General features: G+C 39.4%; 1 protein-coding gene and 1 non-coding gene across 7 annotated transcripts; both read left to right on the top strand.

The window, feature by feature from the left end:
- Positions 1-31,488: 31,488 nt before the first annotated feature.
- TMEM68 (transmembrane protein 68) lies at positions 31,489-71,079 on the top strand. 6 transcript variants are annotated; one of them, XM_061342973.1, is made up of 11 exons: positions 31,491-31,615; positions 37,550-37,880; positions 39,388-39,552; positions 40,961-41,154; positions 55,439-55,769; positions 58,122-58,286; positions 62,238-62,431; positions 64,499-64,559; positions 66,103-66,242; positions 68,792-68,938; positions 69,393-71,079. In XM_061342973.1, the coding sequence occupies exons 2-10, from the start codon at positions 37,589-37,591 to the stop codon at positions 68,894-68,896; spliced, it is 1,647 nt and encodes a 548-aa protein (XP_061198957.1). In that variant the 5' UTR covers positions 31,491-31,615; positions 37,550-37,588; the 3' UTR covers positions 68,897-68,938; positions 69,393-71,079. The 6 variants fall into 6 exon arrangements, 5 of the variants coding, with proteins under 5 accessions (XP_061198957.1, XP_061198955.1, XP_061198956.1 ...); XM_061342971.1 differs by having other exon boundaries at positions 68,792-71,079; XM_061342972.1 differs by lacking the exon at positions 31,491-31,615 and adding an exon at positions 35,560-35,672 and having other exon boundaries at positions 68,792-71,079.
- TRNAV-AAC (transfer RNA valine (anticodon AAC)) lies at positions 49,374-49,446 on the top strand. Its single transcript has one exon. It is a non-coding gene; the product is annotated as a tRNA-Val (tRNA).
- Positions 71,080-72,089: the final 1,010 nt, after the last annotated feature.

Below are 72,089 nucleotides of genomic sequence, written 5' to 3'. Positions count from 1 at the left end.
CCCTTTTTGAGGTGAACAAATGAAAGATATTGACCAGATAAGTTGAGGGATGTTGAGAATAGCATCCTTAGCTATTAAAAATAAACCAAAACCAAATCTATGCAATGTGTATAAAATGAAAGACATTCTCACAGTAACTTTCACCTGCTCATGTAATTCTGAGCTCAGCCTTACATGCACATCTCCTTTATAATGTCTGAGAAGCGCTGGAGAAATAAGGCAAATATTTCTGAGTCAAGCCGGGGTTTATTATATATTTAGATAAGAACTTACATAAAAGAACCCTCACAGTTTTCTTGGATAAAATGATCAGATTATGTATGTATCTGAATATAATAAAAACCATTTTTTTAATCAACATCTTGGTTTATAAGCAAACGATAAGATTAAGAAGAGTAAAATTTTCTAAGTTACAGGGTACAAAGGACAAGTAATTCTGTCATCTTTCTGCAGTGGATAAGCTGAGAGAAATATTTGAATGTTTAACTGAATGTACTGTATTCTCTCTTATCAGAAAGAGATGCTTGTATCAGAAGAATTTGGTTTATGTGTCAGAAGAATTGGTTCATCTGAAGTATCTGGATGACTTTCTGCAATGTATGCCTTGTTTATCTTTGATCCAAATACCAGTTATAACGCTCTTTGTACCTGAGTTTTTTCTGCCTGTTGTTCTGTATTCTTCCAGTCTTTTGCTTCACATTTAGAAGAGAAAGGATGGCTTAAAGAGACATTATTCCAATGAACTTGTCCAGAAGGCAGCAAATGGTGACATATCTGTTCAACTTGTATGGAAAATTATGACAAGTGAGGGTTTTTTCTTTCAGCTTGAAAACAGTTGCTCGTAAAGAGGAGGAACTGGAGGAAATGTCACTTCCCCAGCTGCAGATGTACACAGAAAGACGTACAATTTGCTTAAGCTTCAGAGACCCTCTAGTCCTCTAAAAAGTTATTTGCCAATGTATAAAAGACCAGATACTTGAATATTATTCATGACTTGCAGGATAGAGGCCTCTCAGTATTATTTCCTTTTCACTTCCTTTGTGAAGATTAGATTCCACTAAGCAAATAAAAATCAGAACATCAAGGTAGTTTCACATATGATTTTGTGACCATCTGTGAGAGAAGCTTTTTTTTCTATTTTAAGGTCCCCCTTGACACTTAGATATGAGAGATCTGGAACACAGGAAAGTAATTTTATGTGGCAACAGTATCTCAGTGAAAAGTTACACTCTTGCAGTCCCCAAAACCTTGCACTCCTGATTCTTGTTCCACACATAACGATTTCTCGCTTTTATTTTGAAGTACACAAAGCCACCCCAGTTAGATTCAATATTCTCTCTAAATGCTTGATGACCCAAACAAATATTGAAAAGAACACAAAGCAAACATGGCACCCAGGCATGCTATTTAGGTCTGTCACATACTATATGGGACATTTTTGATCCCCTAATTACCTTCTTAAAGACACCTTTAGTCTCAGCTTTCTGATAATGGGTCAGATCCTCTAATTACGCTGTGGTTATACCCAGTGTCGTGGTTTAAGCCCAGCTGGCAACTCAGAATCATGCAGCCGCTCCCAGGAGGGGTGGTGGGAGGGATGGGAAAGAATTACTCCACTTCTTTTCAAAGCAAACATTACTTAGCAATAGCTAAAACATCAGTGTGTTATCAGCATTGTTCTCAGGTGAAAGTCTAAACCACAGCACTGCACCAGCTAAGGAGAAAAATGACTGCTACTGCTGAACCCAGGACACTCAGACTGTGACATTAGACAAATCTGTGCGAGATGCACCACATTCTTGCAATCACTGTGGTTACCTTAGCTGTTATGGTTTGTTTGACATTTGCAATTACAGTGAAACTAACACTTAAATAGTAATTGCTTTGCTTTCACAGAAGCAAAGCAGAAGTGCTTAAGAGAAAGTCTATTGGAAAAGACAAAATAAAAGGGTGCTTCAGTCACAGCTCCCTGTCCTTTGATTCCAGGGCAGAATATAGATTTTAGTCACTCTTATTTTTACACGTTGAAGGGGTCTGGGGGTTTTGGTTGTTATTTTTTCTTTTGGTTTGGTTTTTGTGTGTGGGTAGTTCTGCGCGTGTATGGTTTTTTGATGGTCTTTTCTGTTTCTTTTTCTGCATAAACCAAGTCAAATAAGCATATATGATGTTTCAAGAGAGAAATTGCCATGGAATAGATAGTGGTTTGTGGCAGCACTAGGCTGTCCCATTGGTTGTTGCTGGTACCTTTAATTCCTGTGTAAAGAATCTGCTAGCTCATGCTTGAAGGCAAAAGCCAGACAGTCTAGAAAGATAACAGATAACTTTTGTAATACTTTTACTATGGGTTTGATTGCCCCTGATCCTGTATGTCTTCATAATACAAATGAATACTGTCATAGCCTGCTGTCTTCAAAGCACCTTTGAATCCTGTGGGAGGCGTAATTGGAACAGTACCTGTTTGGTCTAGCCCATTATCAGAGACTGTTAACCTAATACTTCAGTTTCTGCACATGTAGTCTTTGGTTTAAATTTTTCTATTCCCTTTTTTTTTTTTTTTTTTTGGACAGGAGTATATGTATAACTTTAATTCTTCTTTACTGTTAAGTATGTTTTTCTCTTTGAATTGTGTTAGTTTATATAGATGTAGCCTTTTGTGACTACTCATATAAGGAAGTTTTATACGGCTTTATTACAGCTCTGTTTTCCAGTGTAGCTCTGAAAATAATAACTTTATATTTCTCTCTTGCTTATTAATTTTACTTGCAAGTTTGAGGACTTTTTGGCATTGTGTATGAGCTCTAATCAAATACCTATTATACTAAATAGTATGTACATACTGAGTGTAAAGATTGTTTCTAATCTAAGGAGTGTGTAGCAACTTTCCATAAAGAATGCAAGACTTTTTATGCTTTCAGCGCTTTTTTTATGCTTTTCAAATGTGATGTCAAAGAAGGGCAAATCAAAGGACATGGCCATAAGCAAGAACTTACAGATGCAATTAATTTTTCACCTCAACAGCCACCACTAGCCACAAAACAGGATCCTACTGGTTTAAGTAACTGCAGGGTAACAAAACTCATCTAACAGATCTGGCCTTCCAAGAAAAAGGTTGGCAAATTAGGGACGTGCCCTTGCCTGTCTGCAGCAAAGAATTTTAATGTTAGTGCTTCCATAATAAAAAGGATGTCTTCCAAACAGGGGATTACTCTGACACTGAACTTGCTTGTGCTAAGGTCCTGATCTGAAGACGCAATGATGCCTTCACTTGCAACTTAACATATAAAGTCAGGGCAAGCTCTAGCACTAATAAGCTGGCCACTTGCTAGAGCTTCTTCTTACATTAAAAGTTTAAGTGACCAATAACTCTTCTGTGCTTGTTTGTTTGGTTGTTTTTTTTTCCCTGTTAAATTCATAACAATTATGTGTGTATTTCTTTCATGGTACATTTGTATTATATGTTTAAAATTTATTTTCTCTATTTCATGATTAGTATTTTCAGTAAAATCCTATGAGATACGTTGTTTCTCTGGAACTAATCACTGAACCATCTTGCTTATCAGTTCATACCTGAGGATCCAAAAGCTTTAGCTGCATTTTTCTTTTCAAAGTTTTTACTGAATGGGAAACTTTTATTTCAGTCTGCTCTTTCTGCACTCTCTTAGCCCATCAAGTATTTTTCATTTCCTTAGGTATAGTATATGATTATAAGAAACTATAGCCAGTATGATCATCTGGAAGGTATTTCTCCAAGTTTTGACTGCAACTAACACTGATGTATTTGAGGATAGACTACCTACTGAAACATAATTTACAAATAAGAAATTTCCTCTTGCTGTTGAAAACTCGTATCACAGGGTGACCACAAATAGAGAGGAATGGCATAGGAATGTACCAAACCAGGAACTTCCTTTGAGAAGAAGAGCATTATAATTAGAGGATCAAGAAGCAGCTTGTTAGTTTATATCTACATTTATGCTAGGAAATGAAATAGTTGGTCATCTGAATTAAAGAGCTATTGTAATTTGAGTGTGAATTATGAGTACTTAAGCTAATTGCTTACTGTTTTTTAATAGTGTATGACTGTTTTAACACAAGGGACTGTGGCAGGGAAGACTTGCTTGACTTACGTGGTTTACCTCAAATAAGGATCAAAGTGTTTTATTGATTTATTAATGACATATAATTAGCTGGCAGTCAGTAAACTTCACATTCTGGATCAATATTAGCAGGCCAACAGATAAACCAGAGTACAAAACACTTGCAAGATGTTAAAAAATACCTAAAATCTTCTAAACATCCTAATCCCTGCCATTTCTAATGCTACAGGAGCATGGTTACGTATGTGCACCCTTCTCTTACAGAATGGGGGCTGACAAGTGCACCCCTCTTCTGGTCATGCATATTTTCCCACTATGGATGCTGTTGCTCTATTTTAGTGTGTATCTATGAATCTCCCTGTTGCATGCTAGTCCATGTGCTGGCAAGACAGCACACTGTAAATTCCCATGTGCTCCCCGAGCTGCGGGTCCTTCTGCTACACCCTGTACTGTCACTCACCACTGCTCTTTGTGTGGGGTGAGGAGGATGCCATGTCAGGCTGAGTTGGGGATACAATGGCAGCAGGGTGACTTCTGGCAGCATCTGAAGCAGGGGTCTGGCCAGTGTGCTGGGCATCTTCCCAATCCTAAATCTCACCCCACAGCCACAAGTTTGCTTCCATCTTTTATGCTCCTCAAGCTGACTCTTTTCTCAAAAGCCTCTTGGAAATTGCCTGATTGCTGCTTAATCCAACAGGTGTCTATCATAAATGAACATTGTCATAATTTGTTTCTTCATCTCATTCTGTTTTGGGGTAACCTCCTCTCAGATCAGGCAGTTTTGGATATCCTGTCCACACAGACTGTTTCTGTTCACACTCCGGCCATACCACCAGTTACTATCTAGGCCATGTAATCAGAATAGATCCATCATAGAATCATAGAACCATAGAATAGTTAGGGTTGGAAAGGACCTTAAGATCAAGTTCCAACCCCCCTGCCATGGGCAGGGACACCTTGGTCTAAACCATATCACCCAAGCGCTCGTCCAACCTGGCCTTGAACACTGCCAGTAATGGAGCATTCACAACCTCCTTGGGCAACCCATTCCAGTGCCTCACCACCCTCACAGGAAAGAATTTCCTCCTTATATCCAATCTAAACTTCCCCTGTTTAAGTTTTAACCCATTACCCCTTGTCCTATCACTACAGTCCCTAATGAAGAGTCCCTCCCCAGCATCCCTATATGCCCCCTTCAGATACTGGAAGGCTGCTATGAGTTCTCCACGCAACCTTCTCTTCTCCAGGCTGAACAGCCTCAACTTTCTCAGCCGATCTTCATATGGGAGGTGCTCCAGTCCCCTGATCATTCTCGTGGCCCTCCTCTGGACTTGTTCCAACAGTTCCATGTCCTTTTTATGTTGAGGACACCAGAACTGCACACAATACTCCAAGTGAGGTCTCACGAGAGCAGAATAAAGGGGTAGGATCACCTCCTTCGACCTGCTGGTCACACTCCTTTTGATCAGGAGGTTTTGTTACCTCAAAACGTGGCTGGTGTAAAATTACTACTATAACATTTTATATTCTTGACTGGCAAGGAACTTCATGGGGTGGAAGAAAGGCCAGATTGTCCATCACTCACCACAGAGCCATACCTGCTGACTCCTTGGATTTCATCACTGGCTTATCCAGCCAGAGGCACTGGATCTGCCACTTCCTAGGTGGTCATTTTGCATTTAAAATGCCAGAGAAATATTCTCATTGTATGAGAGAACTCCAAGTAAGAAATATTTTAAATTAACATATATATATATATTTCATAAAACTTAAAGATAAATATCTACCTACAGTAATTCTGTTAAGAGTCACAGAAGGAGACAAACCAAAGGGGCTTTTATCCCAGCCTCTTCAGCCATGGCCAACCGAAGGTAACCACGCCTAAGGAAAGCCATGTATGCTGTGGTAGTTTCCCAGATCAATTTGAATTATATACATTCTGGTTTGTTTTCTGTTTATTTTCTTGCAATTGCCAGTATTTGATTTGCTGTTGACCATAATCAAGCACAGGACTCAGGAATCACATTTTCACAGAAATATCTATCAAATGTTTTGTCTATCTCTTTCCTGAGTGTCTCTCTCAGTCTATCCCAAATTAAGCTCATGCATCACCACAGAAATGGTATTATGACTTCTAATGGTATTATGACTTCTAATATCTAAGGAATTCTGTTTTGTCCTATTACTCACAATTGCTAATGGAGCATAGCCTTCTAGAAGCCATTAATACGGCATTGTTAACACATAGCATAGTATTGCCTTTTCTTCTATTATGTCCTTTTTATTAACATGCTATCTAAGCTATGTCCAAGGAATTTCCCCTCCACCCTCATTCCACACACCTTGTTTTTTCAGTGCTTTTAAAATACCGGTTCCCCGATCCAGTTCTGAACAGTTTCTCTTAAGGACTGCCAGAAGTGAAGAGGCATGTGACAGGGCCATGAGAGCAAGGGATGGGGACTGATTAAACGCAATCCACCATTAGAGGAGACGTGATGTTGGATCACATCCAAGAAATAGTGTAAGTTAAATAATGTGTTGTTAAATTATTTTTATTCTTGACTCTCAAGTTCTAAAATAAAGATCTTCAAGCCCTGCCCAGGTGGTGATGTGTCAAGGGGATGAGGCAGTGAAGGATGTGCTCACCACTTTAGCAATTCTCCCCTGCTGGGAATTGCCATTCCTGCAGCTCCACTTAGGAGGGACAGCATTTGTTACTGTTCAGTTTATCAGGGACAAAATGAGACGGGTTAGTCTAACATGTGAATCAGTGGGGTGAACCAAACAGGCTGATTTAGTTTCAAACAGGCCAGGAGCATCCATGTGAGCTGTTTCACCAGCTGTGCTGTGAGACCAGCTGCTTCTGGCAGAAAGGCAGCAGCAGCTGCCAGGGCAGAAGGTTTTCCTTTGGGCCCTTGGGATGCAGGAATGCCTTAACTACCCCCCCAAATCATTTGCACTTAGCACGATAAAATATTTGCCATGCATGTGTGAAAGTATAAACTGTAAAGGCTCTAGTTGCCTGTTCTGCAAGACCTCTCACCCTCAGTATAAAGCCAGCAAAACAATAGAGGTGAAATATTTGAGGAAAATAAATTTTTTTCATGTATGCATTCAAACGAAAGAAATTAATTATCAATAAACAGATATTCTGTTATGGTCTGACGTGGATTGGACTGTTCATGCTGATGAATAGCTTTTATTTGACTTTTGCCTGCAACTACCGAAGTGCAAAATATTCCTTGTACATAGCTGAACACTTCAGAAAGGTATTCCTCCTTCTTTAGGTTTTCTTTCCTTGTCTCCTGGCACTTCAGGTTTTCTGAATTTCCAATATCTCTTAATTATTCATTTCATATCCCTTGCTGTTTTATGAAACAGGGAAGATTTCTGCACATAACCATTGAGAATGAACTGGAAATAAACACCTTCCTACTTGAGCTTCATCCAGGCAAAATTCTTTGGAGGAATTAAGCTATTGTCAAATATACAGTAAGTTGTATAAGATGATCACTGGAGGTGTTCAAGGCCAGCAGTGATCAGCCCATCCTGCCAGCTCCCCCCAGTTTCAATACTGGGCATGACCTACTGTGGTGCGGAATACCCCTTTGGCTAGTTTGGGTCAGGTGTCCTGTCTCTGCTCCCTCCCAGCTTCTTGTGTCCCTCCTGACCGGCAGAGCATGAGAGACTGAAAAGTCCTTGATCAGGGTAAGTGCTACTTAGCAACAACTAAAACATTGGTGTGTTATTGGCATTGTTCTCAGACTAAATCCAAAACACATCTCTGTTCTAGACACTGAGAAGAAAAATAACTGTAATCCGGACAAAACCAGGACAATCTGTTATATTAAATCTTACTTAAGTGGTATATTTATTGTCTGCTCTTCATTTAAGATGTAATGCTATATTCCCCAAAACAAAGGTAAATGAAAACCGTAATGAATTCAGCTGCTTCAATGGGCAATACATTATTAGAGATGGCAATAAATGAAATGTGCCATTCAACATAGAGAAGGATGTTTCAGAATGTCCTAGCAGCAATGGCTTGTAACCCTGAGAGAGGCCTGGGGGAATGTGTCTTTGGATAGTGGTGTTGGCCAAAAAAGGTTCTGAACTGTGTGTAGGGAAGTTTTCTAGTTGCTTGTCTTCCAGTGTTTGGAAAAGCAAAATTCTGTACTGTATGATAAAATTATTCAGTTGTGTGATTTTATCAGCAGTTTCTTTCAACCTGAAAGTCTCTAATCATTTGGCCTAACCAAGTTGATGCAAAGAAAAAGCTTTAGAAGTCCAAGGCAGATAATTTAAATCTGAAGAAAATTCCTCGGTTTGGTCTCTCATCAGTTCCACACCAGGGTAATAACCTCCTGCTTATGCTAAAGCAAATATACTGTTGCTGTAGAAAGAGGGATAGGATTTCATATTAAAGCATGGCCAGAATACGAAATGTATGTGTGTGTGTTTGTTGTTGTCGTGATTTCCCTTATCATAATTGTTATTGGTGGCAGCAGCAGTGGTTTGTGTTATACCTTAGTTACTGGACTGCTCCTATCTCAACCCGTGGGAGTTACATTCCTTTGATTCTCCTCCCCATTCCTCCAGGGGCAGGGAGGTGGCAGGAAGGGAATGGGGGTGAGTGGGCAAGCAGCTGCGTGGTTCTGAGTTACTTGATGGGCTTAAACCATGACACAGTGATCAGAAACAACACAGTTTGCAAATTTATTCTATCCTTATCCATTAGCAAACCTGTGTGTACACAGTGTACATTAATCAATGATCTGGGAGCTCTGCCATACCCACTGAGACAGGGGAGGTTGACATAGGTAGTTTCAAATTTATGTATTGTGGCTCTTACATACAATCACTAAAGCATTATGCATAGATTTATGAAAAGGTTGAGTTACAGGGACCAGTATCTGTAAAGATAAACTGAAAGACAGTAGTTTAAATGTGATTACGGGTGATCAGAAGCGAAACAGTGCGATTCAGAGCATTAGTAAGTGGAATACAGAGCATGGCACAACTTGTTTTCAATTTTATCCTTGACTAATTGTTGAAAGCTGTTCCTACCTTCCTGTAATCTGTTTGCCTGATGTGAAATAAATTTGGGATTAGCTTGGTTAGCCATGAGTACAACAAGCATCAACGTAGTTGGTGGTGTTTATCTTAACTGACAGCCTCAGGCACCAGCAATCCCTGGAAATCAGGCAGGACAGGGAAGGTCAGGTATTGAGATACAATCACCATTTCTTTTTAAATGCCAGCATAGTCCCTGGTGCAGTTTTCTCCCTAGCCATGTAGCAGACTCCCATACAGTTCCTGGGCACAGCCTGGGGGACAGCATTAGCCCCTGTGTATTCTCGTTGGGCAGAATGGATGAAGCTACCCCGCTTTGAGGGAGGGAGGAGAAAGGAGCTCAGTCCCATGGACATAAGGACCTCTTGTCCTCAGGGCTGAGGAACAGCTATTGTCTTGTTTGATTTGCTAATGTAGGTATGAGGTACAAAGAGAGAAACTGAATTGCATGACCCTTAAGGTGGGTCTTACAAACAGCATTAAAGTACCAGTAGAAGGAAGCTTGTCTTGCCACTGTGTTTGCTGGACATGTGTACCTTTAGAAGAAAAGAAAAAGAGCTTCAATTCCCAGTACGCCAGTCTGTACCCTAATCCCATAATGAAGAACCCTTAGATGTCTTACTGAAATCAATATGACAATTGTCTGTGTGTTTCATGTGTATTCATATATAAGTGTGAATTTCATAGGTATTGGCCAGAGTCCAACTAAAATCTATGAAAAAACTCCCTTTGATTTCAAAAGGAAATAGTATGAGTTGTGTTAATTACTTTTTTATGTACAAGGTGAAGCCCTTCTTTGGTAGAGCAATTGATCCCATCATTGGAGTACCTAAGAAAGAGGAATAAATAAAGCTAATATATAATAGTTAGAGGTAGTGTTATAAAAATTCCATCTTGGCCATGATCTGATTTAATTAATTTTGTATTACAATTGATTAATATTGAGAGGCAATAAGCAAGCAGCACTGGGTGTGCTGGGGAGTCTCCGCTCCACCCAAGACACACACCGAGATTTCTGGGGTACAGTCTCCTATACTCCTCAGTCTTGGGTTTCAACCAATCCTGTTGTCTCCTTCACCCGAATATTGACGTGGTTCCTTTTCATTGCTCTCCTCCTGTTGCTGGGGGCTTATCCTCGGGTGAAGAAACTTCTTTAAAAGTTATTGAATTCCTTGGCAATACATTAACAGGGGGTGTCTATCACAAGCTTAACCACCATTTTAGCCCCCTATATTCCATTTCTTATATAGTTACTTATTCAATATACAAGTTTCACCTCACCCTGTAACAGGATGTATCTCTTGATTACCTAACCCCCTTAAGGCATTCAAGCAGTTAAACAAAGTACCCCTGTAATTAGCAAAGCGTTTGAGACATTCAAGTAGTTAAACAAAGTACCTCTTAAAGTAAAAAAGCGTTTGATTAGGAAGGATTATTCCTTTGTTTCTTCTTCTCTTTCACCACTGTATTGACAAGAACATCTATCATAATCTGATCATTCTTATACATTCTACACATGAAACAATGATTTCAGGGATTTTTGATTCCACCCAAAGTACAATGATGACAAGGCCTCCTAAGTTGCTGACACAAAACATTCCTATATACATCACTGTAGCACAGTTATAACAGAGAAGATAATTTTCAGTCAAACAAGAATGATATTCCTGGTAATAAAATATAAATATAGAAAACTAAAGTGGTTTAATGAATGCAATAAAATCCTTATTTTATTAGATGATATCTGGAGGTGACAGACAGATCAGAAATTACAAATATATGAAAATTCTGCCTTGTTTCATGTTTGGGAAGAAATATCAGAAGAAAGCTCTGGAAGAAAACTCATTAAAGAAGTAGAATATAAATCAATTTAGTGATGGTTTGCCATGACAATGAAAAAAGCCCAGTTTTGTATGTTTGATGCTGATGAATAACATGTATTCAACCAGTCTCTGGTTCAACCCCTCCATGCTGGGGCAGTGTAAAGGGTGGGAGTCCATTCCCCTTTCCCTTTGGCTACCCGTTCCACTGACAGGCACATTTCTCATGCTGCTTAAAAAACAAATACGTAATTAATTAAGATAAAGCAGAAAAACTCCAAACCCTTCAGTAAAGAAAAATACAAAATAAAAGCAAACCTGACAAGCACACAGAAACTTCAAAGAGAAACCAGAGCACATTTACAAGACAGAAAATACAAGTATAAAACAAAGTGATATACCAGCCAGGATGAATAAGACAACACTGGATATAGATATCAAATGTAGAGAGAAATACAGATATAAAAGATTGAAACAGACATTACAGGTTTTGTCAGATTAGAGAAAAGGGAAGTAATAGAAATAATACTATAGGGATTTTTTTAGGAGAAGGGGTACTCTGTTTAAGCTCCGGTATTTAATTCTTCTAAAGCCTCAATAGTAGAAATAAGGAATGGTGACCAGCAGGTCGAAGGAGGTGATCCTGCCCCTTTATTCTGCTCTCCTGAGACCTCACTTGGAGTATTGTGTACAGTTCTGGTGTCCTCAACATAAAAAGGACATGGATGTGTTGGAACAAGTCCAGAGGAGGGCCACGAGAATGATCAGGGGACTGGAGCACCTCCCGTATGAAGATCGGCTGAGAAAGTTGGGGCTGTTCAGCCTGGAGAAAAGAAGGCTGCGTGGAGACCTCATAGCAGCCTTCCAGTATCTGAAGGGGGCCTATAGGGATGCTGGGGGTGGACTCTTCATTAGGGACTGTAGTGGTAGGACAAGGGGTAATGGGTTAAAACTTAAACAGGGGAAGTTTAGATTGGATATAAGGAGGAAATTCTTTCCTGTTAGGGTGGTGAGGCACTGGAATAGGTTGTCCAGGGAGGTTGTGAATGCTTCATCCCTGGCAGTGTTCAAGGCCAGGTTGGACGAGGCCTTGGGTGATATGGTTTAGGGCAAGGTGTCCCTGCCCATGGCAGGGGGGTTGGAACTTGATGATCTTAAGGTCCTTTCCAACCCTAACTATTCTATGATTCTATGCTGAAGTAATAAAATAACTTATTCCTGTAGAGCTATATGATGTATAAATAGCTTTTAAAGGAACTAAGAAAGCATGACAGTAATTTTCAGAGTAATTTCAAGTCAGTCTTTGGGTGTTCAGGAGAGTTTATGAGTAGGTGAAACTAAATACAAAATTATAAAACTAAGCAAGAAACTGCAGACCTCTTTACATTAATTTCTCAACAATATCTTAAAGAAATAAGATAAAAAAATGTATGTCCCTTTCTTTTGCTTATACTTTTTCCATACCTAGGCAAGGTGATTCTGGAAAACAAAAGGATGCATGGATGGTACACTTTTGGATGATATGAAGCACACCCCATCAGGGCACTGGAAATGAAAGGGAAATAAGCTGGCTATGCTGTGGTTTCAGTTTGTGGCCATGAAGGAAACAAAATTGTGGTTGAGGAATTGAATTAAGAACTGGCGACAGTATTTGTCCTAACATAAGAGGCGCTTTAAGTGAATGAAGTTGATGGTTCATCAAGTAGCCAATATACTGAGTCAGTAGTGACCCCCCTGGCAGGCTGCTTTCCATAGCTTGGAACACCAGAGCTGATGCAACCAGAAAACATGTTTCTCTGTGTGGTCTCTATACTCCTGAAAGCATAAATAAGGGATTTTAAAGGAGAGGAAAGGTTTGAGACAAAACCAGGATCTTCCACACAGTGGTGCAAGTACCGTGGGATCTTCTGGGCAAGGTGCCATTTAGTCTATGGTATCAGATAAAGTGAGTGATATCTTTATGGCTCTGCAAGAGCTGATATAAAAGCCTGCAAATGACATCCTGCTTATCATCAGGTGTTTGTCCGTAAGTGCTGAGAGATTAGACTATCAAACTGTTATTTTACATGGAAATAAATCAGATATGAGCAGACTATTCTGGAAAGACCATCCATACAGCATTGGAACAAATTTTGCAAGAAGACCTGTAGTGTTCAGGATAGAACAAGAGGAGATATAAAGCCAGACATCACATACACAGCATAGGAGTTCATGACTTTTTTTTCCTTTTAAAGCAGTTTGGTGTGTCACAGGCACTTCACTTTCAGCACTTAAAGAAAAATCCTAGTAAGGGATTTTTCATGGTGGAGTTCACTCAACTGCCTGGCTGTTGTCAGTGGCATCAGGGCTGTCCATACCACAGCACAGGTAGCTTGTGAGTCTCTGCGAGCAAGAGGTGTTTTGCCAAGGGCTTTCAGGGATCTTTGTGATATTGGCATAATATCAGGTATTAATACAGTGACTGCAGAGAAATGATCACAGTTTCTGATGCTTATCTATTCCCACTAGGATTCATTTACCCCAGCTCCTTTCACCTGTCAAAGCCTTAGCCATGTTCTCTTATCACCTCTTGCTTTCTTTTTCCCTCTGACATGTCTTCATCTCTGCTCCTTAGCATGGTCAATCCTACTATTTTTTAATGACATTCTTGGTTGTAATCTCTGTTAGCAGTCCTGGGCTCCTTCCCAGCCTACTTTTGGCTTCACTCATTTTGGAAAAGCACTTGCAGGAGAACCGTGCAGCTTTGAACTTGTTCAGAAGTTAAAAACAAAGAGCTGAGAGTGGTCTGCAGCCTGCTGCCATGAGAAACTGATTCAGAACATCCCTTTGGTTTTGTTAGTAGAGTACTTTTAAAGTAATTTTGGCTTGACATTTCCAAATGAGTATTGCTGAAGGTTTATAATGACATACGTATTTTGCTACTTTGAACCACAGCTGGTCAGAAAATTGTCTTTGCTTTCTACCATTTCTTTCAAATTTTATTTTCATTTTACATATATTTTTTCCTCTCGATTTGGAAACAGCTAAACATGTGACAAGTACAGTCTTTCATTGAAAGGGAATTCTGTGATATTTATGTCATTTCAAAAACTCAAATAGACCAAAGTGTTTTCAAAGCCAAATATACTTCCTAACTCTCTAGCAGCCCAGATTAATGAAAACTTGCCTAAGAGCATGTTCAAAACAAGACAAAAAAACCAAAAACCAACAAACCCAAACCAAAAACAACGAAGAAAGGAGGTTTGCTGGAATCTGGAGGAGAAGGAAGATTTCTTCTAAAATTCCCTTAAATTTCCCAGCGAATCCTCTTGTTCTTTAGAACCTGCATTTTTCTGAAGAACATTGAAAATGTTCTTTCAAATCATCTCTGTTTAAAATGTGAAGCGATATGTAATGAGTGGCTACAGCTTCTTTTAAAATAGCTTTGTTTATTTAAAAATAAAAATGCTTCCTGGTCTTTACAGTTGGTTCTTACGAGGAATTAGATATGAAGAAATGTTCTATGATTCTCTGGCAATAGGTTTTTTTTGTACAAAAGTATCATCTTGTCCATTAGCATCTAGTTATTTTATCTCCTTCCAAGGGGAACAAATATTAGGTATTCTTCTGGAAAAAAAACACATTTATTTGAGCTGCCAAAAGCTCCTGCATCTGCTGAATATTGCTAAAATGTCACCAAATCTAAGAGAATGTAAAGCCTGCAACTGTTCAGACTTCTGTTTATACACTTCAAAAGATGCTGCAGGAAGTCTGTGAGAATTATTGATTTTTAAGGTGAAAATGGAAGTTCGCTCTCACATGAGGCTTTCAGACTGCAGGAAACGAAAGTACCAGTGCTACCAAGACAGCAAACAAAAGGACTGTCTATAGACAGATTGCCTTTCTTTACCAATATTGCATTTTTATTAAATAAAAAAAAACCGCACACAAACATAGAAAAGAATTTTGAATTCGAGTGTGTGTGTTTCGCTTTTGGAATTGCTGCTTTTTTTATTAGGAGTTATCTTTTGCTTCCACATTCCTGAATTAAGTGTAAATTTCTTTGGTCATCTTCCTTTTTGGACATGCATGTGCAATGCTTGCTTGTTTTTAATCATGATGACCAGAGAAGTAACAAACACGAATTTTAATATCTCCAATAGGAAATAGCTACCTGATTGTATTGTATGCCCAAATGCCATATTATGCATAGGCCAAGAGAGAAATAAACTCTCAGCAGCAGATTTCTTAAGCAGCTTCTTTGCAAAGTGTCATGAAAAGTTTGATCACAAAAATGGGAGACTTCTTATCAGTAGGACAATCTTCTGTGCTCAGCCGTGTGATGACTTCATATTCATCTTGTCAATTTTCTAACCTGAGAATTATTACTTCCTTAATATAGTCTTTTATTTTGGTGCTATTTTTATGTGTGAATTTACATTTCAAGTAACATGGTACATACATTCATGTATTCATATTTTGTACAAACTGGTGCTAAAAGGCTGCTATTGAATTGGCTTGTAATAACTACATCAGTGTCATAGCAGTAATGTAATCAACAAATTTTAGACCTCTGTAATGAAATGAACACTCCATCAGCAAAGCATGCAAGATGCTACGCTCTTGGTTTGTTTTCACAGTATTTTGACTGTACTGGCATTCTGAAAAGTGTGACTGCCAAGACTCAATGATAATTGCTGAAATATTTAATTCTTGACTGCCCACTGAATATTGACTAATGTGTACTTTCTATACTGTGTCCTCAGCATGTTGTAAGGAGTTATACTGCAGGATGCCTTACCTGAAGCTGTTACTGGAAGTACTGCATTCTGAGCACCTGACCATTTATGAACAGCGTGATGCAGAAACCACACCAGAAGGACCTTTGCCTATTGCTTATTACTACTATGCTGTTCTCATACATTACAGTTGATTTCTGCATTAACACAGGCTGGCTCTGACACTTGGCAACTAATTACTTTATCAGCAGGACACCAGGTAAATACTTCTGTGGTAAATAAGAAGTTTAGAGCCTAAATTTGTAATCTAAATTCAGACACCAGCCTCCGTAACACAATATACAGAACGGATTTTCTATTTTTCTATGCAGTATTTCACTTATGCTTGCTTCAGACCTTGCTGTCACCTGGAAGAATTAATTACTTAATTATTTTTACAATCATTTGATGTCAGAGTTGCAAGCAAAAGTGTGAACCATTTTAAATAACCCTTTTACATCAGCGTAACAAATGGATGTCATATACAGTAATTAAGTCATGCCACACTGCTGTGTACAAGTAGAAAAGGCAAATACAGGTTTTAAGAACTGTCAGTAAGAAAAATGGAACAGCACAGTTTTGGCAGAAGCTAGACTTACTCAAAGAATGACCAAGACAGGAGATGTAATTCAGCCCAAGGATTCAATTTCAGCTCTCTGTGATCTATAGTCCATCTTGGTGCATTACATACGTGGCTTAAGAGCTTCAAGAAGATTGGTTTCAGCTGTGAGACAGTACCTGAGCTATAGACATGTAAGATAAGAAAAGCAATAACACAGGCAAAGTGTAATTATTGAGAAGGTAATTGCTAGTAATCAAAGGAGAATAAATAGCAAGAAAAAGAAATAGAGAATTGGAAGACAATGGTGAGCATATTAATACTTAGATTAGTTGCATGCCAGTTGCAGCTATTTATCCTTTGTGCTAGCCAATAAATAATTACTGAGTACTCTTGAGCTGTGTACATTCTGCTCATAAAATCTCTCTATGAATGATGAAATATGACAAAACCTGTAGAGTGAGAGTTATTGATGAGTCTCTCTATAAGCTGCTGTACATATATGAGGCAGTTTGTTGTCCACCCGAGTGGCTGGGCTGGTTGGAAAGTTGCATGGGTTCTGTCTTCTGTCTTGAAGAGAGCTCAAGAGAGCAAAATAGATTTATCTCTTACAACATATGCCTATGTCTGTATGGCATATATATTTTCCTTTTGCAAACAGATGCCAGCTTAGAAACACACAACGCTTCTCCATGAAATAAACTGTAGGTTTAAGATCTTGTGATTCTGCTTTTCCGGAGGATTACTTATTTTTGCAGGTGAGCCAAGTTCACATTATACACTTTTGGCACTGTGCTAGTAATCTGCATATATTTTATAAGTTTGATTTTTCTGTCTGTATGCTTCTGTCAGATATGTGATTTTATTGATATTTCAGGATGAGTCATAGATAATCCAGCAATAATTTTGTATGCTGCTTCATCTCTGGTTATTAGAATGGACACAATTTTGCTTTAGGATCTGTTTTTATTTGAGCCTTCACCCCTCCTTTATCCATTCTTATATGAATATATGTTATGCTTAGAGCATATAGTCATCAAGTATAGATTACTTGTATTATATTACAGATTCACTCAGTTTGAGCTGCTATCTGTAAAAAGTAGACCAATGAACTTCTATTACTTTAAACACAAGGATGCTCTTTAATACCAAGAAGGTGAATTATATTTGTTAACATCAAGGAGGTGCATCTAGAACACAAACTAATTTTTTTTTCTTAAGAATGTAAACCAAGCCATAGGACAACAGACCAGTGATTCCACTTAGCCCAATAAGCTCTGAGAGGGGCAATAGGAAATGCTATTCAGTAAGCCATATTTGCCTGGCTGTTTTCTGCTGTCTTTTCCCCGTATTCCTGCAGCATGCAGAAATGATTAGGAGTGCTAGAGGGTACATTTCTGCCCCCTCCTTTTTTTATGCCTCTTTAAGGACCGGTTATGCGTTACTTTGTTTCATCCCTTTTTGAACCTATTGACACCCTCTGTCTTTATGAGTTTCTTTGGTAGAGAATTCCAGAAGTCCATTGTCTGCTGTATAATCAAGAATTTCCTTTTATCTTTATTTAAACCCATTTCCTACTAGTTTCATTGAGCATGCCTTAGTTCTAGCACTGTGGGAGTTGATGAATAGTTCTCTATTCACGTTTTCTGCCACCTTCCCTACAGAATAAACCCCAATCACATTCCTCTCAGCCTTCTCCTCTAGAAACTGAGGACTGTCAGGTCTTTGTGTCTCCTCAAAACAAAGCTGTTTCCTTCTCTTCATCATTTTAGTTGCCTTTCTCTATACTCTTTGTAACTGGACTATGCCCTTATGAAATATGGCTACCTTAACTACACAAATTATTCAAGATTTAGGTGCAACATATTTTTGTATGGTCTCTCTGTCTTTTTTGTCGATTGCCACTAAAAATTCAGCTAATGATTTCAAGCAACCATCAATGATAATGCCAGGATATATTTTCTGATTTGTGATTCAAAGACAGCTTTCTTCAAAGAGCACTTTGCAACTAATCACAAACACCTTTCAGTCATTGCAATTTAACTGTAAAATGAGCTTTATGGTTACTCCAGGTCTGTGAATTATTCAAGGAACTGCTCTAGAGATGGTTTTAAACTACTTTTATTGGAAATGCTAATCAGTTAATAAATGGAATAAATTAAAACAGTACAAATGTTACCAGAAACAAAGTATCTCCCTAATCACATTTCAAAATCCAACTGACAGATAGGGATTTTAATACTAAAATTTTATGTATTCTAAGTTGTTAAGAAATATATATAGGAGGCTCATCTCTTAGCGATAAATGTTGCCTAAACTTCAAGATAATAGGGTGCAAAGTGAAGGTCTCATTGCACCTCCAGGTGGGAGTACGAGGCTAAAGGAGGCTCAAGAGTATGAGGGATTAACACCAGAGAACTGTGCCTCAAAGGGAAGTCACTTCCTTTATAATCTTACTAATATGAAACTGCATTAAAAGTAGAGGAGGTAGGTACACATAACTGGTCATATTATATCTTGGCAATCAGGTCTAACTCTAACTTAGTTAATCTGGTTAAAGCAGTCTCACACCCTGTAGTCAGTTCAGTGAGAAGTCCACTGTTTCTACAGTTCTTGCTTACAGCCACTTTCTTTATTTTTTTTCTAATTCAACATTGCCTTGTAACCTAACCTGGATATATAAGGTGTATTCTGGCTGACTAAAATGTCTATCACTGTTATTACTTCCTCTACTGCTTTCTCTGAGAATGTCTTCCACTTGCTCTCTGAATCTTTTTTTTTTTTTATATTACAAATGGGAGTTGAGTAGGTTTTTTTTTCATTGGAAAGTACAAATTTCACCTCTGCTGAACACAGCAGAATAGAATAGAAAGACGATATTTATCCCACTTAACTTTACATGTTTAGATTTGTATGATCCAGCTGTCTTTGATAAAACAGACTGAGGAAACTTAACCACTGGGAAGGTTTGAGAAAAAGATATTGAAACAAAGTAAGTTTGATTTGGGCATACAGACTACCTTTTGGACATCTTGCTTTTCTCTCGAAGATGTCACCTAGTGAGCAAGCTGTGGTTGTTTACTTACTCATCTCTTGCTTGAATTAGCTACCAGAATACAGAAGTCTGTAAACTACTATTCTGAATCCCTCAAAAAATTTGGACAATCAAAAGGGAGATATCTGAAAACAGAAGGAGGAGAACAGGAGTTAATTCAGTGGGTAGTCAGAAAGAGATAAATTTTAAAAGCAGGTTGAATGAAAGAACGTATATTAAGGAGAAAGAGGAGAGAGTAAGTTACAGTGTGTTACTATTCCACATATTTGATCCCTGTAGTTTTCAAAGTCTTCAATATAGGTAAAATTCTTTAATAAGCTTTATGCAGTTTGGCTAAAATCCAGAGTTTAAATAGAGAATGTTACAGTGCTAAGGTTTGGGGCTGTCAAAGAGATACCCACTCTGGACAAGCTATGAATTTTTTTCTTGTCTGAATAAGACTGGATGGGACACAAAGATTCCATCAGAGACATTACTCCTCTTGCTTGAGTAAAGAAAATCACTAGCTATATTTCAAGTTCTCTGTTCTCCCTGGCAAGGATGACTGTAGGTCTCCCATGGACAGGAGATGTTGGACTTTGACGCAGTTGTGAGAAATCAGACAGCCTCATGTCTCTTGCAGGCAATGGAAAAATATTAAAAACACCCCAACACCAAGGAACCACAACGGAGCTAAGCTTGTATTCTTTGAGCAGAAAAAAATATCAACCAGATCAAAGGGTTTGCCAAGTGTTAAAAATCCCATTAAAAAAAAAAAAAAAGAAAAAAGAAAAAGAAAAGGCTTGCTTTTTGCTTCCTTTCTGTTTGTGTTTGTTTATTCAAAACTCTGGTGTGGTTTGTTCATATGGCAAATGAAGTGTACTCTTATTTGTACTCCAGAGTAAGTTGTCTGTGTTTGCTTTGACTGAGCAATTGATTTTTAATGTTATTTACTGAGAAGAAAAAAGACAGTAAAAAATACCATTAAATTCATTACCATTACATTACAAGGGAGAGAGAGTTTACAAATCAGAACAGTATTCTTCAAACTGGAAAGCAAAAGAAAGTGTAACTGTGTACAAAAACCTCACATTGCACCAATATTAAGATTACAGAATTACCAATATTATGATTACAGAATTAAAAAGATATTTTCCAGAAAAATTAATCTTATTCCTGATCATGACTGCTAAAGGAAAATCATAGTGTGATAAGTGAAGATGTGAATTTATAGAAGATTTTTTGGGAAAAAAAAGAGTTGTAGAAATGCTTCTCCTCAAAAGCAATTAACAGTGCAATCCAGATTGCTTGTGAAAACTGAGGGAAGTTTGTTCACACTTCTGATAACAAATTACACATTGGAGAAGAAATATCCATGCAAAATGGGACTATCCACATAGTTGCTCTTCTATGGATCTACCAAGAGAGGTGTAAAAACAGTCCATCAGTTGCTCTTTTTCAAGAATCTTGCTAGAGAAACTGCTAGAATCTCAGGATGACAAAGAAAATGAAACTCAAAATCTTTTAAGCAAATGTGAATGAAATGTAATATTGCAGCCTTCCACAAAACATATTTGTAGATCTATACTCTTTGACTTATATGTCATTCCTTTCATAGAGGCTAATGCTACTGACCATCTGGAGTAATTATCTATTTTTAGGAATGCAAGGACTGAGACCAGTGTCTTGCCTCTTAGTGGAGCTGCATAAAGGTCCATAATGGCAGCCACAAAGGCTGCATGAACACATATCTCAAGAGTTGAATACTATCTACCTGAAATAACTTATGAAAACCACACAGTTATGAAATGCAAAGAAGACTTAAAGAAGTCCCCAGAACCAGAAATTGGTAAGACATATTTTGAGGAAGAGAAGGAATCACAGAATTATAGGACAGTTTGGGTTGGAAGGGACCTTAAAGATTACTTAGTTCCAACCCGCCAGCCATAGGGAGGGACACCTTCTACTAGACAAGGGCGCTGTCTATTATGGCTATGCAATTAATCAGGAAATTGCAGATACTTTTAAATTCACTTGTCAGAAAAATCTGTGAACCCATCGTGGAAGTGATGATCAGAGGGCAACTTTAAAAAGGCACTTTTACTGATTCAAGCCTAGCTATATTTAGACAGGGAAGATATGCCAGCCAAGATGCTGAGGTTGTCTGAAGATCAAATGCTTTCTTGCAAGAAAGAAAATACGAAGGATAGGAAATACATTAATAGGGAAACACTCCCAGTTAATGGGTTCTAGTGGCAGACACTAAGTTTTACAGGGGGAAGACACAGGATTGAGTCCTGATCTCTCCCGGAGTGTAGAGCTGCCTGCTTTCTCATTTAAAATGTGAAAAGATTGTCATGCAGAGATAATCAGAGATGGCTGAATGGAAGTTCAGAGCAAGGATGGAGAAAATGACCTCTCGGGGTCTCTGAATTGTATTTTTATAATTTTACACTGTATCTCAGGTTTTGATATTTTTTTTCCACAGGAATTCCACTGAATTTTATGAAAACCTCCTTAGAAGTTGGACATAGTGTGATAATTTTGGAGGACAATAATAAGGTGGATATTTTGAGATGAGGATGCTATTTTCATCCAAATCTTGATGATCCTTTTGTGGCCATATGGTATACAATGCCAGAGATGAAAATTACATTTTATACTCCGAACCTAAGACATCTTTTCATAACCAATTGGGAAAAGTGGCAGTTATCATCGTATACATAATTTTTAGAGATGCTTGAGGGAATTCTTGAAACTTTATGCAGTAATAATAATGTGTCAATAAAAAAACAGTTTCTAACCTACCAGATACCCAATTGTACCCTAATGAATTTTGTCAGAAAGTGCACCTAACTTCCATCACAGGTTCTGTTTATGCTGGGAGTAACCATCTTACTAGATTTCTCCAGCTTTAAACATAAGGCAGATGCTAGGCCTTTAATGAATTAATGACCTTTTAAAATTATTAGGAATATTTTTGTGTAAGATGAGGAAAGGAAAATCTTCGTTAACAAAGAGAAGGAGCAGAATATGAAGTGGAAACCTTGCATTAAAATACATCTAGTCCTGTGGAATTTCAAGACATTATTTCAACAGACAGTGCAACTCTCGCTATTACATGGATAGAAATACATCTGTAATACATGTGAAACACTTAGGACCTTTCAATCTGGTTTGGTAACATTTGCAAGTAATTTATACAAACAAAGACTAAATAGAAAGGACACTAAGATTTGCTAATGTAAAGTCACAAACTAACAATCTTATGTTGACTTCTGCAACATTAGTTGAGCTCTTGTAGATAACAATGTTATCTACATAATATGTAGATGACATAATTTTCCTATCATAGGACAGGTATAGGTGCAAGTGGGTGCAAAGTGCATCAGGATGCTAAACGTACTAAAAACGCTTGGTTTTAACATCACTGTTGTTAGTCTCAAGCATTATTAAATAGCATTTTTTTATGAAACTTTAGAAAAAGAATAAAGCACAGGAGCTCAATCTGTATATAGACATATATAAAGTATATGAAGAAAAAGAAAGATATTGATTCAGAAAGGCTCTATACAACATCAACTGTTATGCAACATTATTTACAGGCATTGCTCTGCCCAGGATGATTAATAAGATTATTTCCACATCTGGGTGGTGTTAATGAAAGAGCTAATTATTTGTTCCAACTTTGATGAAGCTGTTTACGAAGTATGACTATTATCATCTCTACGACTAATAGTATCTAGGTAAAGGACACTTCTATTGGTTTCAAAGTTGGCCTTTACTCACAGATGTGAAATCAAGCAATGGCTTGTTCTCTACTTTTACCTTAATGATCCCAGTAAATTCTGTCCAGGATACAAAAGGAGCTTGACTCTTAAAGATGTCCTTGACTTTAAACAGTTTGTCTTACTGGACATATTTGTTATGGTCAGGAGATACTTCTTCACTGAGGCACCATCACATAAAGGCACACCACTGAGGCAAGAACACTAAGAAAAGAAAAATCTACTCATCATTTTTTTCCCCCTTATCTGCTACTTTCAGCTCCACGTTTAGAAGAACTGTCTTGTTGGGTGAATGATTCAAAGACACTGTTCTGATAACTCTACAGGTAATACAAAGCATTTAAAACCATATACATATTTTATTACCTTCCACCAGAATTATTTCACTCCTTAGGGATTAGCAAACTTTTCCTTGTCTGTTGAAGGTCAGTAAACTAGGGCTGTTTCTGACATGAGACAGTCCTGAGCCTGTATCCTGTATTAAAGCTGCTACTGTATTAAAAATTAGCCAGATTATGCCAACTGTTAGATATTCTCAGCAGCAAAGTAACTGGAGTCTTGAAGGTGTGCTATTGATGTGCCGGTTTCATAGAATTGCAAAATCATACAATCATAGAATGGTTTGGGTTTGAAGGAACCTCAAAGATCATCTAGTTTCAACTCCCCTGCCATGGGCAGGGACACCTTCCACTAGACCAGGTTGCTCAAAGCCTTGTCCAACCTGGTTTGCATGCTGGTGTGTCTGGTCTTCAGAGTTTCAATAGTGCATGGGACAGACTCTCCTGATTCCAAAATCCATGCTCTTAGCAGATTCTGGAAGAGAAAGGAAGAATTTCAAGAAGTAAATATCCATAAATGAAATACGTTTCAAAGGACTGCAGCTGTCGGAAGTCCTTTTTACTTTCAAGAGGCTGCTTATATGCATGCTAACTTCATGAGAGATCTACATGAGCTGTTCAGAGTTACCGAGTGATGGGTTTCAAAATCCAAGAGGCAAATAAGGAATATGGAAGCCTTTATCACTAGTGTAAGTCCTTCTGGAAGGCTCAGTAGTTGCAGGGTGGTTGGAAGCAGTACGAATGCAGTTACAGATGGGATGTGGGCAAAGTGACAATGGCAGTATATATCCTCAGTAGACTAAGGCCACAGATAGAGATTTTACTCTGCGGGTGTGGCCTGTGATGACAGAGGACACTTAGCAGTGTCATAATAAGCCTTGGTGCAATCTGATCTGTAGTTACACTTTCTTGGTGTGGAGATGACTGCACCTCTGGATTTACTGACTGCTAATGTGATCAGTTTCCCAGGCCATCTCGGAAAAATAATGAGGAGGTGAAAAAAGAGGGTCTTCTTGATATCTGCAGCATACACCTCAGCCTCAGAGTTGCAAGGCTCAAGAAAGAGCACAGGTCTCAGAGGTACCCAACCAAGAAAGAATACTGCTTTTGAAGAAGCAGCCACCCTGGTCCCAATGTCTTCCAAACTCATACAGCTGTTATCACTGGGGGAAAAACACCCTTCTGAATACATGTAATGATCAATAAATTTCCACTGGCTCAAAAGGTGATCCAGGAAGTCTGTGAATACTGACATGAGGCCTTACTAAGTGACCGTCTTTTACACATGGAAATAAATTGGCCAATCCCTTTAAAAAGCTGTATATAATTAAATATGAAAATATCCAGACAGATAGATAGATACATGAAAATTTGTGGAAATACTGAAACATAGAAATGCCATGTAGTGGCCTAAGTTAACTACCAGATGAGCTACCAGTTCTTGGCTGACCTAAAAAATGCTAGACTCCTTCAATTCAATCAGAGAGTTCAGGATAATTAAAACAAAAATGGAGCAAATAGAAAGGTCCAAAAGCACATTAGACTGATAAGCTGGTGTATTTTGCCAAATAAGTTTAACGGATCCACTTTTATAGTTAGCAAGCATTTCTTTCACAAGGTAAGAACAAGCACTCTTCGAATGTAGATGAGCAGCCATTTAAGCCATTGTGTCAGACATTCATGGGTTCGGATGGAAGACCACCACAGAGTTCTGGTAAATCTTAGAATCATAGAATAGTTAGGGTTGGAAAGGACCTTAAGATCATCAAGTTCCAACCCCCCTGCCACGGGCAGGGACACCTCACACTAAACCATATCACTCAAGGCCTCGTCCAACCTGGCCTTGAACACTGCCGGGGATGGAGCATTCACAACTTCCCTGGGCAGCCCATTCCAGTGCCTCACCACCCTATCAGGAAAGAATTTCCTCCTTATATCCAATCTAAACTTCCCTGTTTAAGTTTTAACCCATTACCCCTTGTCCTATCACTACAGTAAATACTCTGAGTAATTTGGGAAGAAAAGGCAAACTCGTGGGATTTCTCACTGAAAGTTACTGTGGAATTTCTTATGAACACCACTTGTTATTTCTTCTTTCTGTTTAACCCAGAATAAAATCTCTGGGAATGTGCATCCTAGAGTATCAAATGTGATTTTAATCACAACACACAAGGACATATCAGATTGACCAAGGTTCTATAATTCTCTCAAAGGTGAAGCTGGCAGTGGGTGATGAGAATATCTCTGGCCAGTACTTGTTACCTTCTCTCTATCTTACTGTGATCAGGGATAAAAAAAACAGAACTACATCAAAGTGCTTCATCCAGATCAAGGCTAACATCCTTAACCAGAAACACCATTTTATCTCCTACTGGTAAACAACTTGAATAGACTGTTCTGTAGCTCAGACTCTTTATCTAGAAATATCTTCCAGGAAAGCACTCATGAACTCTGGACAAAAACTAGCTATCCAGACAGGAAAAGGAAAGTCCAACCCTCAAAGCAGTATTTATTACAGAATACCCTCAGAAGAAAATATGAGGAGAAGGATAATTTTTGTGATTCAAGTTATTTCAGTGTGAAATGAGCTCAGATGTGGATAGGAACCAAGGATTCTGCTCTATTAAATTGGCAGTCTTATTAGGAAGATCTGTGGCCCAGTGAGTAAGCTAAAATGAATGCAGTTTAACACATTACAGCATGTCTACTAAACTCAGATTCTGTTCTGAAACATGACTATGCAAAAGATTGTACTTTTTCCTTCATGGATGCCTCTATTTTAGAAATGCATTGAGTTAATTTTTTAACACAAAAAGTTTTTATTAGTAGCCATTGCATTATAAGTGTAACCTTAGATACCAGTAAATCTAAGACAGAATAAAGCCACTTGTGTTCTAAACAAGCAATTTAGTCACTTAGTAGTTAGCAAGGTCTTGAAAAATCCTGGTTTGATCAGGTACAGGCTGATCACTGAAAATCTAGAAATTGAAAATCTAGAAAAAAAGAACTAAGTTCAAGAAGCACTTTGGTATGCTTTCTGAAAGGAAAAGGTGATTGAAAGACATACAGGGAAGAAAAATGCTTTAAAACAGTCTAGTTAAGAAAGTATGATGGTTCGGGTTCTTGCATTATAAGAAAAATTGCCCTAGCGAGAAACTTGACTACAGCTTCTGACTTCTCATCAAAATGCAAGTGAGGTTTGTCACATTTCTGGGTGGATTTTGTGGTTTTATTTAACAATGAGACACTGGTGCAATCTGAAATGAAGTTACAATATTTTCTCATTGTCTTTAGATACATTTTCCTATGAAGTGTGTTCTCTAATGTTCAGATTCTCTAAAAACTTTAATAGGGTTTAATGTTTTCGATCTGCTGTGGCTTATTCAATATCATAAGTCATATAATCTTTTCTTAATGATGCAGGGAAAAAAAACTTTATAAAATGTTCATTTTAGGCAGAGTATTTGAAGTTAGTTTCATAAATGTCCAAATGAAAATGACTTGATAATACATGAGAAAATGTCAGGGAAAAAACCTCCACAAAACCAAAGAATGACTTGCTAAGCACTTTTTCTTAAATCCCTGAAGCATAAAGTATCCTAGACAGATCCATTCAGCAAAATTCATGTTCCTGTAAGGTTTTATGAACCTTTAGCCCTTCAGAATGCTGCCTTGTTTGGTATGTACATCATGCGTGGGCAAGCTGAAAGGGTGTATAAAGAGGGCATGTCACCCACACTTGATATTACAACTCATCTACTTCATTTTCACCTGTGCAAATTCTACCCACTTAGGCAATTGCTACATATACACCCACTCAACTTCTTGCAATAGAAAGAATGCTATTATTACAGTATAACTAGAGCAAGGTTCTTAACCTTTGATGATCAGGACCGGAATTTTATCACAATATTTATTTTGCAATTCTGTGGTGAATACCATGTATAATGTTTAAAGTGGTGCAAAATGATTGAGGAGCATTGGGACCACCAATGACTGCTCTGAAGTGGAAACCACAGTCCTGACTGGAATCCAGCCATGGTACCAGCTGCACAACCCGTCAAGTGTCTAATGAGGTAAAGTCATATTTTTGTGTCTATATGTACAGAAGTTTAGAAAATAACCATATATTCAGGTGCACATAATAGTTAATAGCTATGTAATTTGCATATGTATCCGTCAGTAGCACCGCTACAGGGCAAGTACATTAAATACACTTCAGTCCTGCTAAAAGATGTACACTTATGGCCATACACTAACATTTTGACTGGTCACACCAGAACTGGGCTTGGTTCATGGTGCCTAGCATAATGCGGAGTTATCAGAGAAACTATGTGTGTTTTTGCTGAGGTACCATGAGTGTTGCAACACAGAAAATAGTGTGTAACTACTGCAGATGTTTTTGAACTTCTGTGTGTGTTTGGGGTGAATTGTGTTTGCCTCCCTCTTCTCTGAACTTTCTGACAACAGGTTGTGGCATAATTGTCACAATCTAGAGGAAAAATTTAAGTATTTCTATCCTATGAGCTGTACACAGCTCTTGGTTGACTTTACTGACTGCTTATTGAGCTTTAAGCCATTGGTATGAAGGCTGAACAGTACTCTGTAAAGCTGGAGTTAATGAAGGAAAACCAGCATTTATATTTCTGTCTTGTATCTAAGCTGACCTACTATGAAATGTAAAAAATGCGATATGCTTATGTTCAAAAAGAATGTCACCTTTTTATATCTAAGTATCTGCAAAGACTCCATCCTCTCTAAATACTATAATTTCTCATAAAATGCAGAATTGCTCAAACTACTACTAAGCAGAACAAATCATTTCCCTCACCTATGATATGCCATAGCTCAAGGCTATCAGTGCAAGCAGTGAAATTTTATAGCAAGTGCTGAAGGGACTAGTGGAGGTTGTGGGAAGAAAGGGTGGGGTTGTGAAACATCAGTGGGGTTTGAAAGATATGAAGGTGGGTAAGAAGGCTGGGGAGCATTCTTTTTTTAAAAGCAGCCATGGTGTGTAAAAGAGCTAAGAATGTACAGCTATGAATTCCAGATAATGTGGCTGAGGAGAGTCAATAGAGTTTTCAGTCAATAAAGGGATGCTGGGAAGAGTGCAACTAATCAGACTGGAAAGCTTTAATTAGTGACATTGTGACAAACTGGGCAAAGAAACTAGAAACCAAAGTGATGGAGACAGACAGAAGTTGTTCAAAGTGAGATGGATTAATGTTGAGAACAGAGAGATGTGGAAAGAGAGAATTTCATACTAAGAGCTAATGCTGGGCAAAAAATAGGGAATAAGAATAATGCAGACTGAGATTAGATAAGAAAAATAGGGAGAGAAGAAAAATTATATGAAAATCAGTAGAGTGAAAATATACTGGACATGAATACAGAGGGTGCTTGCAAAATATTAAGGGAGAGAGAAAAGAGAGGGAACAATATCTGCTAGATATCATGTTTTTTCATAAATTGTAAGAGACCCAAAAATTCCTGATGCCTTGTCACATCTCTGCTATGAGTAACTGATCTGCTGAAAACCATTAATAACGTATGCATGACAAGAAGGCAGGATGAAAACCTATTGTGTAGCAAAAGGTCACACTTCTGTCAAGTGCCAAGGAACTTTTCAGCCTCCATACCCAAACGGTCACTTTACATTAAGCACAGAACCATAGAATTGTTTAGGTTGAAAAAGACCTGTAAGATCACTGAGTCCAGACATTAACCTAACACTGCCAAGTTGTCCACTAAACCACATCCCTAAGTACTGTATCTACACATCTTTAAATACCTCCAGGGATGGGGACTCCACCACTGCCCTGGGCAGCCTGATCCATGCCTGAAAACACTTTTGGTGAAGAAATTTTTCTTAATATCCAATCTAAGCTTCCCCCGGTGCAACTTGAGGCCACTTCCTATCGCTTATTGCTTGGGAGAAAAGACCGACCCCCACCTCAATACAGCCTCCTTTCAGATACTTGTAGAGTGTGATAAGGTCCCCACTGAGCCTTCTCTTCTCCAGACAAAACAACCCCAGTTCTCTCACGAGACTTGTGCTCTAGACCCTTCCCATGCCAGAGTCACATGCCTCTGTCTTATTCTCCTACAGAATAAAATTTCACAATGAGAATAACCAGCCATTGGAATAAACTCCCCAGGGAAGTGGTGGACTCCACAACATGGGTCACTTAAGATTCAATTAGACAGCAGGATGGGACATCTAGGCTAGGTCATGCCCCTTTTGCTTTTACCAGGTGATCCTTGTGGTCCCTTCCAACCTGGTATTCTAGGATCCCTGTGACACTTCAGACACTTTTCTGTTCTTGTTTCAATCTAAATTGATTTGCATAATCAAGAAGCAAATAGAAGCAAATACAGTACTTCAAAGAATACTGGCTGCAACTCCTCACTTATCCTACCAGGAATTCTTGTCAGATAAATGGTCCATGAGAAAATGAGCATGAGCTGGCAGTGTGCGCTTGCAGCCCAGAAAGCCAACTGTATCCTGGGCTGCATCAAAAGGAGCGTGACCAGCAGGTCAAAGGAGGTGATCCTGCCCCTTTATTCTGCTCTCCTGAGACCTCACCTGGAGTATTGTGTGCAGTTCTGGTGTCCTCAACATAAAAAGGACATGGAACAGTTGTAACAAGTCCAGAGGAGGGCCACAAGAATGATCAGGGGACTGGAGCACCTCCCATATGAAGATAGGCTGAGAAAGTTAGGGCTGTTCAGCCTGGAGAAGAGAAGGCTGTGTGGAGACCTCATAGCAGCCTTCCAGTATCTGAAGGGAGCCTATAGGGATGCTGGGGATGGACTCTTCATTAGGGACTGTAGTGATAGGACAAGGGGTAATGGGTTAAAAAACAGGGGAAGTTTAGATTGGATAGAAGGAGGAAATTCTTTCCTGTTAGGGTGGTGAGGCACTGGAATAGGTTGCCCAAGAAAGTTGTGAATGCTCCATCCCTGGTGGTGTTCAAGGCCAGGTTGGATGAGGCCTTGGGTGGCATGGTTTAGTGTGAGGTGTCCCTGCCCATGGCAGGGGGGTTGGAACTTGATGATCTTGAGGTCCTTTCCAAGCCTAACTATTCTATGATTCTAAATCCTAAGGTTATACTTACCCCCTCCATAGCTTCACCCCATTGTCAGGATTGCCTGTCGGGATTTACAATTAGAAAAGGAAACATGAGTTAATTTTTCTACACATCATGAACTACTATTTTCTTAACACATACTGGCATCGAACACACTTTGCAGTGCAGAATACAGGAGACTCCTAATAGTTTTTACTTTCCCAAATATAGGTGCTAAATTTGCATTTCTTCATTTATCTGATATTCTTAACTTCATGAAGCTACTAAAAAATCCTTACTAGGAGTCCTGCAATTGCATCTGCTAGACACCTTTCTGGTATGGGAGAATGTGTGTATGCATATATATAGCATATATATATATTGATTCACAAGACATGGTTTGTTATATCAGGTTCCTTTTCCTCCATTTCTCACAGAACCTTTACATTCATCACAATACACATTATACACTGTGTATCTGTACAGTTATTTTTGAACTTTCTAAAAGTTTTGCCCATTATTCTAAAAATTACAGACTTAAAATTTTGCATCTTTTTATTATCTTTTCCCTCTCCCCAGGGCTCTAATGCAGACAGGAGCCCCACGCGTCCCGCGTCCCGCGTCCCGCGTCCCCCGTCCCGTTCCCTCGCCACGGGGAGCGGCGTCTCCACCAGCGGTGCCCGGGCAGGGTCGCCAGCGCCCGTCACGCCCCGGGATTTATATCGGGGAAGAACTAAAGCGAGAGGTTGGGACGCGGAACCCCCTGGGGCTCCCGGGCCCCGCCCCGCATCGTCGGGCCCGGTCCCGGGCGCGGGGGCGGTGCCGCGTTTAACCCAAGCCGGGGCCCGTCCGCGGGGTCCTTGGAACGGTCGCTGCCGCCGCGGGCAGGTGAGCGGGGCCGGGAGGGCGAGGCGGGGCCGGTGCGGGACGGCGGTGGGTCCTTCCCCGCGGGGTACGCGGCCTGCAATGCCGGGGTGCGTCAACAGGGACCCTTTGTCGGGCCGCTGAGCACCAGAAACTGAGGGAATCCCCCGAGCTTTTGCTGTAAGAGTGTTGGGAAACACCAATGACGTTTCCAGGTGAAGAAACTGGATAAATGTGGGTGCTGGGCACTTGCTGTATTTTGCTTGTGCTTGGCTGTGATGGGTATCCCCACTGGTCGCAGGTCCTGCTCTTCATACACCCTCCTCCAGCTCTTAGCTGCCATGTTTGTGGCAACTGAGCTGGGGGCTGGTGCCAAGGATCGTTCCTTAGTTCCACATGGGAATCCAACCCGAGTGGGAATTCAGGCCATCATATTTGTTACGGTTGTAAGAGAATAAATGGGGAAACGGTACTTTGGGTGAGGTACCTTCAGTGTGTGCAAAAGGGGGAATAGCCGTGGAAAACTGGGGGACTGGGCACTGTAACTGCTGGTACTTCCTATTTAAGGGGGTGTAAATTTCAGTTCTGGGGTGGATGTGTCAAGCACCCATGAAGGTAACAAAAACTGTAGAAACATAGCAGTGAAAATATAGCAGTGTACGAGATTGGTGGGTTTCTGGAGGGAAATAAGGTGTGTGGTGGCAGTGTGAGACCAACGAGAGAGTTATTTGTCATGGAACTACCACCAAAAAAAGTCTGGGAAATCTGTTTACACTGAAAGGCAGCATCATAGAATCACAGAAAGGTTTGGCTTGGGAAGGACCTTAAAGATCATGTAGTTCCAACCCCCCTGCCATGGGCAGAGACTCCTTCCACTAGACCAGGTTGCTCAAAGCAACAAAGCCTTGAACACTGCCAGGGATGGGGCAGTCACAACTTCTACCCTTTTTCAGTTTAAAGCCATTCCCCCTGGAAGGTGCAGAATTGTAAACAGATTACTCGCTGTAATTGTTAGATTACTCCTCTTGTGAAACAGAGCAGTTGAGTTTGACAGAGGAAGTGGGAGCCTGCCACAAGAAAGCAGGTGTTCCAAAATCTCCCCAGAAGCCTCCAGCTACTTCACACTCATCTTCCCACTATGCTCTGCTAAACCTAATACCAACAACAAACTGGTGGGCAGCAAGACAAAGTGTTAACCGTCCTTGGTTGAAGGACAGCTACAAGGTGTTAATTTTGATGCCGTAGGTCTCGTGTGACAGCTCTGTTGCTGCACTTCCGTTCACTGGGATTATAGTATTGGTAAGATTATCCTTATCAACAAATTATGCTTCAGCAAGGGCTCGGGATCTGAATGACTTACACTACATTACTGTATAGGAGGCTTTTGTTGGAGGGGGAGCCCCCCTTTAAGTAGGGAGTCATTAGTTCTGTCTCCACCTGACATCACCTGTAATTTTACATTATAGATATAGCTATTACTCTGGAATTTGATATGCTTTAAAGGTGGAGGCCAAACAAACATCTTCCCTGTCAACACAGATGTTGTCCTCTAGAACAATGAAGTCATTCAGAACAGTAATGTTTAAAGTCCATTACTAGATGAGATGAGAAAAATACAGACAATGTAAAAAATGTTTGTTGCAACAAACAAGTTGCAAACAAGTATAGTGTGTGTTGCAACACCTTATACTCACCTTTTATGGGTTACTCAGTACTGAAGAACATGGGAGCTGCTCTTGGCTCAGATTTGATAAAAGCAGAAGAGAAATTTCTCACTTCAATTTTGAGACTTGGGGCAAACCAGAGCAGTTAAAAGTAAACATGTTGCAGTAACTTTCTTACATTATCTTCCAGTACACAGTCAAGCAGGTCTTTAGTAACAGCCTTGCAACAGGCACTCAAATAGTTATGTAAAAATTTCCGATATGATGTTTGATAGAAAGGATGCTTCAAAATTGTGTTTTTGGTCTCAGCAAGGGCCTGGTGAGACATGGCCAGTAGAATGTGCCAAAAATAGAAGTTCAGTCCTGTTGTAGACTTTTGATGTTACACTGGCAGTACAGTACTGACCATGCATTATCATATTGGGCTCACATCATATGCTCCAAAAGCCAGAATCAGTTTTCAGTGATCAGAGTTCAATCTTTCCTTATGAACTGTTGGAGGCAGTGTACAATTGAACTGTGGGAGCAGTAACTGAAAGCTGGTTGAGCACCCAACTCCCAGAAGAAGCCATGCTGCTTCTAGTTTTTCCTCAATCATTTATCCTTTCTACACTCTGACTTTCCCGTTCGATTCAACAGGAATGATGTTGAATTAACTTGTATCCCACCCAGCTAGCTGGCATAAGGTGAACTCACTCCATGTGTACCCAGCTACTTTGATATGTCTCATTCAAATCTGTACTGTTTTGTAGGTTTAAAGAACCCTGAACATTTGCACATTTAAGTGTTTTAATTTCTTTCTAAAGCTTTTTCCTTTTCTGTCTTTCAGTGTCTACACTGAACTTAAAATCAGAAATAAATTATTATATTTATTTATATTGTAGTCTATGAGCAAACAAATTTAGACATTGTGGTCTTCTAGCCACTAAGTAATTTTTTGTTATGTAAAAGTTGGGATGAAGGAAGAGGAATTGGTGGGATGTTACATTGCTTACACTGATTGTTGTAAACATCCTATTAATACTAGGAGAAAATTCTGAACAATATAAGACAGAGACTCAATGCTCATTTGAGGTGGATTCCATCACCAATGGGTACTTCTTTGTCATGTCAGTTGATGGTGTCATTCATTACATATGTGCTCCATTTTAAAGAGCCTTATTTTTTAATCAAAATGTCAAGTGGTATTTGTAGTGTACTTTCATAATCCCTGTAGACCAGCTTAATGTTGGGCTGTTCCCAAGAGTGGTTTTGCTTGTGACAGCATTTTCACAGTTATCCTATTCTCAGGGAGCCAGCTGATCCTTTTGGAGACCAGGCTGGGGATGAGAACACACAGTGAGGGGCTGGTGGAAGGGCAAGTTCCAAGTTGAAGCTCATGTGTGGCTTAAAATGACTCTTTGAAAAGCCCCTAGTAAAACTGTATGCGCATGACACTGCACAACTATTAAACCTCTAATTTCCTTAAAGACTAGAGGTGGATTTGTGTACAAGGTCTGTTTCCCATAAAACTATAATGAGTGGTATCAGTTGCCTTCATCATATACCAGCTTCTCCGTAATCTTGGCAGTGATTTATCTAGCTGCTGAGTCTGCAGCTAGGGGATTTTGGAATAATCTTAAATCTCCTGCAGTCCTCTGGATTTTCCCTAGTCTTTCACAAGTTACTAAAAATGAGTATCAGAGGCCATAGGGAACTTCAGGTGGTTTTTAAAAGAATGTTAGGTACAAGAAAATATCTGTATTTGTTAATCTTAAAATGTCGGTAAATTATACGATCTCTTGATCACCAGGTTGCTGTCAGTGATCAATATATCCAAATGACCCATACAGGAGTCATTACTGGTACATTTACTATGGGCATGGACATTTTATCTGCAACTTTAAGCTAGTTTTGATACCACTGTGGTATGTGTTCGCAGTCTGAAGCCCCCATAACAATGCAAAATCCACTTGCTTCCTTCACCCTGTTACAGGCTGAACAAGTAATTCCAAGTACTGCTCAGTATTACTGATTCAGTAGCCTGAGGCAAGCCCTTATCATCACCTTCTCCTGGTCTGTCAGCACTGGTTGCCTCACACACATTTGGGATTTGTAGACCTTGCTCTTATTGGCAACTTTAAACAATAATTTCTTTATTACAGAGTAGCACCACACCATCAGCTGTGTCCTCATTAAATACTTTCTAAACACTTAAAGATCTGAATCATGCAGACTATTTCTTTCACATTACTGACGAAATCTCTTTTCAGTGACAATTTCCAGATCTTCCTATATCTTAGTTAGGCATCAGTCATCAGGTTATAAACAATTCTATATTAATTGTAATGTTCTCCATCACATTGGTTTTACTTGTTACCCATGCTGAACATCATTTAATACAGTGCTTGCTTTGTCTGAGCTCTTAATTTACTCTCCTTCTGGCTCTACCTGTGAAACCCATGAATTACTGCACTTTTACCCTTCCAGTTCTCTTCCCCCATCCCACTGCAGGGGGCAGAGAGAGAGCAGCTATGTGGTGCGCAGCTGCCTACTGGGGTTAAACCATGACAGTCCTTTTTGGTGACCAGTGAGGAGTGCAAAGGATTTGAGATAAGGACAGATTTGTGTGAGTGTCCTGATTTTATCTGGGATAGAGTTAATTTCCTAGTACCTAGTGAAGTGCTGTGTTTTGACTTTAGTGTGGGAACAATATTGGTAACACACCGATGTTTTAGTTGTTGCTAAATAGTGCTTACCCTGATCAAGAACTTTTCAGTCTTTCATGCTCTGCCACTGAGGAGGGGCACAAGAAGCTGAGAAGAAGCAAAGACAAGACACCTGACCCAAACTAGCCAAAGGGGTGTTCCATACCACAGCATGTCATGCCCAGTATATAAACTGGGGGGAGCTGGCCAGGACAGGCTGATCGCTGCTTAGGGATGAGCTGGGCATTGTTTTCTGGTGGTGAGCAGTTGTATCGTGCATCACTTGGGTTTTTTCATTGGATTTTGTTATTCTCTCTCTTTATTTCCTTTTATTATTAATTTATTACCGTATTTTATTTTGATTATTAAACTATTCTTACCTCAACCCACAATTTTTAGCTTTTTTTCTGGTTATCCTCCCATTCCCACTGAGGTGAGGAGCATGAGGTATGAACTAGTGGTTGCGTGGTACTTAGTTGCTGACTGATGTTAAACCACGACAGTGAGACCAAATTTATAGCTGTTACAGATACTCATCAGCAAGGCTTGCTTGCCTCATCACATGTTAAGAGTCTGGTGCTTGTTTGTGGCTGCTGTTTGCTTTTTGCTTTTGCTGTTTGCTGTACTCCTTGTCATTCAATTCTTGATGGAGCTGTGCTTTATACCAGTCCACCACTGTATTCTGTGCAGGCCTTCAAAAAAGAAAAATGAGTGGAGCGGTTATTGTATATATAAAGCTTGCTCATATAAATACACAGCTGAAGACATAAAGTCAGATAAGTCCAGAATTGCTGTACTTTATGATCTTGGCACTGACTGTGGCAATTACAAATTGTTTCTTGTAGGTACTTGTTCTGGTGCTGAAGCAGAAAAAATTACTCCTTAAACAAGTAGTAGCCTGACTGAGGCAACTGAAAGCTGTATTTAGATATGGATTACTGAAACAGATTGCAATGTTTAAATCTCTGGCTAATGTTCAAGAGTCTTGAAATCAGCTAGCAATGCTGCAGTGCTCTTGTATTCCAGGGAAACCATTGCCTACTGTTAGGCAGGCAGGAACAGACTAACTAGGGAGCTGCATGTGGCAAACATACCACCAGGGCCATGGAGCCCACTTGGCCTTTGCCAGGGCTGGAAAATCTGAATGAAGAGTGTGTTGGCATGGTTGTGTGGATGAGGGGCTAGGAGCTGCTTTCCTTACCACTACTACATGCTCTCCCAGGCACCTTCAGTTCTCATGACGAAGCCTCAGCTGCCCAGGTTTTGTTTGTTGGCTCTTCAGCTGCTCACTCCAGTATTTGTTCCATTCACTGCCGACTGCTGCCAAACTGAAAGGGATCAGAAGCAGAAGCTGGACTCTGCAGAGGATCGGGAGAGCCCAGAGCTCTGGTAGCAATCTTCTTGGCCAACACTGCTAAAAATACTTAGCACTTGATCCTCTTTTGATTTTCTGAAAAGCCACACTTACACAGAGAAATCATTTGATCAGCCATGCTGCATGGATCCTGAGCCTTCCTTGGGCTCCAGCCCTTGTCCTTTCAGCCCCTATTATCTGGCTGTATTATAAAGATCTGTAAATATGTTGGAAAATCTCATCACTCTTTACAGGCAGTAGTGGATGGCAATTGGCAGCAGCTATCTCAGTATGACAGAGAGAGGCTAAATGTTTGTCTCTGAGTTATACCAAAACAAGCATCAGGTACATCTACAAAAACTTCTTTCCTAAATTGAGAAACTTGTATGATTATAGAAATTAGAGCTGGCTTTTGTTTTTTGTTTTTTTTTCTTCTCCATGCAGGACATGATATGAGAAAAAGAACTCTGCACTTCAGGACAGATGCCAATGACTGACCTAAGCTCCCTTGCCTATATATTGGAAGAATGGACTGTTGTGGAGTACCTGAAGAAATACCTTATTTATGTGGTCATTGCCTCACTAACAATGAGTGCAATATTACTTTTTTTTATAGTTCCTTTAACAATCATCTTTTTCATTTACCTTACGAATATTTTGCTTTTAATGCATCAGAGGAACAGTGAGACAGAAGCAGATCCCTTGAGTGATGTTTGGGATAGTGCAAGGAAAACTATAGCAAGTTTTTGGGATGTATATGCAAGAATATGGCATGGTAAGTATGGCATAACTTGTCTGAAGCTTTGAATTACCTAAGTAGTAAGTACACATAAGTTTTAACATATTTGTTTTTTTTTATTTCTTCCAAATAGATGTAAAGAAGTGACATTTGTTAGACTTTGTATGGCATCTAACCCAAAAGTTTCTGCCTCAAAGACTGATTGCAATATAAAATAAGCAAACTGAAAGGAAGAATTTAATTTATATAGGGTCAACTTCTCTAAAGTAGATAGGCAGGTGCACTTTTCTATATACAGTATCAGAGGGAAGCACTGCAGGATAGATGCGTGATTTATTTTTTTACCTTATTAGGCACTTAAAACTCACTTAAATGACCAAAACACAGCAAGTAGTTGGAAATGTAGTTAGTGTGTTCTCAATTGGTGAAAACTACTTTGTGTACTGAGAATAAGAGCTGTATGGATGAAAAAATAATGAGACACCGTATTTAAGTTTGTATTCTGCTACAATTTAAAAGTAGCCTGATTTTGCAGTTTTATTACACTCATCCTTCAGATACTTCCAACACACGGTGCTCCCTAGGAAAATCCTCAGCTGCATGCTAAACTCTTGTTCTTCTCACAGATGTAGGTTAAGGTTGTCAGCAAGACTTAACTTTGCTGCCCTAAGGATGAAGAGTAACAGGTTATCTATGTTGCTATCCTTCCTCACAGTTTCTTCCTTTAATCTTTGAACATCCTGCAGTATCAAACTTTCTTCATGTCTTCTTAGATCTCTGCCTGCTCCATCCCCTGCTTTCTCTCCAAACAGCTCATGACAGAAGCTGTAGCAGGAATGGACATGAATGTAGACAAGGTGGAATAGAGCTCTTGGCAGAAGCTGTGGCTTTTCCAAAACTTTACATACATTAGCCTCTTAGCCTGGCTCCACCTAAAACCTAAATCAAATGTAAGAAGATCCAGGAGAGAGATTTATAGAAGTCCATGTTGGTGAGGAAATTCCCTTCCACTGTTAAGTGAATACATTTAACTCCATGGAGGGAACCTGTTTTGGGGATTCTTACAGATTCTGGTTTGGAGTTAAATATCTCAGCCAGAGAAACTTTAAATTATTATGTAAAATCCTAAACTTTTCATTCTGCCTGGCACAGAATGAAGATTCATACTTCCATATTTCAGGAAAGCACACTGACTACTTGTTTGCCTCTCATTCTGCCGATGAAGTGATTTCACACTTTAGACTGGAAAAAGTTCCTAATAGGAAATAATTTAGTCCCCTCACTGGGGGAAATGTCAGGTTAGGTCTGATCTAATGACTAAACTGACCAACAGATTAGTCCATTGACAACCTGTGGTGTTTGAGGCATTTTCTCTTTGCTACAGAGCAAATGTTTCATCCAGAATTTAATTCTTGTAAAAGCCACAGCAGAGGCTTTCACAACTGACTGAAAGTCATTTAATGAAAGACGGTAAACAGTTTTCTTTAAATTGCCAGATGATTTACAGCTGTCATTGTCAGTTAATGCTTTCCATCCCAAACAGGTTATGAGCTTCATGGTGTGGAAAACCTACCAGAAGGACCGGGCATTCTGGTGTATTACCATGGAGCTATTCCTATAGACTATCTTTACTTCTTGTCTAGGCTGTTTCTCTGGAAGAAAAGACTTTGTCTGTCAGTAGCTGATCATTTTGTCTTTCGCTTACCAGGTAAGAATACATTCTCTTGTCTTCAAGCACTCTGGATTTACTCAACTTGTTGTTAGTTTTGGTGAAATTTACATTTATTACAATTTCAAGGCAGCTTTTTAACTAAAAGACTGTTTTTAGATTTTTAAAGGAAAAGCTGGTAGCTGCAGAAGACAAACAAAGTAGAATATCAAATATCCTGTCTTTCAAGTGAAGGGTCATAAAAACGCTGGTAGACCCTCTGAAGCCAACAAATAGACATTATATAATTTCTTTAGGATGAAATGTCATGCCTCAGTAGTAAGTGTAGGATAGGACTATATTAGAGACCTAGTGCTGGCTAGTCAGCAAAGGGCTATGAGTGCAGAAGATCTCAGTAAAGGTAGGATATCAATCAGTTACTTGCCCCTACACTGGGTAGCCATGGCAGTGGGGTACAACATCCAATCTACCTTTTGGTACAAGCCTGGAGTAGGACACAAAACTTCTTTGAAGATTTTACTGTTGAAGAGAGGTCTATAACACTGACCACCATAATACATTCAACACATTGTAGGCTGAGAAAGAAAGAAATAATTCCATTGTGAAAGGGAGAAGTTACAGAAAAGCAAACCTCATGCAGTTTGAGAAAACCAAAGCATAAAGAAAGAGCATTCAGAAAGAATAGGAGGGAGACTATTTTAAGGCCCCTTTATACCACTTATCTTAAAAGGAGCTATTTAAATGTAGAAGGACATTATTCAGAAAAGGAAGTTGTGTCCAAACACTGAAAAAAAAGGGAATAAACTCAAGCAAGTTTGATGTGAGAACATACTAAGGCACTCATAGAAAGCTGCGGAGGAAGAATTTGCTACAGACATACTTAGTAAATACTGTATTAAAATATTTAAAAAGAAGGACTCGTGCGGAAATTGAAAAGGCTTTGCTCAGGTAGCTCTAGATGCAAAAGTGCTGAGTATTATGTGTTACCAATCCAAGTTCTATGCTTATTGCATACATGCTTCATTATAAAATATAGCTTAGGAGTGTTTCTTGGAAAGTCTTCCAGACTGAAGGAAAGGTTTTTGCGTAAAGATTTATTTTCCTTTCCCCACCGCTTTCCTTGAGCACTATCTGTGTATCTACCTATGTTTCAGTTGTATGGTTGGTATTTTGATCATTATGGAAAATAGCATGTGGAGGCATAGGTTTAATGAGATGCTTCTAAGAAGCTGGTTCATCTTCATAACATTTGGGCAAAACCACTGTCACTTATTTGTCATTTTGCCAATATTTACTCTGTAGGTGTTTCACTTCCTTCAAGCAAATTTGCCCTAGTCTTGGTATATGGCTATTAGATTTTCATTTAGCTGTAATCCTATTTCTACATGCAAACAGTGTTTGTGATATATTGTTACAATAATATTTATTTGCTATTTATGTATTGCAGGACTTAAATTGTTACTGGGAGTGACAGGTGTTATGCCAGGTACAAGAGAGGAATGCCTCATTGCCCTGAAGAATGGATACTTGGTGTCCATCTCACCAGGTGGAGTTAGAGAAGCACTATTCAGTGATGAAAGTTATCAACTCGTGTGGGGAAATCGAAAAGGCTTTGCTCAGGTTGCTCTAGATGCAAAAGTGGTGAGTATTATATGTTATGAATCCTAATTCTATGCTTATTTCATACATGCTTCATTATAAAATGTAGCTTAGGAATGTTTCTTGGAACATCTTCCAGACCAAAGAAAAGGTTTTGGAGTAAAGATTTATTTTCCTCTTCCCACCACTTTCTTTGAGCACATTAATCCATAGGGATCAAGGGGTTTATGGAACTATATAGCTTTATATTGCCATCCAGTTTCTTGTCTTGACTCTATTTCATGAATATTCACTGTAGTCCTTCTCCATATTTAATTCTATTTTCTCATTCTACTAGACTTAAATATTTATCTTACTTTTAAATACCCAGTCATTTTCTTATGGCTCTTTAATACATTATCCTTATCTTTCTTTCCTCTCACTTATTCTAGGAGGGTCCAAGATTTTGTTCTTGCCCTTACCTTTCCTGACGTTTGTGAAAGATTGCATCCACTAGCAGAAGGTGTGTCTACTCAGTGTCTGAGTTTGAATCATGTGTGCGCTTTTGAAGCAATTTTTCCATCTCCCTCACCATGCTTTATTTCATGTAATGGAACATGTTAGAATACCTTTTGGCTGAAACTAAATCAGAAGTGGGATTAATATTCTCCGGTTGCAAATGGGCATTCAGTCAATGGTACCAGCCGAGAATTAGTTCTACATAAAAACATAGCACTGAAATGTGTTCAGTGTTGATGCCAGACCCTCAGCATCCTCCAGAGATGTGGTTCTATTGATTTGCACTCTGCTAATATACACGTGGCCACAGTTTCAGTTATATTTTCCATATAGATTATGATCTACAATACAAACTTCTACCACTGGCTCTGACTTCTTCCGTCTAATTCCACGTAGAATCACAGAATCAGCTAGGTTGGAAAATACCTTCAAGATCATCAAGTCCAACTGTTAACCCAGGACCATCAGACTGTTTCTCTGATACAGCCTCTGGGAAATACTTTTATTTGGGATGGCATAGATCTGAAAGAGCAGCAACCATTCTTTTTCCTAACTGCATTTTCTCATTATCATCACTGGAGATGAGTTTTCTGTCTTAATTTAAACTTAGCATACCTGACACTGTTTGTGTCTGACAATACCAGTACTCATCCAGGCTTCTTCTGTTCGGCCACGAGCTTTCTACTGCTTTCTCGTGAATTGCACAACCATCATTTTTCTTTACATTCTTATGAATATCTCATCAATTGCAGTGCTTTTCTTTGGCCTACCACATAAACATAATCCTTGTCTGTTTATAGGAGAATCTGTACATGGAGTTCTTCCCATGAATCTTCAATTTCTTACCACCCCTTTCAGGTTTTTTGTGCAGTTACAGCTCACTCTCACCCCATCCAGTTTGTTGCGTCTCAGACTTTGCTTTGATCTGTTATGCTGCATCTCCTACTACAAAGTACCTAGGGTTGCAAAATGCAAGCTTCAGGTTAATAGTTCTTCATAACTTTATCTAGCTCTGAAATCTTGTGGGGAGATAACTAAACACTAGAATAAATTTGGGGTAATTTTTGGCTGAGAGTCCTATGCTACCTCTTTGTTTGTCTTGTTATGTGGTCTTTTAAAAGTCACATTTTATGTGCTTCTGTTCCCTCTCCTATCCTTTTTCTCAAAAGCGTGGGCTGGTAAATGTTAGTCACAATACTTCATATATTGTGTGGGCCTGTACACCACCATCAGAATGTGAATAGGATAAACCCTATCAAATTCATATGGGCATTTTGAATTCCCTTACAGTCTTTCTTTTTATATATTAATTTAATAATATACTCAGTAAGAAAGAGGTGTCACTTTAACAGCTTAAGTGATTTCTAACCATTTTGCTTTTATACCTGGCTTTCAAGCTACTTCAAATATTTGAACACTCAATTGCCAGTTGTTTTTACTTCACTTGGAATTTATAGTGTAATCCCACAATGTAATAATGTTTTTTTTTTAATTTAAATAAAAATTGAATTAAATAATAACTCTGAATTCCCTTACTATAGAGTGCCACCCTGATCAAAACACATCACAAAAATCCTCCCAGGCTTTCATAATTTAGAAGCACACAGAAATAGCTGAATAATAGTACTTAAAATTGCTACCACCTCCTGTTGGCAGGTTTGTGGATTTGGGTTTTTTTTTTTTTTTTTGTTCTTTTATGTAATGATTTGGGTATTCACTGAAGATAAGGTTCTTGCAGTGTGAAAAGTTCTTGTGGTCATCTGTATGACATATTTGGTAAAACAAACACCACATAGAATTATGTGTTACCTGAAGGGCAGAGAGTATTTTCTCCTTTGATACCTACTAGCCTGAACTCACCTTTACAGTGCTGCTGACTTTTGTATTACTTATTATTGCAACTCATTCAGGGTTTGTTTGTTGTGGTTTTCTTTGTTTGATTTTTAAACTTAGATTAGGAAGTCTGACTGGATCCCAGTATGGTGGGCATCACTGTAATTAGCTTGCAGGCTCCACTGAAATTTGGGCATGTTTGGTAGTTCTCTGGAAATCTGTGATCAGACGCACCTTAGATAACTAAGCATTTATTGAAGTGCTGTGCATTTAACAGTAGAGGGGGCAATATTAACCTTGTATGTCGTTTCTTATATAGAGTTAGGCCCATAGCAGCAACTGGATTCCATCTTTTGACAAACATGTTTCATAGAATCACAGAATGGTTTGGGTTGGAAGGGACCTTGAAGATCATCCAGTTCCAATCCCCTGCCACAGGCAGGAACACCTTCCACTAGACCAGGCTGCTCAAAGCTCCATCAAACCTGACCTTAAACACTGCCAGGTATGGGGCAGCCACAGCTTCTCTGGGCACCCTGTGCCAGTGTCTCACCAACCCTCAGAGGAAAGATCTTCCTTTAATCTAAATCTACCCTTTACCAGCTTCCTCTTTGTCCTATCCCTACATGCCCTTGTAAAAAGTCCCTCTCCAGGTTTCTTGTAGACCCTTTTTAGGTACTGGAAGGCTGCCTTCTCTTCTCCAGGCTGTCCAGCTCTCTTGGCCTGTCTTCATAGGAGAGGTGCTCCAGCCCTCTGCTCATCTTCGTGGCCCTCCTCTGGCCTCTGATTGTTTATATTTGTTCTTGCTGCATTCTTTTCAATACTGGCCACATCAGTCTTACAGGTTGACTGAAGACTGCATGTAGACTCATCTAAACTATCAGAACTGACACTGTATTAGAGTTTTATATAACTAGCATGATATATATTTATTGCAGTATTGCAGACTGAAAAGTGAAATGAAGCTTTGCGGTTTCTCTGTCTAAAGCTTCCATCATGAGTGCTGAATAGGAAAGTACTCAGTTCATGAAGCTTTGAAGAAAGCAAGTAGACATTTACGTTTGGCTCATCTTATCTGCTTCTCAAAGTGAGGTCTCACTGAAGCAGTAATGTTTAGATAATACCCCACTGGAAAGAACTTCTGCAGATCCCTTGGACAAGGCATTTGTATGTCCTGGTTGACCTGGACTACATGTCTTCTGGAGGGCAGAGGTCTAGGTAGTTACAGAACAAGTTCACTTCATTATTGTGAATAAAAGGAAAGACACTGGAGATGCTTGAACTTCAAACAGTCATGTCTTAGAGTCTGAGATAAGATTTCATAGTCTGTAGACAAGCTAACAGTAATTGTATCCATATGTACAATGACTTTCTGTCCTTATTGTCCCTTTTATGTTTTTGAAACTGTATTTTAAGCATGTTGTTGGAATTACTTGTCCGGAAGGTAATGGAAGAACCCCTTTACTATGTTAAGAATCACTACCACAGAACAGAAACCACAGGGTGAGAAAAAACAAGTAAGAAAAAGACCTAACTAGAGCCTAACGAAGAACTCAGTGATGGAATCCATTTAAAGGAAAAAAACCCTGACATCCTTACAGATGGTGACTTTAACATCAGTTTTTGTGGGAGCTGTGAAATAGAATTTTATTTTTATTCTGGAGTTTATTTTTTTATAATAAAATTCCTTGTTTGCTACGTAACTGATAATTCCTCTGTATTCAGGAGATTTTCTTAGCTGCATTAACAGGCACTAAAACATAAATTTAAAGCTGGTATAACATTTCTACCTTTTGGGTTTTTTTATGGTTCCTTAGCCCATCATTCCAATGTACACTCAAAATGTCCGGGAAGGATATAGGATGTTTAAAGAAAGAAGTAAGAACTTTAAAACATATTTTAAATATTTGGAACATTTTCTCCACTTCTCTGATTTCTCTCACTCTTCTTTTAGATATTGCTTTTTGGACTTCTTCTTCCTTTGCGTTCTCTAACACACTTGGTGTGGCTCAGAGGTATCTCCAATAGCTTGTGTGTAACTGGTTTGTGCTGTGTGATCTGGTTCCTTAATGCGGTATTATTTCACTGATTAAGTCTGTTGAGCTTTGTTTTGGTGGCCAGCTAACCTAAATCCTGCAATTTCTTCTCAACTGTCAGAGTCTTCCATATTAATCATAATTCAAGTTTGGATAGTGTTTTATGTGACTATAATCTACTTTTTCCTCCCTTAATCTATTTCAGGATTTTTTAGATGGTTGTATGAAAGCACTCGACTGCCATTTACTCCTCCATATGGAGGACTTCCAGTTAAATTTCGCACATACATTGGGGAGCAAATCCCTTATGATCCAAATATTACTACAGATGAATTAGTTGAAAAGGTAAGTTAGCTCTCTGTGCAATATTGAACTATATACTTTTCTCTCTATTGCACATGCACTGAAAACATATATTTTTTTTATATGAATAAAGACAAGTACACATTTACTAGCTTGTTAAAGCAATAGGCAGTTGAGCTCCAGGATTATCTGATATACAATTACCTACAAGTAAGTATTGACATAGTAACAGATGACTGGGATGCCCTCATTCTTTCAGAATGTGTGAGCTCTATCTGCTTGGGTTGCTAACTTTGCTTCTCCCATGCCTTTGATAACTGAAATGATGTAAAGTACATTTTTAGGTTCAGTTTTCAGTAACTAGGAAAACAAATTTCATACATAACAACTACCTTTTGAGACTCTTTAAATAACACAGGGCTCTATAAACTCAAAAGCTTCAGTCTTGTTGAAAGAAAAATGCTAAAAGTAGAAAATAAATTGTATTCAGTATATTAAAATACTTTGAGTACCTACAGCTTGGTGAAATCAGTGGTGCTGAGGGGCATAAAAACTTTTATAGATCCAGGGTTTAGGCATTTTTCAAAATTTTTCATACAAGATGAAAGGAGGGCTTTGTGCAAAAAAAGTCTGTTGTGGCCTAGAAATACACAGATCAAAACACTTATTAGGAATCACTGATGTAAAAACCACCTTGGTGCCCCCCAAAAGATGCAAGAAAGCTAGTTTTTCTTCTTCCTTTTATTTATTTTCCTTTTTTTAGGATTTACTTCAGATTATTCTGGGCTTCACAGCAGTGAAACCAGAAAGAGGTTTGGTCTGTTACAGGGGAACTGCCCCAACGACCTGTGGAGTTTGGTATTAGCAGGTTTAGAAGGCTGGAAGACATATTAGTGCCAAGGTTATCTATATGATTGTTCATATTCTTGTATTCTGGGGAAGAGTATTTTGTACATCTGCAAAACTGAGATGGAAATTTCCCATGACATTGATTTGCTTTACCAAGTCAAGCCTTTGACCACCCACTAGTGGGAGTAGAGTTACGTCTTCAGTGGCTAGTATTAGTTAAAAAACCCCACAGTTTAAGTGGGTTTTGAGATGAGCAGTGGACTGGCTGACCTCTGTCTGACCCTGCCCTGAAAAGGACTCAGGACATGAATCTGTCAGGAAAGGTTTGGCTACTTTTTTCTTATGTTCCCAGTGATACTCTAACATCACTCTGGGGTAGATCACTGGAGTATGTTGCTACCCCTATTTCAAGTTTAAATACGTGAAGAAAAACTAAGGAAAATTATTTCTTATACCTGGTAGAAATACAGAATATTTTATGCATTCTCACCACAAACTTGAATTTGAATCTCATGTAGAGTAAAACTGAACGGAATTTAGGTACAAATTCTCATATGTGCATGCCATATATGATACAATTATGGAAGAATTCGTGTTGAGAAGGACAGATGGAGGTCCCTATTCTAAATTCCTGGCCCCATCAAGGTCAGTTGTGAGATCAGATGAGTTTTGGAAGGCTTTATCCAGTGTTTTTGATGAAAATCCTCAGGAATAGAGATGGCACACAGTGTTTGCATGTGTTCAAGGTTACTTTGACTTAGTAATGGCCAGGTTTGATAAAACTCAATAATTTTAGTGTATCCAAACTGCAGTCAATGTTTTTGTTTTTCTCCAAGGAAAGTGTCACTAGGACAACTAGCTAATATAAACCACAACTTTTTTCTTAAAGTAGATCTTATGTGTTAATTTCCCAATGCCTCCTGAACCTCTTAAGAAGTCATCAGTGATTATACTGTTCTTCCTTGCACAAGCAGGTCTGTAAAGTCAACTTTCTCTTCTCTTTTCAGACAAAGACTGCCATCCAGGCTCTCATAAGCAAGCATCAAACAATCCCAGGCAGCATATGGAAGGCTTTGCTGGAGCGATTTGATAAACGTAAAAGTGACTAGAACGCTTTTTGTTTATTTCATTGTTTTTATACAATATAGTAAAAACCAATGTCCTATGGCACTGATGACTAATAATTGGCATTCAACCAGTTTTACAAATTTCTATAGATTTGACAGAAGAAAGCAATTAACCTCTTAAAGGGGTTCCCCTGTGTCTCTGAGGATATTCTGAAGTCAGAAAGACTGAAAACTTGTGTATAATAGCAACGCAACAGCTGAGTTCCCACAAAGGAAATTGTGTAGTCAGGATTTGCCTGGTTCCTAAAACAAGTAAGTACATACATCTGAGAGCCTCAGAAGTTTTGTCTAAATACATGCTTCTGTATTTTGAGTGCTTCATGGTCCATGCTCAGAGCAGAACCTTAATCAGTGTTGTTCCACCAGAGTCCCCACCCTCAGCAAGTGCCTTCTTGTTTGACCCCGCGCAAGACAGTGTCAGAAGAGAAACTGTCTTGCTTTAGCTAATGAGGTAATGCTTAGGCCATTTTTCTAGAGAGACTATATGAAGAGAAATAATCCCATTAAACCAGTTACTAGACTCCTACAAATGTATCAGTTTAGTGGTTTGGTACCCTGGAAAGTAGGAATGCCACCTCCAAGACTTTGTCCTAACACGAAAAAAGAAAAAAAAAAAGTCTCTTAGAGAAAAAAAAAAAGCTTTAGTTAAGTGTAGCGCTATGCAAGTACAGATGGAGAGTAGTTTCAAGTGTGAGCTGGTACATCATGTGTTATTAAACTGTGCACTATTAGTGTAGTGGATGAGGCTGCCTGCCCCCAGCCTGAGAATCCCTGCATCACAACGTGTTTGCAGTACCGATGTGCTATACTCGCCCACAGCTCCCAGCTAGCAGGGACCGGGCTTCGGGAGAGCTTCCTTAGGCAGTGCAGCCCGGAGGCTTATCGTCACTGGGGGTTTGCCCCAAAACGCAGAACTGCAACAGTGTCGTCCCCCTATGGACTGAACCTAAATGCCTGTCTGAAAAGGTGGGCAATAGGCAGCACTGTCTTCCTAGCACACCGTGCAGAATACTGAAACATGCTACAAAGCAGAATGTGTTTTTACAAGCTGTGAGATGTTGTTACTGGTGGGAGTGGGAGAGCTTTGTGTAATCTATCCAATATGCCATTAAATGCAACCAAATCTGTTAACCTCAAACACCAAGAAAGGTAATTTTTGTGCCTCATTTTTCCTTCTTGTACTTTTAATACCTGTATAATCTTTCCCCTCAATGTCCTAAAACTTTGTGTAGCATATATGCAACAGTTGCCTGTTTTCATTAGAAAACTCAATCTAGTGTTTGGATTAACATGAATTCTTCCTCTTCCCGTGCTGCTTCTCCAGAGATTTCTTGTACCAGTGTGGCATTTAGGGACATGGTTTAGTGGTGGACACCTGATGCTAAAGGCTGTGCTGCAACTCAGAGCACTGATTATCTTCCCAAGCAGGGATTCAGCCTGGATCTCTGTATCTCAGTTGTCATTTGTTTGCTAATGTTTTTCCTAGGCTGTTTCATCTTACAGCAGCATACCTGTAGTATCTGCAGCTTAGCTTTAGCTATATTAGTTGTCCCTTGTTACAATTACTGTAAGAATGTTTTGAGAGAGCTCAAGGTGAGCTCCGATAACAGAAGCAGTTTCCGTAGTGTAGTGGTTATCACGTTCGCCTAACACGCGAAAGGTCCCCGGTTCGAAACCGGGCGGAAACAGTACCTTTTTTCTCCAGCAGGTCGAAGACGGTGATTCTGCACCTCCGCTCTCGTGAGACCCCACTCGGAATACTTTGTGCAGTTCTGGTGTTCTCAACGTAAGAAGGGCATGGAGCTGTTGGAGCGAGTCCAGAGGAGGGCCACGAGGATGATCAGGGGACTGGAGCACCTCCTGTATGAAGACAGGCTGAGAAAGTTGGGGCTGTTCAGCCTGGAGAAGGCTTCATGGAGACCTCATAGCAGCCTTCCAGTATCTGAAGGGGGCCTCTAAGGATGCCAGAGAGGGACTCTGCATTAGGGACTGTACCGAAAGGACAAGGGGTGATGGGTTCAAACAGAAACAGGGGAAGTTCAGATTGGATATAAGGAATATACAAGGATATATACCGTGTGTATATATGTAAGGATATATATGGTGTATGTCTACTGTTAGGGTGGTGAGGCACTGGAACAGGCTGCCCAAGGAAGTTATGAATGCGTCATCCCTGGCAGCGTTCAAGGACAGGTTGGATGGAGCCTTGGTGTAGGGTGAGGTGTCCCTGCCCATGGCAGGGGGATTGGAACTAGATTTTAAGGTCCTTTCCAACCCAAATCATTCTACTATCATTGTGAGATGGGAGTGGGTTTGAATGACATATAAGATGGTAATTTTTCTCATTAAAACCAGAAAAGACATTTCCCCCAGAAACATCATAATACCGCTTTAATAAAGAGCGGTTATTATAATCTTATTTTTACTCTTTTTAGAACAGTATTGCAGGAACTAGAACCTGCTATTACTGAAAACAGAGTTTCTTTCATACAAGTAGAATTGCAGTTGTTGATCTGGTCACTCCCGTGCTACACGTATTTGCTATCATTTCTCATAAAAATAACGAACTGAAAACCACCACGTCCAGACCAGACCCTGCCTCTCCACTGCCTGCCTGCACTCTCCCGCGGGCACGGCGCGCCCCCTGGCGGCGACCTCTCTCCCGCCGGAAGCGCCGGGCGGTGCGTGGCGGACGCGGTCCGGGCGGCTCCCGCGCGCCCCACGCCGTGGAGTTCCCCTTCCCATTCCCCTTCCCCTCCCCTCCGCGGCCGCTCTCGTTCTCCCCGCTCCGTGCGCCGTCTCCTCCGCTGCCGAGCAGCACGGTGCCGTCCCGCCTGCGCCCCGCCGCGGGGAGCCGCCCAGGCCCGGCCGCCCCGCGGGCACCCATCCTCCGCGGGGGCGGCGGGCGGAGAAGTAAAACCAGGCCCCGGCAGGGACGCGGGGCTGGAACCGGAGCAGCCGCCGCCAGGGCAAGGTGAGCGGGTGCTGCCGGCGCGTCCGCGCCCCGGGCCTGGCCCCGCCGCCACCCCGCAGTTCCCGGGGCGGGAGGTGGCTTGCCTCGGCCACCACCGAGGCTCGGGGCCTTGCTCCAGTTACTGTCGGGACGGGGAGTGCGGGCAGGGCGCGGTGCGGGGCGGTGCGATGGCAGCGGCGGAGCCGCGGGGCGCTCGGCTGGAGCAGCCGGGCTGGAGCTGTGTGCTCCTCAGGAGAGGGAAACTCGGCCCCCTCCTGCAGAAGGAACCGGTGCCCCGCTGTCACAGGAGCAAGGAGTAGGCCAGTGCCCACTTCAGAACAAGAGCGCAACCACCCTCTGGCTGCCGGTTTCTCTGCAGTGGAGGATGTCGTGAGCAGGATTATCAGGATCTTACGTTTTTTGTGTTTGTGGCGGCATTGCTAACTCTGGTAGAAGCACCCCCTTAACCGGCTGATGCAGTGGAAAGCAGTGTGTTTATGTTTGCAGCGTCATGTCGTAGCTGTTGATTTGCATGTCTTTCTAGTTTGGAAATCATAGAACACCAGGTTGGAAAGGACCTCAAGGATCATCTGGTCCAACCTTTCTTGGCAAAAGGACGGTCTAGACAAGATGTCTCAGCACCCTGCCCAGCCAAATATTGCAGCATCTGATGTTGGGGCTGAATGTTTTTATGATGAAATATTTTCCTCTTGTGCCCAGTCAGAATCTCCCCAGGATAATTTGTGCCCATTGCCATATCTTTACCATGTGACTTGTAAAAAGGGAGTCTCTGTCTTCTTTGTAGCCACTGGAACATGGTGATAAGGTGTCCCTTAAGCCGTCTTTCTTCCAGGCTGAGCAGACCCAGCTTTCTTAGCCTTTCTTCCCATGACTTCACAGCTCTTTGATCATCTCTGTGGCCCTTCTCTGGACCCTTTCCAGCCTGTCCACAGTGGGGACCTTTTTTTTTATAGCGGGGACCAAAACTGAACACAGTATTCCAGGTGTGGCATGACAAGCGCTGAGTGGGATAGTGACATCTCCAGAGGTTCATCTTATACATTTCATACACGTGCTAAAATCACGTTGTGCATGGTTTCAGAGAATCATAGAACCATAGAAGGGTTTGGGTTAGAAGGGACCTTAAAGATCATCTAGTTCCAGCCCCACTGCTGCAGTCAGGGACACCTTCCGCTAGACCAGGTTGCTCAAAGTCCCATCCAGGCTGGCTGCCAGGGATGGGCAATCTGTTCCAGTGCCTCACCACCCTCATAGTGAAGAATTTACAGCAGTACATGTTGCTTTCTGTAATTGCTGCTTGTAGCATGATCAGTAGGGTCTCAGTTAACCCAGTCTGCGCACTGCAGCTGAAGATTACTGTAGTAGTTTAGTTAAGGATTTTCCTGGGTCGCGTGCTAGAAGTCAGTGAAAGGAATTATATTTTTGGCCTTGTTTCCACTTCACGGACAGTGTAAAGCCTTAAGCACAAGCTTATACCTTAGTTACTGGACTGTTCTTATCTCAACCCGTGAGATTTGCATTCTTTTGATTCTCATGCCCATCCCTCCAGGAGCAGGGAAGAAAAAGAGGTGGGGAGAGAGCAAAGTGGCTGCATGGTTCTGAGTTACCGGCTGGGCTTAAACGACGAAAGTGGCATGTATGAACTATGTTGGACCTTTACTTAATATGGAGCATCCTGTGCTTTTTTGGATCATGGAGACAGAATCTGTTTTCCCTTCTTCACTGCTGTAATCTTTGTTAGTGTGTTCAGTGTGGCAGTAACATACATCACGTAGATACAGAGTGTTTTTGTGGCTGTATGATGGGTGATCAGAACAAATGCTGGACCTGTTACAGAGGGAGCAAAATTACAAGAGATAAAGGCATGAAGAAGGCCTTTATTTGGTGGACGGTAAGTCAAATAATGAGTGAGGTTGGCTACCTACATTTTAGGCTGTGCTAGCAAGGCCACAGCCATTAGATCGAGGAAGTATTTATAACTCTCTTCAGCACATTTAGGACCACAAGTTAAGTTTGGACCCCCACAATACAAGAAATGCTGAGAAACTGGAAGGGGTGCAGAGGAGGGCCACCAGCTCTGTTAGAGTCTCAAGCACATGGTGTCTATGGAGAGGGTGAGATAGCTGTGTGTGCTTAGCCTGAAGAAGAAGGCTTAAAGGGGATCTTACTGCCCCTCTTAATGAGTGGTTATGTGTGTGTGTGTGGGGAGTTAGACCTTTCTCAATAAAGGGACGTGAGACAACTGACACAAACTGTAGTAAGGGGATAAGGAAAAATATTTTTGGCATGAGGGTGATCAGACACTCATGCTTGATTGGGGACTGGGGACCCAGGGAAGCAGTGGAATATCCATCCATGCAGGTATTACAAACTGGGCTGGACATTGCCCTGAGCAACCTGATCTGACTTAGTTAGCTAAAGGTTTGACAAGTGCTGTCCAGTGAATCTTTCTAGTATAAATTATTCTACGATTCCCTTCAAGATGAGGAAACAACATTGTTCAGAATGGAGTTGACTGTTCCTAAGAGAAGGCAGCACTTTAGATGCTACTTCTGTGGCTGGCAGCAGAGAGGAGGTCAGATCTTAATTTCTGTTACAGGTTAGTGCATAAATATGCAACTTGCAAACAGTGATGATGGCATTTGAGGTATTGCATCTAACATTACAGGCAAAAGGACAAGTCGTATTTTGCAAAGCTGACATGTGTGGACAGGATGTTAAATTTATTTGATGAGGATTTTGTTCTGGAGAAAGCCATGAGCAAAATGATAATAGATGGGAGAGATAACTGTAATCTTTAAAGCTATATAATCACCTCTGAGTTTTGAAAAGTTTGTGCCTTAATCCATGATCTGTATTGTTCTCTAGCTAGTAGGTGGAACTGCTGGAGAAGTCCAGGCATAACAATCTGATTAATATTGTAGTGCTGAATGCTACTCTTAAATCCTGCTGGTATAACAACTTGTGTTTCTTATACTTGCTGTGGGTGTTTGCTGCTTGACAGGTTCTGGAGTTTGGCTCTCGTGACCGCAGTGAGAAAGGGCTTTCTCTTGCTCTCCCACATGCTTTTTCCTGTCCTTTCCCCCCTAATTCACACCCCCAAACACACGGGCATGAAGTCAGTGAAGTGATTGTCACTAATGCTACATGCTTATACATCACTGAGGATAAATCAGCTTCTCACACTGTCTTCAGGAACATGCTGAGGAGTGAAATGTTGTAAGCCTGAATTAGTGGAACAGGCATGGATCGTGGGAGCAAAGTCTTTGTCACACGATCAACTTTCTTGTCAGTAGGGCTTAACTTGGGCAATGTGGGTAGGGCCTGATTTCAATACAGAAGGAAAAGGAACATCGTTGCTCTGTCAGGATTGGTGGAAAAATTGAGACCGGGAAAAAAAAAGTGAGATGAGTTCTGCTGTAGCACGTGTTTCAGCATCTCATAGCAAATGTGGAGTAAAACTGATCTGCTGTCTTTTTTGTGTTGTCATTAGAGTTCTGGTAGTATTAGATATCTTCTGAATTTCAGTCACTTACTGCTTGCAAGAAAAAAAGCAAGAGTAAAGGATTGGTAGACTGACATCTCTCTCGACATGGGAACTCTGCACTCATACATGCTCTAAGTCACATTTTAATAAAAAAACCCCAAACATTTCAATAAAAAAACCACCAACCAAACCACAAAAACTCCAAGCTTAGATTCTTTCAGAAATTACTGTTCTTAATCCATTTCTGTCTACAAGCCTCCATTATAGTTTCAACATGTTTTTGTTCTCAGTGTTGAGTAGCAGTTACTTCAAGTCTTGACCAAACCTTTAGTCAAGATCAGGATAATTTTTTCCCACAAGGTATCATTTATGATGTACTAGAACTGTAGCTAAAGTACCCAAGCATACAAGTTGTCTCATGTTTGTAAGGTGAAGTGAATAGCAATTTTTCCTCTAAATTTTACAAAGCTAATAAAAAAATGTTGCTCTGGAATTACAGAAGACCTGAAATTCCAGCCCAGATAGGTCTAACCCTGAAAATTCTTAGGAGCTGACACTGGAGAGGAGAGATAGGTACAGTAAAGCCAGAGCAGTTAAAACTTTTAAAGGACTTTTGTATTTGTTTTCCTTGTCCTTTCTGCTGCCTCTCTGTGTTGTGCGTTGAACTTGATGTTTCACTATCTGTAAATTTCCAGGTACAGTTAAAATTCTGTGCAGGAGTGAGATTTGCTTATTTAAGACCATCTTCTTCCCAGATTGTCACATGCTTGTGGTTAGTGGAAGTATTCGGTAGGTATTATAGCACTGTGTTTGAAATTGTGCCATTCCCTGTTGTAATAAGTGCTTGGGAAAAGGTTTTGAATGTACCATGTATTACGTAGAACGATGTAAATTGTTGGTAACAGTATTAAGTGTTCTGGATCTGCATCAGTTGAACATTTTTAAGGAGATAAAATCTTATCCTGAGATTAAGCAATTGCATTGTCTTTCTCAACTAGAATTGTCAGCATTTCTACCACGTGAAAGAAGAAGATTAAAAAAAGTCAAGTAAAAGTTTTGCTGTGTGAATCATTATGTTTCTAATAGGTGCTGCTGGGATGTGGGGTAAATGGTACATGAATAAAATGCATTAGATAGATTTTTTGTATGCTAAAGCAGAATAGGCAGGTCTGTCTTTTTTAAGGATTTATTACTTTACCTTTTTATTTTTATTTAACAGGAGATGATAGGTGGAAATGAATCCTGTGCTGCAGGACCGATGCCCATGTCCTACTTAACTTGCCTGACTTACATTCTGCGAGAATGGACTGGTGTGGAGCATATTGAAGATTATCTGAGCTATGCAGTCTACCTTTCATGGGTGCTTTTTCCACTTGTAGCAGTTTTTCTACTACCAGGAGTTATCGTCATCCTCTTCTACACTTCCATTCTTCTTCTTCATATTTATAAAAGGAAGAATGAACTAAAGGAAGCCTATTCCAATGATTTCTGGGATGGCGCAAAACAAATGTTGGCTACCCTATGGGATGGACATGGAAGAATATGGCACGGTAGGTGAGATCTGATGTTTGATTAAAAACTATTGAAGCTCGTATTCCTGGCTTACCTTTCAGGATTATCAGTATATATCTGATTGTGCTGCTGTTGCATTAAATTTAAAATTCAAGCCAATAATACTCCCATTTTATCAATGAACACCAGTGGTGCTTGGGAGAAATAAAAGCCACAGAGACTTTTTTTGGATGTAAAATTTTTTGTCTTACGCATTTATTCATTTGCTGCTGCAAAATGAGAGCTTTCATCCAGTTGAATATATAGGCATTTTTTGAATTGTGTATTTATTGTTTTTCTTTTTTTATAACTACTCCTGAATTTCCTCATTTGTGGAGGACCTGAAATGTCTGCTATGTTAAAAATTAGATCTATTTACTATATTATTTCAGAGTCAGTATATGAACTCTCAAAGTTAGATGCCAGTTCTCTAATAGCTAGTATGTCAGGATGTGTTATTTAATTGCGCTTAACCGGCCTTTTACATGTAATGCCAAATGATGGCTAAAAGGAGAACTTGGTTCACTCACTAGTTGCTACTTCAAATTAACTTTAGAGCCTGTTACAGAATCCTACTTTTTTATTTTCTTTCTATGTATTTTTGTCAACTACTTTCTCTATTACAATGTCAAAACTAAGGGCTCTGTTCCTTGTCCTTCTACTATTATTTCTTTATAAAGACAGACTTAATAAATGATTTGGCTTTTCTTTCCAAGGAATCATAAGCCTCTTTCAGAGCCATTCAGCTAGACGCAGCTAAAGGAGAAAGAGATGTTTAAGAGCAATTTACATAAAGAACAAATCCTCCTTGAAAATCATCTCTATTTGTTCTCTAGTCAAAGGGAAGTGGGTTTTCAAGGCATTGATAACCAGATGGTGCAGCGGCTGTATCAGATAGGCTTTGTAAGACTAAGATGTAACTTTCAAATCTAGGAAAGTACACTAGATCAAAATCAACAGCTACATCAAAGAGCTTAAAATGCTCACTTCACAATAAAAAGCTATTTACTTTTTTCATAAGAAAATGATTTTTTTTAAGGCCTTGTCTCTTTTCATCCTTAGTAACTTTTTATAAGGTCTGACTTTTTATTTGTGCAGAAAAGATTCTTATCCAGTTCCTCATTGACAGTTGTGACTTTTTTCTGCCCTGCCAGCTGCTTCCATGTTCTCTATGCACTTCTCTTGCTAAAGAGTAAAATATTTTGTGATTATTTTTTCTCCCACTTGATTAATCAATATATGGTAGGAATCTCACAGCACTGGGAAAAAAAAGACCCTAAATAAAACAACCCCAACCCCCAAAAGCCCCAGGCACCAAAGTGGTAGGTGATGCATGTAACTTCATATATGTTATGTAAATGCTAGATGTAGGTATCATTTTGGTTATGACCAGCTGGCATGGAGCACAGTTGGTGATCACTTGGTTCACTATGCTTGCAATATGTTGCAGCTCCACAGGTATAGAAAGAAAAATAGAAGGAGAAGAGCCAAAAGTACCTATAGGACTAAAAATAATTCACTGGATTGGGAACTGCAGACCTTACTAACTTTGGAAGAAGTGACAGGGTTTGGGGTTTTCTGTTTGTTTGGTTTTTATTATTTCTTGAAAAAAACCCACAAGATACTGTAACAGTACTGCTTGATATTAACTGAATGTTCTATACTGATGCATTCTGATATTTTGTGTTAACTGAATATATTCTGCACTGTTAACTTAATTAGAGATGTAAGTTCAGTAAGAAACTTGTCTGTATTTATGTATATTTCAATTAAGCATGTAAAACCCCAAACAGCTTTTAGTACTTAGTGATGGAAAACTGGAGCAAGTATAACTCTGAGAGAAATAACCAAGATAATCTTCATACACTGGAATAAAAGGAGACATGTAAATGGATGTTGTCATGTCACATATTCTTAAATAGTTACTGGTGTCAATGAACTTTGAAAGGTAAATAATAACTTGAAATACTTGTTTTGTGTCTCCTGTCCAATCCTGATTGTGATTTCTCTTGAATGATTGGAAGACTCTGCAACCTTGAAGACAGTGAAGTGAAAAAATAAGGAAAAAAAATATACTTCAAGACAGACTGGGTGGTTTGTTTTCAGGGTTTTTTTATCCTGTTGTTCTTCTTTCTTTAAATATATCTTTTCTGCTTTAAATTAAACCTGTATCTCCTGTGAAAGCAACTTAGTAAATACTGCAAGTCACTTCTTAAGTTTTTAGTGGTCACTTTGCTCTTACTGCTTCTCAATAGCTATTGATTTCAGTTTGCCAACTTGCCGTGAGTTAGTTTCTTTGGGATACAATTGTATCAGACTTTGACATCTGTTATGCCTTTAACTTCTAACAGGTTATGAACTTCATGGTGCTGAAAATATTCCTGAAGGTCCAGGGCTTGTTGTGTTTTATCATGGAGCTACTCCTGCTGATTGTGTCTATTTCATGGCTAGACTTCTTATACAAAAGAAGAGATACTGCCACGTAGTAGCTGATCATTTCGTCTTTAGATTACCAGGTAACATGCTTCATTCTAAACAATCAGTTTGAGAGCTTTTAATTTTTTTAAATTTTTCTTTCTAATGGTATAATCAATAAAAATTGCACCACAGGAACACAGCTCTCAACAGACATTCAGACAAATTTAGTTAAAATGTTGGAGTACAGCTGTCTCTAACATGCTCTATACAAACAAGAATGAGTTTAGGAGACTGGCCCATGCAAGGATGGGTCATGCTTCTAGCTAGGCAACACCTTCCAACAGCTCTAGGGTGTTTAGAAACAAAGAGGAGGAGATGATAAGAGAAACAATTGTCTCTGTATTAATTGGTAGCAAGGATCCAAGTAAGACGTTTCTTCTTTTTTTTGTATTAATATAGGCAGAATGAGTGGTGTTACCTGATTAAGAAGCAAACTGTTTGGAAGCAGTGTCCTTAAAGTTGACAGTAATAGTCTGGAGGGATGATGTATTTTTGTACCCACCCAGTTGAGTTTGGTTGGCAGTAGAACCTGCCCACGAGAAGACTCTTCCAAGTAGAACCTTTTTCTGGAGGAAAGCTGTAGAAGTGTCCAGCAAGTTTGTGTAAAACATGAGGCAAAGCATGAAGAAATTGAAAAACGTGTTTAGGACCAGATTTTTGGCCTAGTGAAAAATGCTGCTGATTGATGAAACGAATTACATGAGGGGGTTGTTTTTTATGTATGTGCAGTCCCAGAGTACCCAGTTCTTTTCCCAAGTTAAATTTGTGACTAAAACTTTACAGGAGTGTTCTGTAGTGCACTGATGCTTTTAGTGGAAACAAAGATGTCCTTTTGTCAGCATAGTTTTATTTCAGCTTCAATCACTGAAAACTGAACTTTTTCATACTGATAACAGCATGACTTTGCCTCTACAACTGCATTTGCCAGAGACTAGAATTTGTCAGTTGATTATAAAATCTTTTGCATGCAGCTGACTAATGTAGCCTATTTTGTAATTTATATTTGGCTCCATATTATATATATTAATATTTATATACAGTTTATCAAATGGGAGATTTTTTTTTTGTTTTTCTCAAATTCTGCTTTAAAATAAGGTTCTAAGTGTGAGTATACTTACGAATCTCCCAAATATCGTTTAATAGCATTGCAGAGACATCTGGCTAAATGTCTGGTCTTGAAAAACTGGCTTCAGCAGTACAATGTCTAGCTATAACAGCTGGTTTCTACAGGTCTTCCTCAGGAATTTATACTGGAACCAATGCTACTTAATGCTTTAACTGCACCCCTGGGTGAGGGGCTGGAGTGTGCTCATAGGAAGTTCACCAGTGATATCAAAGTGGGGGAGTAGTCGATAGACTGGGGGTTAGAGCCAGTGTTCAGAGTGCCTTCACAGAAATGAACTGGCAGAAACTTCACAAAGCTCAGCACATGCAGTTGTGAAGCTTGCTTCATGCCAGGTGCACATCACATGTGACAATACCCTGGGAAAAAGGGTGGCTTTGCAGGAAAGGACATTGGCACTCAAGTGGACAGGATCTTGCAATGTGATGTTCAGTTTTGGATTCCCCAGTACAATACAGACATTGACACAATAGAGCATGTTCAGTGGCTTATGGGGGCTGGAGTATACAGTGTATGAGGAGAGGCTGAGAGAACTGGATTTGTTTGGTCTGTACAAGATCAGGGTGGGGGAATATATTATTGCAGTCTTCAGCGACCTAACGGGAAGCTGCAGAAAAGAGGGAGTCAGACTCTTCTCAAAGGTGCATAGCAATAGAACGAGAAGCATCAGAGAGATATTGCAACACAGGAAATCAGATGTGTGATTAGATGTGTGGAAAGGTATTTTACCATGAGGGTGATCAGACACCTGAACAGTTTGCCTGGACAAGTTGGGGTATCTCCATCCCTGGAGACTTTCAAAACTCCAATGGGTGAGGCTCTGAACAGCGTGATCTAGTTGGACCCGCTTTGAGTGGGAGGTTGGACTATATTACCTTCAGAGGTCCTTTCTAACCTACATAATTCTCAGGTTCTGAGACTAAATTAGGGTTATTAATGTAAGACAAGTCCAAAGAGTCCAGACAGTGTTCTGGATAGTGTTTCAAAATCCACACAGTAATTTATGACTGGCAACTCAGATAGATGACACTTCTCTTCTGAATCAAACCAGAAAGACTGCCATAATTTTATCCTAGTACTAAGACTGCCTGATCTTGATTAAGTCTTCAGAATAAATTTCATGCATTTTCAGAAGATGTTTTAATTAACTGGAAGTTTATTATGCTTACTGCAAGAGAAATGGGGTGGTGGTGTGGGGGGGTGAGTTTGGGGAGTCTGTAGGCTGTTGAACACACTTGGATTAGATGATTTAATGATACTTCTGAATTTCAGATCCATGGCAGTATCCAGTTGCCAGTAGGCAATCTTATTGCATCTGCTGCATTGGGCGCTGCTGTCCTAAATTAGCTGCAATTAACTGGAGCGTGTTTGTAAAATGTTGCTGTGCCTCCTAAGGCATGCATGAGCCGGCAAGGCCCGTAGCCCTCTTTAAAAAGATTGCCTGCTATCAGGCATTTCCGTAGCAATAACAAGACAGTTCCTCTCCTGTAATGTTGCAGAGAAAATGAGCTGTGGCTTCTTGCCTGTTGCATACACAAGATGTTGCAAAGTGTCTTGTGAACTGGTTATTCTGCATGTGTGGTTACTTACAATTGTGGAAGGTTGGATTCAGTGGTCTAAATATACCTCTCTGCGATCCTAAAGGTCAACCACAGGAAAACCATATCCTTGTCATCTTGCTATCAAGGAGCTGACGTCCCCTTATGTTACAGTCACTGTAACAAGTAAGAGAATTGTCTATAGCGCACATACTGAGATAAGTGTTGAACATATTACTGGGTACTCTTCAGAGGGTTTTCAAGCATTGGTGCAGACGCAATATTGTTGAAAACAGGCGAAGAATATGCTAGGGCAAAGGGCAGAGTCCAGGTTGGACTGTGAAACAAAATTAATTTTGGACTTCTTAGTAAAATTAACATCCTTTCATGCAGTATTTCCCACACTGCTCAGTCATCTAAAGTTCATATTTTGGTATGCAGTACTCATAAATACTGTATGATTTAAAATCAAGTGAACACGGAACTGTATGATTTTAAAGCAAGTGAACATGACTGATTTCCCGCAAACAGTTGCTACTTTTATTGTTTCACATTAGACTAGTTGATCAGGTATGTGCCCATTTGATGCTTGCAAGCAAATTTTTGATGTTCTGCTATTTCTTGGAAGAGTAGGGTGAATATGGCATTTGAAACGCAAAATTATATGAGTTTATGTAACTTTACAGTTAAAAGCTTAAGAAAATGAAAAGTTTTATCCTAAGATCCTAAAATGGTTAAACCTAATCCAGGCTTGCCAGATGCTTCTTTATGGGAAAGGCCATACTCACTGACTGAACCAGGGAGTTACTTCCTGCAGCAATTTGTAACATAGAGAATGCTGCATTTTCTTTGTCATTGTCCTTCTTGGGCACAGACTGCTCTTTGTTTGCCAAAGTTAATAGAAGAAAACCCACCAAGATTTGCTGGTATTTTCTCCTGCTGCACTTTATTAGGACTGTGTTATGTTTGAAAACTAGAGCTTGGGCAAAGAGCCAAGAGCCAGTGCCCTGGAGCTGACTTAACAACTCCTTTGAAGGGACCAATGAGAGATGTCACAGAGTGCTTGCCATTTTTTTCCAGTTTAGCCCTGATTGTGAGATAGCACCTGAATTTACTATGACAAAAAGCCACTGAAACTCCTAAATCTTCAACTTTTTAGACCAGAATTTATAAGCAGAACTTAATGCTTCAATCCTTCTAGAAACATATTTGATTTGGGGTTGCAGGTTATTAGACAAGTAAGTTTTAGCCATTGTGTTCCATGCTGGGAATCTACTTGATGGTACTATGAATGAACATTTTCTGAAGTAATATTATTTAACCTACAGGGTTTAAAATATTACTTGATGCACATGGAGTTATGCATGGACCAAAAGAAGAATGTGTCAATGCTCTGAAGAAGGGCTCTCTGATAGCCATTGCCCCAGGTGGAGTTCGGGAAGCACTCTTTAGTGATGAAATGTATACTATTATTTGGGGTAATCGAAAGGGCTTTGCTCAGGTGGCCATCGATGCAAAAGTGGTAAGTATGAAAAGTCACAGAAGAGAAGCAAAGTGTTAACTCATAAATGTTTTCTTCCAGGGAAAGCTGTTTTGATTGTCATATATTTGGTGTTACATTGCAGCATGATATGGGCTGCTTGCTTTCATAACAACATTTCAAGACTGGTTTTGTTGCTTTCAGTAAGAAGGCTTTGGAGTTAGCTAAGAATAGCGTGGCCAGGCAATCCGGAGTTTAAAAGAATGAGAGATGAAATCCAGGGTGGTTTCTACATTACAAGCATGTGATGTTTTTACACATACGTGGTCAGGATTCTGATAGCTCAACCCCTGACAATGGTTTGGGAAGCAACTGTACATCAGTATTTCTGTTTCCCCTGTCATTGAAATATATACTTTGACCCAGCACAATTTGGAATCATTGGCACTATGTACTTACTGTATTGGCATTTTATGGTAGTAAAGGATGTCTAGGACAAACAGCAACAGCAGGAGATGCTGTTCACTAGTGTGATGTGAACTGTCTCCCCAGTTCAAATATCTAGCACTGTGCTTGGTCTGCAGGCAGATGATTATTCATATGGGACCAACTGTGAAAGGCACATAAATGTATGATATATTTGAATTGTAACTATTTTAATAAGATTACAGAGTCCCCCTCATTTTATATTTATACTTGTGTGCATATGTCGGTAGGTCTTCATATACCTAATTAGAAAGTAAGTCTCACACCAAGAGATTTATATTTAGGTACTGTCAAAGACAGACTAGTTAAATCTCTCAATTTTATACGGAAATCAGAGACTTTTAAGACCCAATTTTAAGTGTGTATCACTTCTCAGGAGGAAAATAACACTGTTTAAACAGGATATTTTCAGCAGATTTAGATTGTACTAATGTATTGTAATAGCATATGAAAGACCATACTTGGGATTCAACTATGGTTGTACTAGTTATTTTACTGATGTGTGTCCAGTTCCCTTTACGCGCTCACAAATGTGTTGCAGCTTCATCCCCCCTCAAAAGCCCTGAGAGATGCAGTAGAATAGGAATAGTGTGGAGGCAGGCTGAAAGTGGGGAACATAGCTTTATTTAGTTTAAAGATGAACTTTTAACTCATCTTTTAACTCATCAGGTGCATAACTCCTCATGGAAGTAAAAGTGTGTCTAAAACTGGGATCTTCTTGAAGTTGTCTCATTTCAGTAGTTGGCTTGACAGAATTTTTGTCACATAAGCCAAATTAGTACATAAAAAAAAAATCTCTTTATGTCAAAAGGTGTTCCAAATAAGATGGTGCTAGAATGAAGGAGTTTGCTACCATTCAGTTTAGGCAGCTGCAGTTCTTTCTATTCTCAATAGTTGCACTGAATTATTTACAGACTTCCTCCCCTGTACCGCCTCTCCCCGGAAAAACTTAATACCTGTGTGAAAAGTTTCATTTACTAGCTCATCTCCATATAAAGTTCTGAATTTCTGATGATGCTATGTACAATGAATGCATACTATAAAATGATAGTAAAAACTTCAGGTAGTAGTCGATCTCCTCCTGGTTCTTGTAAATCTTGACAGCTGTTTGCAAGTTCAGAAGCAGCAACAAAAACTTGAAATATTCAACACAATTCCAAATACTTGTCAGCAGAAATAAATAATGGACATGTATTGAATGTGACACAGCATGTGTGAAGCAACACAATCAGCATAACAGAAATGAATCAGACAAGTTTAGCATCCCAGTCCCGTGAATTCTTCATTTTGAGTGTAACTACAAATTAGGTTAGAGGTTTAACCACTTAAATCACAACTGTGCAAACACTGCTAGATGAGGGAGGCCTGATTCTGAAATCCCGGACTGCTTTGAGAAAATGGACATGCTGAAACAGTAACTCACTGAAATTTCATGGTATTCTCTAGCTTGAAACCACATAGCAGAAGGTCACAGCAGAATAAGAATACTTCATTTGCTCTCTCTATGTCCTTGTCTGAGAAACACTTCTAAAGTTAATTTGCTTATTGGGTTTAAGTGAGGTAGAACTTTTTTAGGTAGTGCTACCTTCATTAAATTCTTACTTACTTTTTTTTCCCTCCTAGCCCATCATTCCTATGTTTACACAAAATGTTCGAGAAGGCGTTAGGACATTAGGAGGAATAAGTAAGATATTTTCTATTTTTTTGTAGTTTATTTGTCCATATGTGTTTAGCCTTTCTCTGTAGAAATTATCCCCATATAAATTTGAGATTTGACATGGCCTTGTTTCTGGAGGTTTGCTCCCAGTAGAGTTCAGACATGTTCAGGATTTAATATCTGCATTATATGTCGTATTGGCTCACCTAAGTTACTCTCCATATAACTTTTTGCCTTCACAGAAGCAGCACGAGTAAGGAAAAATGAGCTGAAAAATGTCAAATAGATTTAGAGCACTTTTTTCTCTGCTTATATCTGCTAGACCAACTCCAGGTTTTCTGCTGTCCGTTAAGAAACAAAACAAACAGGGGTTTGCAACTGACACATGATGTCTTTAAATATTCTCCTAAAGCTCTGTGCTTATGCATCTACCTGTACTTAAACTTCGAGTGGTTTAAACGTAGTTGGGTTTACTATTTAGCACTAGAGCTGTTGTTCCTTACAAAACCATGCATTTGCTTGCTGTCTTTCCTCATCAATAGGAGACTTCCAGCCAGCAGATGAATAGAAAGGTATATATCTGAAGGGTCCACCTCTGGGATGATTAAATGCCCACATCTCTGCTGATCTTATAGTGTTAAACCCCCTTTTGTTCTATATTCTCCGATTTGCTATCTAACAGAAAGGGTCTGAACAGTCTCCTCCGTGCCGCAAGTTCTGACTCGAGTATGGCATTATCATCTTCATCAGAGGAATGCATGGCAAAACACTTGCTTCTCTACCCTTGTAATTAAAAGCTACATATTACATGGAGAAAGCCAAGCCATCAGATGTAGGTGTGCAGAATAATTCACATATTCATCAGGTTTTACAAGAATAAACAGCAATTAATTATTGCTGTGTTCAGGAGAATCATCCCAAACAAGAGAGAGAATATTAGCACCCATTCTGCAAGCAGTCTGGTCTGGGTGCATTTGGGCTTGATGCTTAGAAGGTGGCATGTAGGGAAGATGTGTCCTCTTAAAGCTGATCAAAATACCTTTTTCTCTCTTTTTATATTGTTTCACTGCGAAGAATGTGTGATCTGAGAGTGCTGTTCATTGTTTTAACATGACTGGCCTTTCGTCAGATAAAACTATTTCTGATCCTCTAGACCTCAATGGGACTAAAGAGAACAGTCTTCCAATACTAGTTTCTTATGCTAACCCGTAAACTTAGCTGAACTTTAACCTGTATTATGTAGCATTCCCTTACTCTCCAGAGAGGCAGCTACAAGATTTTTCTCCTCTTCTTTCTTCTCTTTGCAGCTGCTCTTTGAAGGAGAGATTTCGCACTAGGTTAGGGTGGAAAAATGCCTGATGTTAGCATTAACACAGCTTTTAGGAAATAGCACTTGAGATGACATGTTATTTGAGAATCTGGGTCAGGGGCTGCATTACTTGACAAGCCAGTTCAGTTTTAAGACATATTGCGGGAAAATAAACATTACCAAATAATCTCTCCTTTTCTTTTTCTCTTTTCTCCCCACCATTTTCCTTCTCCTGCTTTCCCCTACATTTTTTCACATTAGAAATACTTAGGTCACTGTATGAACGTATTAGATTGCCAATAGTTCCTGTGTACGGTGGGTTTCCAGTCAAGCTTCGCACATTTATTGGGGAACCCATTCCATACGAACCAAATGTAACAGCAGAGGAACTAACTGCAAAGGTAAGAGAGCTATACATATATATATATATATATAAAATGTTTGGTGTAATGATAGAAAACACTGGAATATTCTGGTCAAGTCTTTTCCCCCATGGAGCTAGTTATAGAAGTTGGTGGAATCGTGGTAGGCTTTGGACTTGCTTAACTCTGCCCTTAAATGCTCTTATTTTGTTACTAGACCGTGTGGATTTTCCAGGCTTTCTAAGGTCAGTACTGCATCCTGTATTGCTTTAGGGACTGAAGAAGTTCAGTCAGATGAGACTGCCCTGCTTTGATAAAGACGCTGTTCAGAGTTTGAGGATTCTGGGTTGAGAGAAACTCATCACAATAAAGAATCATAACTACTTTATTAATACAGGGAAAATATAGAGGTAATAAAACATACAGTAAAGGGTATTTCTGATATTTGGTTATCTTACCAACCCCAAAGACCATGTAATGATGATCAGGAAACCAGCTCTGAGAAACATCATCGCAGTGCGAAGTGGCAGGCTCAACCTAGCGGGCATCCCCGCAGAAGCAACGTTGACCTGGATGATACGAGATTCTGCCCCCCTGCATTGCCCGAGGCTCAGGCTTTTATACTAACAAAAATGCACACTCATTCTGATGTAGGGGGTCAGCCTATGTCGGAAGAAGTGGCCAGCAATATCTAGAAAGGTGTCTGAGGGTCAGGACTTTTCTGGGGATGAGCCAAAGTGGGAGCTTCCAGGGGGGAGCCAAAGCTGGGCTTTTCGGAGTGGAGCTACCACAAACAAACAGTACCTTTCTATTTTTGTGTGTTCCCCCATGGACTATTATCTAGTGTCACTGACACAGACGCAAGTGCTTTACACAGAGAAAGTGTTCTGGTTCTTGGTCTTCTCACAAATATATTATTGAAGCCTTTCAAATACAGTAAATCAGTGTTCAGAAGCTGGTGAAATTCCATACAATAAAAAAAATAAGGTCAGTAATGTCACTGCTTTGAATAGTGTGTTTCTGTTTCCACATCCTCCAGCTTCTCACCCAACAAATTAACTTTGGAATGTTCCCCTAGTTCAGATGTAGGTGGTTTATAGAAATGATTGTCAGGTCCTCATGTTCATTCAGTTTATTAATAGATTTCACAACACAGAGACATAAAACAGTTAAGTGATAGAGCAGTCAGATGGAGGGGGCTGAAACAGCCATTTTTGAAAGCTCCACAGATGGTCACTTTCAGCATTCTGAAAACTTCAGAGAAAGATGCTTTTCTTCTTGACCATGCAGGTGACAGTTCAGTTGTCTCTCCTCATCTGTTTACCCTCTGGTTAGATCTCTGCCAAATGACATCTGAAAATACCTGCATTATCTTATGCCCTGGTTATGGAAAACTGATTGTTTCGTTTGGGTGTACAGTCTGACAGGACTTCAGAACTGTTTGCTTTCAGGAAAGAATATGTGTTTAAATGACTAAAACATGCTTTATCGTCTTATATTTGTGCCACCCTCAATTGCTTCTGGCTTACATGCAAATTCTGCCTGATAAGGTCCCTAGAACGTGAATCCCCTAGAATCATAGTTAGAGTGATTTTAGAGTTGTATCTCATGTTTCAGGCTATGGCACAATGAGCATTTTCTCATTATATGGAGAAAAATTAAGCTCAATTCTTTTTTTACCTAATAGAAATTGTAAATCTGTAGAGACATTTAGGACCAATCTATGGAGAGATGTGGGTAGGAGCCTTCTCCAGGATTTAACAGTTGATCACATACTTCATATAAACAGTGCAAGCTTGTACCAAGAACCAGTTTTCCCCTTGCTAACCACTGGTTTACAGGGGCAAATAGTTCTCTGTTCTGTCTCTGGCCTTAAGAATTCAGTAGTCTCTGTCTCTCCAGGCTGAATAGGAAGGTCGCAGCAAATCCTCACAGTAGTCTTTGCATATTGCCCTGGTTTGGGATGTTCCCATAGGGCTTTTATATAATAATAAGAATACTATTAACTTCTTGGCCTGCTACGTTTTTGAGTGAAAGTGAATGCTGCTGTCATATGTACTATTTTAGGTATGGTCTAAGCATGCTTTACAGGACCAGCTCCTTTAGGGAATTTGGTTGCAGAGTTCATTACTTTGTACAAGCCAAATGTGCTGAGACACAATGTGTTTCCAGTGCTATTTATGAGCATGTGTAGATGCAAAGTTCCTGTGTACTGGAAAAGCGGCACTGATGCAAACTTGGGCATAGGCAGAAATTTCTGAGTTGCAGCACAGCACTCTGGTGCTGATGTGCTTTATAGATCTAGGTCTCTTGATTAATTTACTCCACTGTCATTTTAATACTGCCTGTTGCTAATAGAGCTTGTGAACACCAGATACCAGAGATAAATGATACTAATTTGTTGTTGTGTTCATTGGTAGTGATCTCACAAACACATCCTGTGGGCTTAAATGTGAAAAAACAGTATTTTGAACTTTAAGTAGTTTTGTGACACTTGAAGGGATGAAAAAGAACCTAGAAATTGTGTTGATGTATGAACAATATAAAGAAAACTTAATTTGACCAACAACTTTTCTCTTTCCTTACAGACAAAAGCAGCACTCCAAGCTCTAATAGAAAAACATCAGAAATTACCAGGAAATATATTTAGGGCTTTAATGGAACGATTTCAAACACAAAAGAAAGAAGATTAAGGTCTTCTGAATGAACTACTGTTTAATTAAAATATTCTTAAGGTCATATTTGTAACTTATTAATTCTTCTAATAATAGGTTTTAAATACTGTCCTAATGACACTGCTGTATATTTTAAGATACAAAACACTTTCCTTTGCCCTTCCCCCTGCCTAGAATCAAGCTCAGGAACCCAGACTTCAAATCATTCGTAATGGGGCAAAGTTCAGAAGTTTAGTTTTTGACAAATACATTCCTAACTTGAAAGTGTTGGGGTTTGTGTTTTGCTTTCGGTTTGTTTTTTTTTTTTTTTTTTTGACATTGCAGGTCTTTATGTACATGGTCTCTTGTCTATTTTGTTGTACTGTCCTCCCCCCCCCACCACCTGTGATTACTCTTTAACCTGAATGTTAGTTCTGCTGTAGAGCTAGATCCTTACTGTCTTGATCATCATCACTGTAACTGGGTTTTGCAGGCCAGATTAGTGCCATACAGCATTTATGAAACCTTTCTTCAGGTTGTTACTCTTGTGCTGCTGGGAAACGGTCACTCTTCTGTGGCCTGTAGAACCTCTAGCTATGTCTGCAAAACCTATAGAGGGAAACATTTAGTTTTACTGGGTGACTTCAGAAGGAGTTTGGAGGAGTGAAAATTGATTAGAGAACTGCAGTGAACCAAGGAAGCTTGTTATGATTCTGTATCATTCCTGTGCTGTGAATGAGAACCCTCAGCACAGCTGCTATTCCAAACCAAGCCATATTAGATATCTGCCTTTGAGTAGAGAGTTGTCCCATTATACTTCTCAGTGAATCTGCAAACTCCGCTTTGAAAGAATGAGCCAAGCATTTAAGCTCTAAGAAGTGGAAATAAGAGTACTGTTTAGTAACATGAGCTCGTAAATTTCTATTTTGAAGGAAAGATTAGTACAATGTTCCCTTTAAAAGTATTAGTTCTTTTGCAAAACAGGATAGACATTTCCAAATAGCCTTTAAATCTAGTATAGGTGTAAACTGTTAAACATCCATATTCTTCAAACACTTTTATTTATGTAAGTTATTAAATCAGGGTTGACAGGGAAATCCTATATATTTCCCTTAACCGAAGAGAATTGAACAAACAGGAAAGAGTGTGCACTTACAGTAAATTATATTCTTATATTTTGTCTGAACTAAAGCGTGTGCTTTTATTGTCCAAATAGGAAATATCTGAAATATTTCTTTTGACTGCCAGAAAGTTTAATCTACAGTTCTTAAAGTAACATCTGGGAACTCTTTAGTTTTGGGGTAAGGAAAAATTTTTGAGGAAGGACAAAAGAGGTTTTGTTTTATTACTTGGTCTCCTTTCAATATTGTTGGTGTTTGAAATTTTCTTAAAAGTAAAGCAAAAAAAACAAAACCCAAACAATAAAAAAAACAACTTTTGAAAGAGCAGTTGTATTCAGTTTAGTACCATTCCTCCCACCATTTAATCATGTGCTTTGCTTTATACTCTTTTAAATGTGTAAGTTAGTGAGAGTACATGTAAATGATGCCCTATGTTAGAAAAATATCACTTTATGGGAAAGAGGCTATAAATTACGGTTAGCAAAAAGCTTATTTTATGATGTTGTTTTGTATCAAAAGCATTTTACGTGGTGTTGAATTAAATTGCAAAGCTTCTGGGGAAGAATCATGTTATACGAATGCAAATGCCTGTTCTGAATTTTATTAACTACTTGGGTTTTATTCGAAAGCAATATCGTGTTCTTTTTAATTTATTGGAATGTTTTTAATAATAATGATGTTAACACAGTATGTCATTTAAAGTGATACTGCCAAATTCCTACACTGGAGTATAACTTGAGTATGACTGTTCTTACTGTTCATCTCAAGGAAAACGTACATCAATCTATATTGTGACATTCTCAAAGGCAGCTGAGCATATTTTGTGTAGAGGTTGCATATATGTAAAAGAAAACTCAGTCTAGAAGGTTCTGTCAGATACGGATATTTGTGATCTGAGATTTTGTAAAATTTATTTTACTAAATGTGTGGGCTTTTCAGTGTAGTTTTGTCCCTCTTAACTGTTGAAAAATGAGCATAAAATCTAAAGGGCAGTATTGATACTCTTAAGTGTTCATATTTGTATAGGACTTTCATATTTATTTCTATATATTAAAAATGTATAGAAGACACCTTTCGAATAAAATTGACAGCTGGAATGGGCTTCTGAAGTTTTGTGTTCTGTTTGAACTAAATGAAATATAGTTCATGGCCTTAGACATGGGTTTGAGCAGCACATACTGTCCTTGAGAAGTTCTTCTTGCCTTGTGTCTGAATAGGAATGGAAGAATCAAAGCCCCCAGAAAAATGAGTAAAACGGAAAATAACTCAGGAAACAGTGGACCAGAGGACAAAAGACGCACAAACAATAAGGTCTGAGTTTTAGTAGCTGTAATCAATGCTGCTGGAGGACTTAACAGGCACTACAATGCCACTTAAGTTATGTTTAAAATTCTACAACAGAAAATACATCACAAATCCTGACTGGTAAGATTTTACACATTTGGTGTGTGAATTATTACCTACTTCATGTCATTGGAAAAGGGGCAGACCTGGAGAGAGATTCTTACAAGTAAGGTTATAGACTAGGCTTCCTTTTAGCTGATTTGGTTTTCTATGTGTCAGGAAGAAGTATTTGAAAGAAATTTCAGCAGCATTAGACTAGACTCCTGATAGTCTGGTTAGCCCTTGGATACACTGAAGACATTTCAGGTTTCTCCATGCAAATGGCATAATCAGGATATGAGTTTATGGTTTTGAAAGTAGAAATAGACTGACAGCTGTACTGACAGGTATTTGTCATTATCTCAGCAAGACCCAAACCTCCTACTGGCCAATTTACCATCCTGTTGTGTAATAGCAGAGCTCAGTCAGAACATCTATTATTAGGATGCTTTCATATGAAATTAATCATTGCAAATGCAAGGTAGAGCCGTTAATCAGCATTGTCAACACGATTGTGTGGCTCATCTGGTACTTGCTGTATACCATTATGTTTCTTCATCCTATTACTCTCTGGATAAAGATATAGCTCTGGTGACACTTAATGTGTTAGCTTTACAGCGCTTAATCCCTACTAAGCTTGTCATAGACACTGGAGGGCTTTCTTTGTGTTATTTTTGCACAAGAAAATCACGGTACCAGAAGTAAATATGGAATTGCATGGAATTGCT

Source organism: Neopsephotus bourkii, unplaced genomic scaffold (genome assembly GCF_033783945.1).
Source record: "Neopsephotus bourkii isolate Nb327-2 ecotype Australia unplaced genomic scaffold, CSIRO-AGI_Nbou_v1 NB_1820, whole genome shotgun sequence".
Lineage (NCBI taxonomy): Eukaryota > Metazoa > Chordata > Aves > Psittaciformes > Psittacidae > Neopsephotus > Neopsephotus bourkii.
Note: the sequence above shows the minus strand (reverse complement) of the source record. Positions and strands in the feature narration are given on the sequence as shown.

What these genes read in the sequence shown, in the direction of transcription:
- TMEM68 (XM_061342973.1), top strand. Translation starts at nt 37,589, where the DNA reads ATGCCAATGACTGACCTAAGCTCCCTTGCCTATATATTGGAAGAATGG. An exon ending in ATATGCAAGAATATGGCATG is followed by an intron (nt 37,881 to 39,387) that starts GTAAGTATGGCA and finishes CATCCCAAACAG; the next exon opens with GTTATGAGCTTCATGGTGTG. An exon ending in TTGCTCTAGATGCAAAAGTG is followed by an intron (nt 41,155 to 55,438) that starts GTGAGTATTATA and finishes TTTATTTAACAG; the next exon opens with GAGATGATAGGTGGAAATGA.